The 72089-nt window shown below is 47.2% G+C and overlaps 4 protein-coding genes across 4 annotated transcripts; 2 read left to right on the top strand and 2 right to left on the bottom strand.

The window, feature by feature from the left end:
- Nucleotides 1–32000: 32000 nt before the first annotated feature.
- Nucleotides 32001–33292, bottom strand: LOC136452454 (pre-mRNA-splicing factor cwc-21-like). Its single transcript, XM_066453070.1, has 2 exons — nt 32877–33292; nt 32001–32415 (listed from the first exon to the last, which is right to left on the bottom strand). Exons 1-2 carry the CDS (start codon nt 33209–33211, stop codon nt 32301–32303), a joined length of 450 nt encoding a protein of 149 aa, XP_066309167.1. The 5' UTR covers nt 33212–33292; the 3' UTR covers nt 32001–32300.
- Nucleotides 33293–33504: 212 nt separating this feature from the next.
- On the top strand, nt 33505–37161 carry LOC136452453 (1,4-alpha-glucan-branching enzyme 3, chloroplastic/amyloplastic). The gene has a single exon (XM_066453069.1). It carries the CDS (start codon nt 33658–33660, stop codon nt 36376–36378), a length of 2721 nt encoding a protein of 906 aa, XP_066309166.1. The 5' UTR covers nt 33505–33657; the 3' UTR covers nt 36379–37161.
- A 1998-nt stretch (nt 37162–39159) lies between these two features.
- Nucleotides 39160–40314, bottom strand: LOC136452452 (uncharacterized). The gene has a single exon (XM_066453068.1). It carries the CDS (start codon nt 40312–40314, stop codon nt 39319–39321), a length of 996 nt encoding a protein of 331 aa, XP_066309165.1. The 3' UTR covers nt 39160–39318.
- Nucleotides 40315–52169: 11855 nt separating this feature from the next.
- LOC136452451 (uncharacterized) lies at nt 52170–53821 on the top strand. The gene is made up of 5 exons (XM_066453067.1): nt 52170–52574; nt 52690–52786; nt 52924–53003; nt 53108–53164; nt 53280–53821. Exons 1-5 carry the CDS (start codon nt 52449–52451, stop codon nt 53493–53495), a joined length of 576 nt encoding a protein of 191 aa, XP_066309164.1. The 5' UTR covers nt 52170–52448; the 3' UTR covers nt 53496–53821.
- Nucleotides 53822–72089: the final 18268 nt, after the last annotated feature.

The raw sequence follows: 72089 nt of genomic DNA, 5'->3' as shown, positions 1-72089 counted from the left end.
AAAGATAGCTGGACACCCCCACGGAGATGAACTAGAACGGATAAGGCCTTTCTTTAGAAGTTCATTCAACTGGGTCTTAAGTTTGGCTAGTTCATTGGGAGGCATTCTATAAGGCCTTCTAGAGATGGGCTGCTGTACCTAGGTAGCAACTCTATCTTGAACTCCACATCCCGATCTAGGGTCAACCTGGGCAAATCATCAGGAAAAACATCCAGGAAAATCACACACTACAGGGATATCTACCATAACCTTTGCTTGCACCAGCATTAGCTGCACTAAGAAAGATTGATGTCCCTGGGTAGCTGTCACTAGAAAACCTTCCTGATTACAAGGATATCTGAGCATGACTACTCTAGTCGATGTATTAATAAGCACCCCATGGCTGCTCATCCTAGTTCATTCCCAATATTACTGTCGATACCTAGCCCCTGGTAAAACTACCAGATCAACCTGATAACTTTGCCCCTCTATCTCAAGTTGCACAGTCCCCGACTATGAGCTTGGTTGGGATAGTACCACTGGCAGCCCTAATACAATAACCCTCACCCTCAACAGTGTATGTTTTCTGCATAAACTTGGATGCAAATGCGGGACTAATAAAAGAATGCTGAAGCACCCGAATCAAATAGTACAACTGTAGGGTGTTAGATCAATCAGAAACTTACTAGCAGTTACTACCTCTCCTAAAGGAATATCAGCAATATTAGTGTGGTTCACCTACCCCTGATGGCCACCTTGGTAATTATTCTTCTTAGGGTAAGGACACTCCCTTGCCCAGTGACCTAGTCTTGTTGCAGTTCTAGCATGGCATGTTACTTGGAGGAACCTTAGGAGCTACCTTGACTAGTAGTGCCCTTTGGAAGAGCAACTGTAAAAGCCTTGCGAAATCTAGTCCTGCCTGGATTCTTCTTCTGCGGTGGGAGGAACTTAGCAGCTGATGCCGGAGGACAGAATGGAGCCTTATGTGTGACTGGAGCCTTGGATTGTGAGGCACTCGCCTCATAGGCTCTCTTGCGATTCTTTGAAGTAGCATATACAAGCATTGTTGTTCTCTTGAGATAAAGCATCACTCACAAACTCATTACAATGAGCACACTTATAATTTCCCATAGTCTTCATCAATTTGGGGCTAAGTCCCCGCTTGAAACTAGCGATCTTCTTGGCATCAGTGTCAACAAACTCAGTAGCATACCTTGCAAGGTTATTGAAAGCCTGCAGGTATTCATTCAAGCTCTTGTTCCCCTAGGGTTAGCTTCATGAACTCCGTATGCTTGATTGCCATGAGACCAGGAGGAATACAATTTCCCCTGAAAGCAGACTTGAACTGATCCCAAGTGATTTGGGCATTAGCGGGCATAGTGGATTGAATAATGACTCCACCAAATACCAGTTGGCCCATGCAGTTAGTGAGAAGCATATTCAGTCTTCAAGCACTTCTATCAAGCGAAAGCAGACGGAATTTTTGCTCAAGAGTGTTCAGCCACTCATCAGCTTAGGAGGGGCTCTTCAACCTCCTTGAAGATCGATGGTTTAGTGTCAAGGAAATCTTTGAAGCCGCTATACTGATTTGGTTCTGGTCCTTGGCATGCACCACGACCATCACTGATTTGCAATCATACAGGAGAGCCTCAGCCACTAGTGCGCTTGTCCTTCAGCAAGAATTGCCATCAATTCATGTTGGTGTGGGCGGTGGTGGAGGTGGGAGATCATCATCATCACCAGCCGCACTAGTGGAACGAGTGCGAGGCATCTGCAACAATGCGCAACCAGCAAGTATTGGTGATGTTAACACATTAGAGAGGAACAATATAATTATGTCCAAACTGAATTTACTAGAGAGAGTGTAAAATTCATGCAATAAAATAGAGGCAATAATTCATTCTCCAATCTCCACATCATCAATTGATTACTAGCGCTATTCGCAGCGCATTCCAACATGACAAGTTTTAAACTTAACCAACAAGATAAGCATCCCAAAGGGAGCGGATTAAGGTACATTACATGCCAAGTTTGAATTAAAAGGTACATCTAACATCTATTATAGTACTAAGTTCATTACACAAATGGCTGCAAAAGCTTAAACTAGTGAGACTTGCTAGCTAACTACTCATCGAAGTGGTCACTGTCCACATCGGAGATGCCCTGGACTTCTTCAGGATCTTCCTCTTCCTCTTTATTTGCAGGTTCAGCTGCATTGACATCCATCTGCACGTCCTCTTCTTCTTCATCGGCCTCAATCACTTGAGGTCCACCCACATTAGGATACCTTGGAATGGGGTGAGGAATAGGAAATAGACGGTTGTTTAGTTGATGGTACTCAACCTGAAGCTCTTCAAGCTGCTCTTGGAGCTCATGCTCCCTTTGAAAAGCATTGTGGTTAGCCATGATCTAGCCCTAACACCTTTCTTCTGCCAACTCTAAGTCTGCAACTCTATGACAGGTCACATGATCCAACTCCTATACTGCCTCATCTCTCTCTATGGTGAGGTTCATAAGCTGGTTATGAAGCTCATCTCTCTCACGTGCTGCTTGCCCCACAGCTGCAGTCGATAATTTGCAATGCCCCATATCTCATCTACCTCCAGCTGAGCTTGCCCACATGCTTCTGCCCTATGACGATACTTGCGGACACGCAACCTGAACTTGTGCTGGGCCACCATTGCCTTGCCAGCTTCTTCTAACACACTAGAGAGGGTGTCATGCCTGACTCGATAAAGCTTCAAGACGGCTATCATAGCACTATTCCCACATTGTCGCTCTAAACCCATTCACCATGGCCTCGAACCAAGGCCTGGCCAACTTCTTGAGTCCACTTAGCCTCAGTAGGAGCCACTCGGGGAATGGATGAAGCTGGTCCACCCACTAATTTATCTCCGAAACTCTCTGTTATGTCCATAAGCACATCAAGGGTAGCAACTTACGTGGCTTCCCATGGGCTTTGCCCATCAGTCTCGGTGCTCCACCCATGCCACAATGGTCTCATGGGGTTCTAGTGGCACCACCAAGGTCACATTGTACCATGGAACCCTTCCAAATGGCACCGTCTGCACCCACGTGTAATGGGGCGCCTCTAGGGTACCCAACTGAGCTTAGCACCCTCCAGAGCAAGGTAGGCGTACCAAACTGGTCCAAAAAGGTGCTGCTACCAGGAGGAAACACGGGCGCGGCCATCTGTATCAAAAGGGATGCAACTCACGTGAGAGGATTATTTTGTTGAGATATGGAACTTAATAATTGGGATAAGCAATTATAAGGGAGGGAGTAATGCAATATGAATGACATGAGTGAATATGATGCATGCTCGTTCTGTATGTTCCTCACAAACCTAAGAAAAATTAAGTTCTAGCGGAATATACGGTGGCATACACACGTTCTCTCAATTAGCAGGTAACTAGTCGATCTACACGGTGCGTTGTTAGCGTACCTGCAGAAAATTTCATTACAGCCCAACCCAACAAGATATAATGCTAACAATGAAAGTAGTAAACTAAGATAATCTCCATATATACATCCCCGGATATATACTTCGGTATCCAAAACTACCCGATAGATATAACCACAATTAAGTACCTTCATATGTACATGAATGCAACATGTAAATATTCTAGTAACCACTACTAACTCTCCCCTAGACCGACAGTTGGACGGTCATGCTCTCACAACTCACACTTACCTTAGCGTAGAGGCAATTGATCCATACATTACCATTCAAGCGAATGGCACACATGCAATAGCACGCCGCATGGACAACGAAATAGAAACAATCACTTTCCCCCAAGTTAGTAATTATATAAGCCACCTAAAAGTCCTTATGTGGGCTACAAGGGATGTGATCACCAGCACACTATAAAATTTCAGATTTTTAAACACTTATATATAACTATAAGTTGGAAAACCATTTTCGCAACAAAAACTTTTGTTTTTAAATACCCATATAACATGTTTAGTGTTGAATCTAGCTCTGATGCCAGCTGTCACAGAACCGACCAATTTATAAGAGCACAAGTACAAAAACAATCACCGAAACGATCAAATTCTCGCACTTGAGCCCATATAAACCCGGTAGTCAACTAAACCACGAAGGATTTCAAACCAACTTGCATACAACCAAGATCACAGTAATTCAACATAACACATCACATGTTACAACATTTCATAGATGGTTTGCAAATAGATTACAACACCTCAGAGTCATTGTTATTACAAAACAAGTCTTATAAAGTAGTGGAAGCAAATAGTTTAACTCATACACATGAGTTCAAATACAAGTACCAGCTTGCTGATCACATCCCACAAAAGCATTTGGATAAGATAAACAGAGATCATGCCCATGATCTAGTCTTCGTCACCTACCGGGTGGAGACAATACTTACAGAAGCCCTGATAAAGAAGGTCATCTGCAACAAGAGGGAATAAACCCTGAGTACGAGAATGTACTCCGCTAGACTTACCCAGTCGGGAAACCAAAACAAATGACACCAAGGATCATGCATCGCTTAATTTAGTGGATCTGGCTGACACTTTCTTTTTATAGAAAAGCATAAGTAATAATGATCAACTCTTAACCTGAGCTAGCAGTGACATTTAGCCATTAACCTATCATCTATATTAGCACCTGTACTAAGCAATCATTTGATTAAGATGCAAACATTAATAACCATAGCAGGTATAAATCGTGGCAACATTATCATCATCATCATCCATTTAACCATATCGTTAAATTAATTGAATCTACGTTGCCGTTGCTCAATCAAGTTCTCACTATTCGGGAGAGACAGCGATTCGAATTGATTCCTATCCAGCTAGAGGGGTATTCCTAAACACAAACCCTACTTCCCCCATTAGGGTCGCAATCAAGTCACCTTTGGCACAATTCAGGAGTCGCGAGTCTAAACAGATCGGCATTCTTAGAGAACCACTCTGCCAAGATTGATCAGGACTCTAACCCACCTTGGGCTTATGCCAATGGCTCTCCACACATCCTTACTACCTCCAGAATGCATGCCACTGCTCAGTGTTCCTGGCCTGAGTCGAGCTACTAGGCTTCAGTGGTCGGAACGAGTTATCCAGGCCAGCTAAGTGTTAGGCTACGTTCAACATGACATGAGGACGTACAACGTATCGGTCCTTAAACGACACTAGATAGAGTCACTATGTCCAACCCTACACAAGACTCCGCCTGGTCTTCATTCATTATTAACATGATTCTTTTCCACGATAGCAAATATAGCCAACCGTGATCCACCTCATCCTAAAGCTCGCAGGTGACAGGAAATCACCCGACTTCTACCACACTAAGCATGGCTAAGCATTTAACCCGTTCCTGAACTTAAATAGGATTCAAGTGCGATATCTGGACAAGGAAAGATATATAATGCAACAATTGGTTCCAACCAATTCCTATACTTAATGCACCATCAACAATAAAAGATACTCAAGATATTTGTACAAACATGGGCGACTTATAATGCTCCGGGGCTTGCCTTTCAGGAAAGAGGATGGACGGTGGTCAGGGCACTCGGGCAACTCCTCCTCATCGGCTGCTTCATCGATTGCCTGAACCTCGGGCTCCTCCTCCTGGCTCGCTCCCTCGAACTCTAGAAGCGCCACTCCCTCTGGCACACCTATTGCCTATATGCGTAAGATAAATATCATGGATGCACATGAACGAAGTTACGAATGCTCAGGGGAATGCACATGCTTACTGCAGTCCGCATTTTCCGACTTAAGCTCTATTCAAATCACTTTAACTTACCAAGTTTATGCAACCTAATGTATAATTGCTCATCTTTAGTTAAGGACCTAGCACCTACACCTAAGCATGTTCTCAAGTTAGGCTAGCACCTAAACAATCAACAAGAACATTGCAACAAAGTATACACACAAACATTCGAATTTCAGCAAAACAGGAACTTATATAGCGGTACAGTAAACTAATCAGAACCAGAGATCTACAAATCGAAATGATAGGCAACAAGACAATTTGGAAAGCTTATGAAATTGCCTACAATTCAGTTTCAGACCTCAAGGCATGATTCCAACCTTTATCATGTCGAATTTACAAAACCACATAATCAGGTCCAAACAAGACAGAGAGCAAGCAAAACTAGTGATCCAACTTTGAACGACTGTAGCTCCTAAACTACTAGGGCCAAATGCCACCAAATTTAATAGGAGCTAGATACATAAGTTATCTACAACTTTTGTATTCACCACTTTCTCAGCAAACCAAATTATCATGGTGAACTTTGCAAAGTTCCCAGAACTGTCCAGAAAGACATAATGCAAGGAAATATTTATTAACTTATGTTGTAAACATACAATTGGACAAAACCAACTTTACTCAATTATCACCCATATCACAAGAACAACAGAAAGTAAAGTGTTCACTACCAATTCATATCTTTTAATGCCTTTCTTAATTTATTTAATTATTTAAGAGGAATGATAAACATATATGAAAACTACACCATTTAGTCTACACAAATTACCAGTAGGTACTACATGCTCCAAGTAGGCTACTGTAAAAAATTCACATCATTTGAGAAAGTATAACATCCTACACAAAAATGACAAGGCATAAAGGCTTAAAATGACATAAATAGGAAACCCTAGTGAAAAGTGTCAAGAAACAGATTTTATATTTTTCCTAGCATCCCTAAGGTACTAGGACATCCTCTAATCAATTTCATGGTCATTGGATTCATAGATAAATTACTAAAATTCACACAAGGATCATCCAATGATAAAAGGAAAATCTATAACTCAAAAACTATGCATGCACTATCTCTCAAATTTTGACCAGAGCTTCTACTCATCAAGAAGAGATCACCAACAAAATTTCATAATTTTTGGAGCACATGAACTCAAGATATAAATTAAATAAATTTGCATTCATTTAAAAACACATTTCAAGTTTCAATTTAATTCTTTGCAGAAATTCTACTACAAGTGTTCATGTTATATTTTTCCTAAATACTACACTTCTCCATGATCCTAACAAAATTAGGAACCACTCAATTTTGATATACAAAACTAGAGATTCACATTTTACAAAACAGCACTCAAATCTGAATTATTTGAACTAGCTTTCAATTACACAGTCACTGACTAGGCGGGGTCCATCGGTCAGCCGGGCCCTGCACGTCAGTGAAACGAAAACAGGGGAGGTGGCTTGCTCGACGTGGAACCGTCGGAGCTCACCCACGACTGGTGTCACCGGCGATGAGGAGGGTACCTCCATGTTCACCATGACCTTCCGCACCGATTGACATCCTAACCCTAAACCCTATCGGCCCCTAAGTACCCCGGCCATGGAGCTCGGTGGCTCGGCCATGGCGCACGGTGGCGCGCAGGCCGTGTTCCGGCGCGGCTGGACCGGCGTTAACGGTGGCATCTTCACCCGAGCATATGTACATGATGGAGAAGGCTAGACGAGAGCTAGGGAAGGAGGAGAGAAGCAGTGCTGTGCTAGCCACGGAGAGCACTACTCCGGCGAGGTCTGGACGGCGGCGGAAATTAAAATGTGGCCACTACCTTGGTTCTTCGGCTCAACGGTGAGGTGGACGAGCTAGAGGAGGCTACGGTGGAGTTGTGGGTTAGCTGGGGTAGTGATTTTGCAGTGGCGAGGGCACTAGGCGACTGCGGTGTGCTCGGCGTCAATGGCAGAGGCGGTGGCTGCTGTCGCGGGTGCTACGCTGATACGAAGGAGAAGCGAAATGAACTGGGGTGCTGGGAGGCTCACGGGCGCATGCTGGGGCTTGAAGTGGTGCACTTAGGCCCATTGTGGCCTGACCAAGCAGGACATCGGCGATGGGTGGCCTCCACGCGGCGGTGAAGTCCTCAAGATGGTCGGCCACTGTAGCAGCCGATTCAGTAATCCAACCGAGCCTGACAATGTATACTCATCGCGTTGAAACTACTAAACCATTGATCATTAGTGAAAACAGTGTAAATGAAAGTTGTAGCCTTTCATACCATCTTCAACTTCTATTAAAAGACCAAGGCCTAATTCTCAACCGATGCCGAGTAAAATCATGCCAAAGTGGAGTACCCAAAATTGTTTTTAAAATTAACACTTAGAAATATTTTCTCTCTAAAATTAGGGGTACATTTCATGTTGTGATCCAATTTTTGAGCATGTTCTGCACATTTTCATGACTTGGCCTCTAACCAAAGTTTGTTCCTCATACTAATTTGCTACAACTTTGCTTTAGGTTGCTCATACATGCAAACACTCTAAGCTATACTTTTTAAACAGACAAACAAAGGAGCTCTAGGGTCAACACAAGTCAAACTATCACTTGGAAACTTAATTAGACAAAATGATCAACATGAACAGTTGTTCCTAATGACATTCTAAGTATAACTAAGTTGCTTAAGAAGATAATTAGCCACACCACACATTGGTCACCCAAAAGTCAAGCATCACATGTATTGAAACAAGGAAAAACAAGTGACTTGTTACTTCTGTTTCAAAACCAGGTTTCATATGTTTCATGAGTTTGTGGCATAGTACTAGCTAACCATGTTTCACTAAAGTGTGTGACACATGTTGCACTTGAGGGTTGCACACTATTCATTTCCTAAAACAAACACACATGGAATATAACAATATGTTGCAATGTTTCAAAAGCATGTTTCATACAATCTAAGCTCATGAATGGATGAATGATGCTCATGTTTATCAAATGCAAGTGCAAATGTGGAAGCCAAACATCTAGGGTGTTACAAGCTCTGTGGGATGTTATCCTAACATCTGATCAACATTTGATAGCCGATTTGTTCTCGGCTCTAATAGTCGATACCAGGAGGGTATCGCCTCTAGTTCAAAAATTAAAAATCTTCAAAGACAATAAAAGTCAATACGATATGTATCGCCTATAGAGCAAAAAACAAAAAGTGAAGACAGTCATACATAAGGGTATTGCACTAAGACAATCATGGAAAAGTAGAAGATTTCATTCATCAGTTCGCCCTAAATACAACCTAATTGAAAATCTTGTTCACCACGTCTTCATGTTCCTCAGGGCCATCGCCTATTGGGAAGCCAGTCTCCATGGAGTGGAGTTCGTATCTAGTCTGGACCTACACCGCGGTCAGCGCCACCGCTGCACCATGACGGACACCGTGAAGGGCGATCTCCTGAACGCAGGCTAGAACTCATGGAGGCGAGCGTCAATAAGGGGACCCCAAGCATTGAAAGCGTCCACGGCTGCGTTCGCCGTGAGTTGGAGAAACTCCAACTGCGATGTCAGGGCTAATGATCATAGAAGACGAAAGGAATGTCAACATAAAAACAGTGGAAGTCAGAGTAAAAGCGTTCATGGAGTTCATCTTACCTGCCACCATGGCGTCGGATTTGTCCAACCATGCCCGGACGGCACTGGCCTCCTCTTCGGTGGCATGAAGGGTCGCTTGAGAGACCCCGAGACAGATCTCAAGTTGGCCATTCTCCTGAGTCGCTTTGGAGTAATGGTTCTAGGCTACCCTCCACTCCTGGAGGAAGCGCCGGGCATCGTTGCCATTGTATGAATTAGAGGAATCCGATGATTAAGCCGGCACGAAGGACACAGCATCAGAGGGCTTGCTGGCCCTAGGAAGAGGACGAAGGCTGTCGTTCACAACAAGCCTAAAAACAAAATAGAAGAGTTCACCACTGTGAGCAAAGGTTACAGATCGTCTCTATAAGCAGAAGTCATCAATCTCACCTCATGCGTCGGAGATGCTAGTTCATTGGCATGTTCTCCTCTAGGACCTCCTCCGCCGCACACTTGCCCGTAGTTACCCTCGTCGGCCATTGGGTTGATTGGATCTACAGGAAGGGAAGGAAACCACTATAGGGTTATGGAAGGTGGAGAAGTGCAAAGGAACAATTGCGAGTGGAGATGTGTTCAAGGCCAAAACCATCGGTTGGTATTTGAAGCCATGAAGCGAAGAGGTGGACGCCTCGGGAAGTGCAAAAAGCAACCACAATTAATAGAAGGCGAAGCGCCACTTCACTAATGCTAATGAGAATACAGCAGTTGGGCATCTGAGGGCAGAAAAATCAAAGGGCTCTCTTGATAAAGCCAGTTTTTTTAGACTTAATTAGATCGAGATTGGAAATATAAAGTTGGCTATTTTCAAATCAGCTCTTTAGCCGAAACGAGAAATACAACAAGGCAATAACAATGTGGTTATCATTGATCCTACATCAGACACAGTGTTGACATACAAATTATAGGTTTAGGACATCTTGGATGACTTTCAATACTTCTAGCCGGATAGCGTCAGCTTCTGTAATCTTTTGCTCATATTCTTTGGTTGTTCTAGGCGTACTCTCAAGGCTACTTTGGATGGCTCTACCTTCTTTCACCTTGGCCAACAGTGCATGTTTCTTCTGCTTGATGGCATTAGGTATTTGGGCCAGAGTGGACTTGCGATGATCAATGGCAGCCTTCACATTTTCCAGCTCCTTCTCAAGTTCTGCGCGCTTGATTTCTAATCGGGACAACTCTATATCGGTCCTGAGGGAGGAGTTCTTTAAGTCATCAATCAACCTGCGCTAGCTCTTTAGCCTCTTGCCTATTGGAGTTCCCCCTGGCCAGTAGGGCTTCATGATTGGACAACTTTCTCTAAGTCTTTTTCACCTTCAAAGCATGATCTTCAAAGATAGACAAAGATGACAAGACTCTAGAGAGAGCTGGGGATGGATCACCCTTAATAGCCAAGAAGACTCTCTGGATTGAATCAGTATCTTGGACCAAATCGGCTATATTCCTCTCAAATATTGGCAGTATATTTCTTAGCCGATTTCTGGTCTCCTCCGACAGAGCTTCGCTAGAGGAAGCGATTGACGATCTGATCTCATCCTCATCAAAATATTCCTCAAGATTGAAAGAGTAGCTCCGGGCTAGAGGATCGAGTGCCTATGTGTAAGGAAAAACTTGATTAGAGGGATCGAATCAGTTTATAATAGAATGAACAAGTAAAATGAGATACAATACCTTTTCTGTGGTAGCTTCTATCTAGAGGGAAGGAACCAGCTGACGATACACCAGTAGTATCTGGTTGAATTGTTTCGGAAATCTCAACATCGGCATCTGCAAACATTAGAAGATTTTTAGTTCATGTTTACTGCAGAGAGATAAGTTGAGCAAATAACTCCCTCACCTTTAGTTGTTTGCCGGACTGGGGAATCAACAGTCCAAGTGTTGACGGCAACAAAACCACCTTCAACGTTGATGAGATCATTGAGCGGACTGTCAAGCTCCCGATCTTGCACAAGTATTTCGTCAGGGAGTATCTGGCGCAGCAAGAAGTTAGATGAAGGGCAAAGGAATGAATGGGAGAAGTTAAAGAAAAATACCCCGGTAAGCATCGAAGATGAAACTCACATTTTCTGCTGTTATGGAAGTATCGGTTATTTCAACCGAGATTGGCTCCTTTCGTGGAACAACCGATGGGAGTTCAGTTGGTGCTGAGTCTAATGCCTGGGACAGCAGTTCCACAGCTAGGGCAGGTTGGGATGCAATGCTCGATAGCTGTGAAAAAACAAAGTTAGTAAGTGAATATCATTTTGAGAGGGGAATGAACTATTTACCTGAGCAGCTGATGGTTCCGTTCTACTGGAGTCCCTTCCCTAGTAGTGGTTTTCTAGGGTTGCCCCTTGGACCACCTTGCTCTTTGAAGATTGATATGTCATAATTATGGGGGCAAGCAGGAGTTTTCATCAATCTCTTCAGGGAAGGCACGGCCGATCCCATCCTCGAAATCGGGCATGGTGGCTGATAATCTATGGGATGCCCCTTCCTATCCAAGCTCAGAGTATCAAATTCAACATCCTGAAAAGGGTCGATTAGGATGGTTAACTAGAGGAATTTGTCAAGCAGTTTTATGGAAGAAAAAATAAGCAAATTACCTCTCCAGTCCGAAGCAAACTCTCCATCCAAGGCTATACACAAAGGGTGGACCTGATCCACAGAAAAGATGGGAACTCCATTCTTGCCCACCAGGAATCAAAGAGAGTAGAAGAGAGGCTGACTCTGATCCAATCGTGCAAGTAGAGGGAAGGAAGATTTGATCCCAACTGAAAAACTCTTCCAGCTTCTAGTAATTCACTGATATCTTCTCGTGGCTTCAGTATGTTCTTGAAGAATAGCTAAGGAGGCAATTGGCCGAAACCAAACTGACGAGCTGCAAGGGATGGGTTGTAAAATTCATATGTTGGGAGGTTGCCTGGAATGAAAGAACCTATAGCCATTTTGCCATGGCCATGACAAAACTCGGCTAGAAGAACATAGGGCTTGACGAAAGAATTGAAAATTGCAACCGCCACATCGTCCGAACAACCTGACTCAAAGCGAAACTTGAATGGAAAGGCCTAGCTCATCATTCTCATCATCATATGGTAGCCAAGTCAGGAAGTCTACACCAAATCCTCTATAAAACTTCTTGAAGAGATGGCCAATATCGAAATCAATTGTTATGGTCGATGCAAGCCTCACCATAGCTCATGCACTGCTGAGTTCTTCCTTCTTCCTCATCAAAATTGGAAGCAGGGAAACTCAGATTTTTGAGATCAAGCCTCACAAACTTATGCATATACAAGTTAAGCCACAATTGTATTAGCCACCAGGGGCCACTGACGGTATGCACTGGTTCATTCTTCAGCAATTGGGCAGCCACCTGGTATATTAGATGATAAGCAGCTCCTAGTAGATATTTTCCAAGAGGGATATCCTTGCCCAATGCTAGGTGCTCTGCCACGAGTTTGTGATTGTACGTTGGAACACAAGATGATCCACAGAAAATGAATTTTTCCAACCACATGTTCAGAAAAGCCACGTATTCCCTTTCGCTAACAGCTGATCCATCTTCAACGTGGTTAAGAATGTAACCTGACCCATCCTGTGCAGTCTGCTATTTTCGCTAATTTCTTGGAGCCAGCACTCAAGTACTCGTAAGGCTGCCTTGATCTAGTTATTCTGAGACCGGTCAATATGTAAACATCGGCTAGGGTGATGGTCATTGGGCCGTGACCAAAGATGAAAGCATTCAGTGCATTAGGACCAGAAATAAGATGCAACAATCAGAAGAGAGTCGTTCCTCTCCATCCCGGACAATGAAAGAGTCAAGCATTGATTCAGATCATAAAGTTCCCAATCTCCACCCTTTTTCTCGGACATCCTACTGGAACCAATTTCTCCATCCCCTAGGCATCTTTGGCCAATTTCTAAAGAGAGTTTTGGTATTCCAAGAGGACAAGTCCACTGTAGATTGTTTGAAGGGGATTTGGTTGGTTTCTTGGAGAATGAAATCAGGATGGATCAGGGGTCACCCATAGGCCCAAGAAATATAGATATTGGGGGACACGGCTGATGAAATCAAGATTTCATTCCTCATTTCCTAAGAAGTCGAATGAAATAAGTTTGAGAAGGAAAAATACAAGGTAGCGGCTAACAATTTAAGAATGGAAACTTAGAGACATACCTTAGGGACAGTGGTCGATGGTCGCCATCACTGGTCGAAAATTGGTTTGAATCTGGCGAGGATCACTTGGATGATGGCTTGTTAGAACAGATGGTTTGCTAGGGTTTGGGACCTTGGCGACGACGGCTGCGGCTGTTAAAGTTGGCTTGAGGAAAGAAGAGGCGAACAGGCCGAGTGTGTCGCAAAAGATATTGTTGGGATGTTATATAAAACTCGGGCCGGAAACTCAAGAGTCGTGCGTCTATCTCGGGATAGTATAGTTGTGGCATGGTAAACCGATGAACTAGAATTTTAGGATAAAATCATTTTATCCCAAAACTGGGGGGCATGTGTTTACACCAAAATTTGGGAGAAGAGCACGGGAAATCATATGCTTCTAAGATTGTGCCAATCAAGGAGTCGATTGAGTAAGGAATGATATCTGCCGGGTCAAATGCGACACTGGGATCAGTTCTCTCTGAATAACGTCAGCAGATAACGATGATGAGATATGATTGGCATCAAGAAGATACATATCGGACTCTACAAAAGGGGAAAGATTAGAGTCCAAGTTATCTTAAAGTAGGAATATTTTCTTCATACCAAAAATTATATTGAGTCGTACTCTAGTAGGATTCGTTTTTAGGCTTCGGGTATAAATACCAAACCCCGGCTACTTGTAAAGACACACAATCAATCCAATATACAAGTCATTTACTTTTTTTGGCTCCAGCCACCACTTAGAGTAGGAGTAGAGTAGATCTCGGTGAGTTCTTCAGCAAGTACGACTGCATCGATCCGGTCAACCTTCACTGCTTGTTATAAGTACCGTCATGGCTTATACCTCTGTTCGTACGGCTGCATCGATCCGGTCGACCTCCACTGCGACTCTGGTAATAAGTTAGTTATCGATTCTTGCCTAGTTCAAGTATGGCTGCATCGATCCGGTCGACCCCCACTGCATGAACTAGATCAAGGTCAAGTTATCGGCTGTACCTTAGAATGGCAGTCTTAGGTAGATTCATTAAGTTACCGATGTTGCTTATTGCTTTCATTGTTTATCTAATTACAACAATATCACTCTGTCCCGATTGGGATTGATTTAGATATGGCCTTATATCTTGTTTAACCCATCGTTTGTTAATCTGAAACTGATCTAATCTACACATTAAATGATGAGTTATGTTTTATCGACTGTTTTACATCAATCTTGATCATGCATAGCGTGCGGTTAAAGCATGTTGCGTCTTGAGTAGATTTATTGGCTAGTGAAAACCGTTCCATGGCCCGTTATCACGGCCTGTGTGATTCTGCCTCACACCCCACTGTTAGCACTGTGGAGTGGGGATCATTATTTGGTAGATCTATTCCTGATAAGGCATGACTTTAACTGTGCGCTATGCCTGAATCGGCTGTTTTAGCCGATATCGAGTGCTTTCACGAACAGTTCGCATCACAAGACCGTTGAAGTAAAGATAGGTTGAAAGATGTGTTAGCCCCATGATCTTATTATTGTATTACGGCCTGCATGATTCTGCCTCATGCCCCACTGATATTAGTAATGAGTTAGGGTCGTCGAGTCTATTGTTATTTCTATGGCCTGCATGATTCTGCCTCATGCCCCACTGGTCATAGCGATAGATGAGATCTAACATGTTCATTACATTTATCTTTATTAAACGGTTAAATGGTGTTGAATTGTTTCTTTATATAAAAAGGGGTTCGGTTACTTGTAATCATTGACTTAGCATAAACCTAATCATTGTTGACATCTTATTACCATTGATTAATATTTGTTCAAATAATGACATTTATCTTGAATGATAACCGATTCTTCTTACACAACCTGATGAGCTTTAACCGATTTATTCTCATGAATATGTTGGAATCGACTATTTAGTCGATCTCCTTTCATATCGGCTCTCTGGGCCACACATTCAGGACTGTCTGGCAACACCGGCACGTTCCACCCTTAATTACTGATAAACTTTCTCTCCTTGTCAATTACAAGGTCAAATTGACTGGCACGTCTCGGGAGGAGTGCGCAGGATCAACCATCCCTGCACTGAAGCTAGGCGGATCTACAGCTCCATCGAGCGGACCCTTCCGGCTTGCTATGTTTGTCCTCGGCACAGGAAGGAAATTCTGTGTCGATAGTATTAGTACTAGTCCACATTCTGCACATGTTGTAACATATGTATATAAGTTGATTTCTAGACAATGGAGCGCCAATACTAGCACACACATGCTGGCTCGCAGAGAGAGCAACTGGAGCACGACGCCGCATATGAGCAGACAACAGAGGCAGCTGGAGAGTGTGCCACCCGAAGGCTGGCATAGCGTAAACGCCTTGCTGCTCGCTTAACTCGCCGCACAAAACTGTGTTACGACCGAACCGTGTCGACCGTGTAGGCTGTGCACGACCGTTTTTTACCGTTTACACAGGATCGCCGTGTAACCTACCGTTTATGGCCTAAACTGCACGTTAGGCTACCGACTAGCGATTACACGCCGAGTAATCGGTTTACACGGTCATGTAGGCGAACACTGAATATTTCCCAAGTGGAGATCTACTATCTGTTATTGAAAAACCAGGAATTTCCTATTCATGGCGAAGCATTATCCGCGGGGTACAGGCACTCAAAGATGGTCTAATATGGCGTGTTGGCGATGGCACACAAATTAATATATGGTTAGACCCCTGGATTCCAAATGGCGTCACAAGAAGACCATCTACTCCAGTAGAACACATAATTGTGACTAAAGTGTCTGAGTTGATTGACCCAAGTACGGGTGAATGGGATAGTGCTTTAGTGAAGGATATTTTCTGGGAGCAAGATGCAAAAAAATATTTTGGATATTCCTCTTAAGCAAGGTATGATGGATAACTTGGCATGGCACATTGATTCAAAAGGGCGCTTCTCAGTGAAATCAGCATATCATGTTCTAGCGGATAACAGAGATATGAAGAAAAATAAGCAAAAAGGTGAGTCAAGCAACATTGAGGTTACTGGAACATCTTTCAAGTGGAGTAATATCTGGGGGCTTACGTGTCAACCAAAGGTGAAACAATTTCTATGGAGGCTGGCTCAGTAACAGCCTCCGCTGCGTACTAAGATCTCACGCAGGGGCATGGACATTGACACACGATGCCCAGTCTGTTGGCGTCTTGATGAAGATGGAGGGCATTGCTTTCTAAAATGTAAAATGGTGAAAAAAATGTTGGATAGCTTTGTCCATATAACATATCCGCATTGATCTTTTGGAGTCAACTTCAGCGAAGGATATGGTGCTGAAAATCCTATCTTTACAGCAAGAAGCAAAGATGAAAATAATACATCTCCTCTTTTCTTGGTGGGAGGCACGCAATAAGGCAACTGCTGGCGAACAGTTGTGGTCGACAGCGGAGGTTGTACATAGAGCCATGTCCATAAACCCTTCTTGCTCTATGAAGTGGCGAGAGAAAGGTGTAAAACCGATGATAGAAAAGATACACTGGTGTTCGCCAAACTCTGAATATGGGAAAATTAACTTTGATGGTTCTTTTATCCAGGACAGAAAGAGTGGAGCATGGGGTTTTGTTGTGAGGGATCATGAAGGATCTGTGATTGCGCAGGAAATTTGGATAATGTTCATGATGCTCTATGTGCTGAAGCGCATGCCTGCTTGATAGCTATCACCATGGCAGCTGATCAAGGAATGATGCAAATTCAGCTTGAATCGGATTCTATGGTTTTGGTAAAGGCCCTCAAATCTCCTGACTATGACCTTTCTGCTGGAGGTACACTGTTTAGAGAAGCTAAATTTCTTCTAGACACCAGTTCATTTCTTTTGATGTAAATTATGTTCCACGTTCTTGTAATGTCTGTGCACATGAGTTAGCTCGCTGTGGTCTGTTATGGGACCCGGATCAATCCTATGTTTGGGTTGATCCCCTCCTAGAGTTTGTAATTTCTTTGACGGTTCGTGACCTTCACGATCCACCTGAGACTTAATAAAGTTGCGAGTCCTTGTTTTCAACAAAAAAATTACAAGATATTTTGTTTTTTCTAAATACATTGTTTTACTATGTATCTATACATATTGTATATCTGAGTACAAGTACATAACAAAAACTCCATATCTAGAAAAGTTAAGAGGTCTTGTAATTTGGAATAGGGGTAGTGTTATAATACTTCTGACAACCTTGGTTTTAGATTGCATTAGTATACTTGATTGATACTGCTACTGCAATCAGGTGCCTTCTAGGTCTCATGTGCAAACTAAGATGAAACTCTACATCTTCATCGCTCTGTGTCTTGATCATAGTCCGTATCTAAATTACGCCCATGCTTTACTCCCTACGACTCTTGCTGCGAGTCATTTCATCGTTCCCTGCTTCAAGTCATTTCGTCGCAACAAGCTCTCCTGCCCCAGCATCACTTTCTGCGACCCAGACCCACCTTGTGCACATCATGGTTGTCTACTCTAGCCAGAAAGCTTCCTTCTTTCCTAGTCTGAAGCTTCTTCTCCTTCCACTCCGCAGCATGGTGCCTCTGTGTGTGTCCGTGAAACTGCCAAGAATCACCATCTTGTGAGAAACAAATTGCAGCACCACATCCAAACAGAACAAAGTATATGAGTGAAAAATGTAAAGTGAAAAAAAGTGTGTGCCATCTAGGCAGAAACTACTATCCTACATCACCATTTTTAACACAGACAACAAACAAACTATTCCGCATCACCATTTTCAACAGAGACAACCAACCAATGAGCAGTGCCGGAGCCACCGTCCGGCCACCCCGGGCGGCTGGCCGGGCTTGTCGCCGACGTTCAAAAGGAAATTTTCTTCATATCAAAGTAGAACTCCGTAATTTTTTAGCAAAATATTTTTATATAATAAGAATTGCCCGGGCTCCTAAAAGCTTTTGGCTCCGCTAATGCCAATGAGCATCCAAAGGGCAAACAGGAAAACAATTTCACGGTATTCAACTAAGCGTCGTTTCACAATAGCTTTCAACACTGGAAGGTTTCCATCTGCAGACGACTGAAGATTATTCAGTTCGCTGAAAAGTGAACTTTTGAGAACAGACTTAGAGCCCATTTGGAGGGGTTTCTCCCAGCTCCGGCTCAGACACTGTAGTAGTACTGTAGCACAGAGCCGGAGAAGCTCGAACTCGTGGCTCCACCGGCTCCTCTTCTCAGTTCATTTTCTGCCTCGAAATCCAAAACGGCTCCGTGCTACAGTGACAACTTGCATCGTACGTGACAGCTTGCGTGAAACCTCCTCAATTTTTTATCACAGCCTCCACATATGATATCTTGACATCTTGACAAGTTTCATGATTTTCGGACTTCGTTTGCTTTTTATAGAATTTAAAAACAACTCGACCGCAAGTTCGTGGTCATGTTTCGTGAACAAGATGTTCGAAATTGGTGGTCTGCTCCTGGATACGGCCTCATATTACACTAAATAACATGAATATAATTTTTCCATTCATTTTTTCATTATTCGAATGACTAGCGGTTATAATTTGAATTATCCAAGAAAATTTAATTAAATAAAATAAATTAAAGAAATATAGAAAAAGTCCAAGAAATGTGCCACATTGGAACATGGAGTACCAGGTATTGTTTGAGGACTGCAGAAAAAAATTGCAGGTCAAAAGTTTGGAGGTCGCCTCGCTACTGCACCGACCCGCCATGGCCCCGCTAGCCTGACTCAACCGCCACCCTAGGTATAACCACTCTTTCTGTATCATGGTCGTAGATCACGTAACCCAGTTAGGCGTCTCCCGTTCGAAAGAGATACGGCTGGAAATATGCAGATATTTTCATATCTAAAACCGTATCTGTTTCGAATTGTCCATGTTTTTTGGACAGCCCGCGGATGCGTAGGTGGGGTTAGTTTCCATGGTCTGCTCCGATCTGAGACAGAGTTTCAGCATCATCTCCCTGTTGTTCTCCGGATACACAATCTCTCTGGCAGGACGTGTATTTGGAGAACAGCGGGGAGGTGCTGCCGAAATTCTGTCTCGGATAGGAGTAGAGCATGGAAACTAACCCCACCTACGCATCATCGCAGGATGGTACATGCATCCGATGGTGAAGCATGGACCCACTTTGATGGCATTCATCATGACAAAGCTAAAGAGGCTTGTAATGTACGTGTTGCGCTGGCAACAGATGGGTTCAATCCTTATGGAATGATGGCTGCCCCATACACATGTTGGCCCATGTTCGTTATCCCCCTCAATCTCCCCCTCGGCGTATGATTTCAACGACATAATGTATTCTTGTCGTTGATAATTCCTGGACACCCGGGGAATAATATGGGTGTGTTCATGGAGCCTGTGATTGATGAATTGGTCCGTGCTTGGGAGGAAGGGGTATGGACATATGACCGAGCTACAAAGAAAAACTTCAAAATGCATGTTTGGTACCACTACTCCCTGCATGACTTCCTAGCGTATGGGATATTTTGCTCCTGGTGTGTTCACGGGAAGTTTCCATGTCCAGTATGCAAGGAAGGTCTAAGGTTCATTTGGTTGCAGAAGGGTGGTAAGTATTCATCGTTCAACAAACATCGGCAATTCCTCTCTCTTGACCATGCATTCAGACGAGACATCAAGAACTTTACAAAATGTGTCGTAGTGACAGACCCTGCACCACGGATAATGACTGGTGCCATGGTTCGTGAATAGATAGATGGTCTCGTGGTCAATCTAGAAGGTGGTTTTGTGGGATATGGAGAGCAACATATGTGGACTCATAAGTCAGGCTTGACTCGGCTCCCCTATTTTGATGATCTTCTCCTTCCGCACAACATTGATGTAATGCACACTGAAAAGAATGTCGTTGAGGCACTTTGGGCAACAATCATGGACATTCCTGACAAGTCAAAGGACAATGTTAAGGCTAGAGTGCATCTGGCAACGTTATGTGATAGACCAAACCAACATATGAAGCCTCCTAGTCGCGGCAAGACATGGAGAAGGCCTAAGGCCGATTTTGTCTTGAGCAAGCCCCAAAGGAGGGAAGTACTAGAATGGATACAGACGTTAATGTTCCCTGATGGGTATGCAGCTAATCTGAGGAGGGGAGTGAACTTATCTACTATGCGAGTCTTAGGGATGAAGAGTCATGACTACCACATATGGATTGAGCGGCTTCTTTTGGCGATGGTTCGAGGCTATGTTCCTGAGCATGTCTGGCTAGTGCTGGCAGAGTTGAGCTATTTCTTTAGCCAGCTTTGTGCCAAGGAGTTATCTCAGACCGTGATTGCTGACTTGGAAAGAATGGCACCTGTGTTGCTCTGTAAGTTGGAGAAGATCTTTCCACCCGGCTTCTTCAATCTGATGCAGCATTTGATTTTGCACCTCCCGTATGAGGCACGAAGGGGGGGCCATGCAGGGCCGTTGGTGCTATCCAATTGAGAGATGTCTAAAGGTTCTTCGAAAGAAATGTAGAAATAAATGCAAAATCGAGGCTTCCATTGTAGAGGCATATATTCTGGAGGAGGTGGCGAACTTCACAACAACATACTATGGTGACAACCTCCCTAGCGTGCATAATCCACCCCCTCGTTACAATGCTGGCGAAAATGAATCAAACCTCAGCCTTTTCCGAGGGCAACTCAGAAGCGCAAGTGTATCGACCCCCAAGACCTTGAATCATGAAGAGTGGCGCCATATCATGCTATACGTGTTGACCAACCTTGATGAAGTGGCGTCGTACATGCAGTAAGTTCTCAACGAACTTGTTAAATATGCCGTCACTATTCTGCATCCAACCCCCTTGTTTCTCGTTGGTATAGGGAATTTCTTCATGAATTCTGGCATCAATCAAGGGATCCTACCCCACAGCAGGTAGATACCCTTCTTAGACAGGGTGCGGGAAATAGAATGCCCGATTTTATTTCTTGGTTCAAACGGAAGGTACCGTCCAATTTAGCTCTTACTTAGTTTGACATTCTAAGTTAATCGTACGTGCGAATAATATAACAATGTATCCTGCTTGAGCTTGCAGGGCTAGAGGGATGCGTCTATGCATGCCGAGTTGAGACAGGTTGCTGATGGCTTTGCCTATAGGGTCAGGTCATTTTCTGGTTATGACGTGAATGGATATCGCTTTCGCACAACAAGGTACGAGTAGAGTCGGCCCAATCGAAGAACCACAAGTTCCAGAGTTTTTACGCCCGGCGTTGATGAGGTCGAGTATTATGGAAGAATTAAAGAAATATACGAACTCAAATTTCATGGTTCCAAACCTTTTAATCCCGTCATATTCAAATGTTATTGGTTTGATCCTGAAGTAACTAGACAGACATATTCTAATCTTGGGCTAGTCGAAATTCGACATGATTCCATCTTACCAGGAGATGATGTCTATATTGTGGCCCAACAGGCCATGCAAGTTTATTATCTCCCATATGCGTGTCAAACCATAAGGCATCTTAACGGTTGGGATATTGTGCACAGGGTATCGCCACACGGTAAAGTGCCTGTCCCAAACGATGAAGATTACAACTTAGACCCAAACACATATGACGGAGAGTTCTTTCAAGAAGAGGGACTAGAAGGGAGGTTTGAGATAGACTTAACTGAAGTGATTGGAATGGAAGTAGACAATAAAATGGTTATTGAAGAGGACGCTAGAGATGAGGTGCAAAATGTGAAGGACTTACAAATGCTTGAGCGATTACATTTAGACAATGACAATGACAACATTGCTCATTCGGATAGTGTTGATTATTTCGACATGATTGATAGTGATGATGAGACTTATGATCCAGCTAATCTTGATCATGAAGATTATTTCTAATACATGTAATACTATGTTATTTTGTAATTATGTTTTGTTTATTTTGCATCTATTTCTAAGTACTTTTTGTTTATCTGTGCTTATTGGTTTACTCTTTTTAATTGCAGGTGATTAGAACAAAGATGGTGGGCGGTGGGATGAGGAAGCTAACGTCCTTGTACCGAAGGACAAGGACCACTGCACCGGAGGAGAGTAGGAGGAGGAGGAGCAGCATAGGAGGGAGTCAGTCGCCTACCGCCCCGTCGCATGAGGAGGACGAGCAGGTGCCCTAGGAGGACGCCGAGGAGGCGCAGGAGGATGACTGAGGAGGCATAGGAGGACGCGCAGGAGGACGACGAGGACAAGGCGACAGTGGGGGGGGGGTTCCGCTTCCTCTAGTTTGTCGAGCGTCTACTTGCGAGGTCATGCGAGCCCCCCTCAGCGACCGATACCTCGTGAGAGACGCCCGCTGATTCGACCCGAGGGGAAAAAGTAAGTAACTTTAGATGTTATCACTACTTTATATGATATGTTGAAAATCAAAATAGAAATTAATAATTTTTCTTAATCACTTGGGCAGGAACTGGACGATTGTGGCGAGTGAAGGTGGTCACACACGCCAAGTCAATGGCATCCTCGGTCTTCTGTGCAAGGAGCACTTCCCTGGCCTAGTTGAGTACGCCGGAGTGACGGCGCCGGCCTACTCGTTTGACCACTACGCCGCCGCCCCTCGATGCTGTAGATCGGGCCTGTAGGGTATTCAACAACAAGTCAGAGCGGGTGAAGCAAGAGCTGTGGGTAAGTCTTCCTCGCACTACATTGCGAAATAATGAATGGATACATCATGTTTGTAATGCAGGATTTCTGTAGATGCCAGGATGGACATGAGGCCAGGGCGGATGCGGTAGGCTACCAAATGCTGCAAAAAACTCGTCAGTGGACATGCATTATGAGGCGCGCATCCAGGCCGTCGTAACTTACCATGGGACCGTCCTTGGAATAAAGGTCACCAAAAGGGACGCAAGATCCATGACGCTGACCCAGGACCAGTACCTGCAGGTAAATACAGAACATTAATACTGATTCCTTTTGAGATTAAGTAGGCTTAATTTCATCTTCTGATATGTCATGTACTTGATGGCCTGTAGATGATTCCTTATTGGTGCGCCGCGCATCCCCTAGTGCTGGGAACAGATGGTGGACAGGTGGTGCTCACGCGAGTGGGAGGAGACACACAACTTGTGCCGGGAGCGGCGTTTGATGATGCCTAGGTGTAGCACACCATCAAGGCAGCCAGCAGCCTTAGCGGATACGCAGAAACATGGGTACACAAATTTATTTATTTATTCTAACGCTCAATTCTGCCTGATTTCTAATCATCTTGCATTTTTTTCTCACTAGTCGGCTGTCACATGGTGGCCAGCCTTGCTCCATCTTCAAGGCATTTGCTATGGCCCACAAGGGTAAGGCGACATCCGACTGTCGACTACAACCCGGAGGACGGGCCCGAGGCGTACAGCAATGCGACCAGTCCACTAACCACCTTAGTGAGTACACATCAATGGCAAGGGAGGTCCATGGGTCAGAGTACTGATCCGAACACCGAGGACCTTAATGGAGAAGTCGTCATGAGGGTGGGAGGAGGCAAGAAGCATGGGTGGTACTAGATTGGCGATGGCGTAATCGACTCGGCCGCTACTCCCAGTCTCTCCCAGATCGAGCAAGCGGCTACAAGCAGGAAGCCCGGCCATACGACCTCGACAGGACACTTCACACCACCAGGTGGAGGCACTCGAGGTTATTCCTAGTTTATTCATCGTTCATTGGGTTTTTTCATACCTTTTCTTTGCATTATTGTAACATTAGGGTGAATATATTGTAGGTGAAAGGTCCTAGTATGGCTAGAGGGGGGTGAATAGCCTATTTAAAATTCTACAAATCAACTAGAGCAATTTGATTAGTAAGACAAATAGTGAAATGCAAACTTGCTCTAGCTCTATGAGGGTTGCAAGCCACCTATCCAACAATTCTAGTTGCAATGATAGCTAGACACACAACTTGCTATGATACTACTCACTAAGAGCTCTCAATCTTTCTACTCTAAAGAGCTCCACTAAGCAAACTTAAATAGCAAAGCAAGCTCTCAAATCTAATTACACTAAAGAGCTTGCTACAACTAGTTTGCAAGAATATAAATGAGTGAGTAGGATTGTTATACCGCCGTGTAGAGGAATGAATCAATCACAAGATGAAGATTAAGCCAATCACCGGGAGAATGCAAATGACAAGAGACAACCAATTTTTCTCCCGAGGTTCACGTACTTGCCAACACGCTAGTCCCCGTTGTGTCGACCAACACTTGGTGGTTCGGTGGCTAAGAGGTGTTTCACAAACCTCGTCCACACGATTGGACACTGCAAGAACCTACCCACAAGTGAGGTAACTCAATGACACGAGTAATTTACTAGAGTTACCTTTTGGCACTCCGCCGAGGAAGGTACAACTCCCCTCATAATCACCGGAGACGGCCACGAACAATCACCAACTCATGCTGATCCTCCACCGCTGCACCGAGCCATCTAGGTGGTGGCAACCACCAAGAGTAACAAGCGAAATCCGTAGCGCAACATGAATACCAAGTGCCTCTAGATGCAATCACTCAAGCAATGCATTTGGATTCTCTTCCAATCTCACAAAGATGATGGATCAATGATGGAGATGAGTGGGAGGGCTTTGGCTAAGCTCACAAGGTTGCTATGTCAATAAAATGTGCAAGAGAGATAGCTTGAGCCTGCCAATGGGCTTTAAATAGAAGCCCCCATCAAATAGAGCCGTTATACCCCTTCACTGAGCATAACGCGGGCTGACCGGACGCTGCAGTCCAACTGACCAGACGCAGCACCGGACGCTCCGGTCATGAATACCGGACGTGTTCGGTCGGCATACCGGACGTGTCCGGTAGCCCCCAAACAGCCATGTGTCCAGTTCAAACCATCATAACCGTTGCTCCTTAGTCTGTCGACGATCGAACGCAGAAACTCAATTGACCGGACGCTGCACCGCCAAGTCTGGTCGAGTCCAGTAAGCCACCAGGGCCGACCGGACGCGTCTGTTAGAAACTGACCGGACGCTGAGCCTCAGCATCCGGTCGAGTACAGTAAGCACCCACTCATGACCGGACGTGTCCGGTCACATCGGACCGGACGCTGCCAGCGTCCGATCAACAGAACTGCCGAACACTGTTTTTCTGAGTCATACCGGACATGTCCGGTGTGGCGACTGGACGCGTCTGGTCGCTGAGTCTGTCGCCGAATACCGAACGTGTCCGGTCATCATACCAGACGCGTCCGGTCACTCTATAACCAGCGCGACTAACTCCTCTTCGACTCTATCTTCTTCACCCTTGCTCAAATGTGCCAACCACCAAGTGTATCACCTTGTGCACATGTGTTAGCATATTTTCACAAACATTTTCAAGGGTGTTAGTACTCCACTAGATCCTAAATGCATATGCAATGAATTAGAGCATCTAGTAGCACTTTGATAACCGCATTTCGATACGAGTTTCACTCCTCTTAATAGTACGGCTATCTATCCTAAATGTGATCACACTCGCTAAGTGTCTTGATCACCGAAACAAAATGGCTCCTACAATTTTACCTTTGCCTTGAGCCTTTTGTTTCTCTTTCTTCTTTTCCAAGTTCAAGCATTTGATCATCACCAATGTCATGATCTTCGTCGTTGCTTCATCACTTGGAGTAGTGCTACCTATCTCATGATCATCTTGATAAACTAGGTTAGCACTTAGGGTTTCATCAATTAACCAAAACCAAACTAGAGCTTTCAGTAGGCCTAGCTGGAACAAGAGAGGAGGATATGGGAGCAGATGCACGCGAAGATGGAGAGGGTGGAGGCCGAGCGGGAGGCCGAGCAGTGGAGGATGGCGGAGATTCTTCAGTACATGCAAAGTCTTGGCGCCGCTACGGGTGTAGCTCCGCCACTTTCGCTATTCGCTCCACCTCCATCTCCACCTCCTCACTATTCTACTCCTGTGAGTATAAATGTTTTAGTTTGTATGTTCATGCTTACGGTCAAACCTAGTGGAGTATGAAAGTTTTATTCATGTATGGTATATATTTATCTTGTCTGAAACATGCAATCTCTTCTCCTTTGTGCAGAATCAATCGGCGGCATCGAACGATCCTCATGCTTCAGCGAATCCTTCACCAAATCAGTGATGATACTTGTGGTTGTTAATGATACTTCTATTTGCAATTGTGGTTGAAGATGATAGAGCACTTGGATTACTTGTGAACTTATTTGTGATATATTGTGAGACATGAGACGTTTGTGATATATATGTGACGTTTGTGATATATATATGTGGTGTTGGTGATATATATGTGTTGTTGATGATATATATGTGATGTTGGTGATGTTTGTTATATATATCTTATGTTTGTTTAGATGGGATGTAAAAAACAAATAAAAAGGTTGTTTTCAGTCACTTTGCCGAGTGCAATGGCCATGACACTCGGCAAAGTGACTACCTGTGAACTATCTGGGAACATGCTTTGCCGAGTGCAAGGGCCGTTGCACTCAGCAAACATCAGAGATTTGCCGAGTGCCACGGGTCAGGCACTCGGCAAAGTAATCACCTTTGCCAAGTGTCTAAGTCAACGACACTCGACAAAGTGAGGACCTTTGCCGAGTGGTTGACCTTGGCACTCGGCAAAGCCGCCGTCATGGCCACTTTTCTTTGCCGAGTGTCGGATTGGCAAAGGCAAAGCCGAGTGTCCGATAAAGTGCACTCGGCAAAGAGGTCTTTGCCGATAAACTGTTTACCGAATGCCCTTTGCCGAGTGTAACACCCGGCAAAGGATTTGCCGAGTGTATATCGGCCTTTGCCGAGTGCCTGTGGCACTCGGCAAAGAAGCTGTCTCCGGTAGTGTTCTCCCCTGCGAGGATATCTATTAATGATAATTATATATTATATATACCCCATTTTATAATACCCTTGGGGCCTTTTCATGATGCATGCCATTTACAAGATTTAGAATACTACAGAACTCCAGAATATGATGTCAGGAACCAAACCATATCACCACCTTGCAAATTCTTCTGATACTTCATATGATCTACTTGACTACTTAGGTGTGAAATTTATCTTAAGTTGACCTCTTCTCATAAGATTCAGAACAATTTCATACTAATGACAACCTTTGGTTTCAGATTACATTAGCATACTTTAGGTGTCTTCTAGGTCTCATTTAAGTACAGGACGAAACTCTTCTACATCTTTATCGCCTTATGTGTGATCATAGTCAACAATCAACAATCGAATGAAAAACTCTTCTACATCTTTATCGCCTTATGTGTGATCATAGTCAACAATCAACAATCGAATGAAAAGTACAAACTACGGCATGCCACCTAGTCTGGAGGCTCCTCTCGTTCGTCGTGCTCAGGCTCATCAGCCGTCTCGGCTAAGGGCTACGGAGGAGCGGCCGGAGAGGGCTGCGTGCGTGTACTACGGCGACACGGAAGCGGCTTCTGCAGCGCACGGGTGACGCCACGGGATCATCGGACGGGATGCGTCGTCCCCGCAGTTAAGCCAAGCACCGATGCAGCGAGTTGGCAATTTGGCTTAAACTACTACCATTGCACGGTGCACACGGTGGGTTTCGTTCGAATCGAGTGCGAATCGGAGTCACCTACACGGTGGGCTGCGGCCTGCGACCCATATATTTACCGGCCACCCAATGACCCAGAGAGGAAAGACACAATAGGCAAACTCAGACACCAGGCCACGCAGAAAAAACACTCGGTCTAGGTTTCCTGTACGCGCTGATCGAGCTTCGCCGCCACCGCCACGCCCTTTTCCGTGCGAGGTTTCGTGTCCACAGTCCACTCCTTGAGGCCTGAGCGTCGCCGCTGCGCCCTTTCCCGTGCGAGATGGAGGCGGTGAGTAGGAAGGGCGGTCGCAAAAGGGCAGGGAAGGGGGCGAGTGGCAGCAGTAGGCATGACCCTTCACGTCAGGTGAACTGGAAGAGGGTGCTTGAGGAGTGGCAGAAGAAGAAAGATGGTAAAAGCTAAGTGGAAGACCGGGAGCAAGGTGTAAGTGGGCCTGGATCTAGGCAAAGAAGTGGGTAAAGAGGCACTTGCGAGTGAGGGACTTGTTATTCTCCAATCTATGTTTGGAGATGAGATTCAAAACATCTTTGGTTTGAGTGACAACGATGATGCATGGGCTGAATGGAAGGCCAATCTTGAGGAACCTCCGACCATCTCAGAAGCAGAAGCAGAGAAAGTGGAGGAATCTATGGACGAGTGGGAGATAGAATTTTGAATCGGTTGAAGCTGCCATTTGGAGAATCTCTGTTGGACTACAATGCTTACCGAGCTAGTCGCTTCCGAAGTGACTGGGAGTTCGTATTCTCTCCTCACTACTGTGCTTTCGAGGACACCACGAGGATCCCCACCATGCACTTCACATCCAAGCCTCCAGATGAAGGTGCCTGTCCCACATCGACTCTACACAGTGAGGGTTGAACCAACAAGATTGTAGTTTCCACTTCATGGTTTTGGTCTGGTTGCCATTCGCGACACCATTGACAATAACCGCAATATTGTCTTTCAATGCGGTAAAGACAATTGCCAAACACTCACTAAAGAGCACCCGTATTTATTACTTACAGGTCCCACCCGTGCTATTTTCCTAGAGTCAACGACTCCTGTGACCATAGAAGTCGATCTTAGAGTAAAGGGCACTGGTCACTCCGAGGATGAGCAACTGAGCTCCCTTGCTGATCCGTTGGTACCCCATGACACAGGCTACTCGCGTATGTGGAATTCTGACTACACTAGCAAGCTTAGCACTGTGCACATGATACTTTGATGCATTGCTTGGTTTCAGGGTCAGTTCTCTGCCTTTGCTACGTGTAGCTGCAACGAACTTCCCTACCCCTTTACTGATGCTAGAGTTGATGACGAGGAGATTATCCTGCTTCATTCTGGAGGTGAGAGTGTGCCTTTTTCCGGTGATGGCAGTATCGAGCTTTCGAGACACGTGGTATCCGTTCAGAATGAGGGAAAGCTTAAAGTTTGTGTTAAGGCATGGAGAGGTGACAACACTACGAAGAAATGGACCGTATTCAAGCCATTGTTAGCCGGTAGAAGCAATAGCAGTATTGACATTGATGGTTTGTGTGCCATGAATGTCACTGTTGTCTGGTCACTCATTTCATACCACAATGTTCTTGCGGGTACAACATTGTAGGTTCTGAAGAAGCTGCATGCTGCCAGCATTGTAGGTTCTGAAGAAGCTGCATGCTACATTTCATTGAAGCTTGAAGTTGGGGCTATTGGACATCAGAAGGCGATAATAGCGCCGTGAGATTGGTTTTCACACCTATGGAACATCATTTCTTTTGTATGCTTGACATGTTTTATTTAACTGTGTCACTCATTTCATGTAATCCTACTTGATGTTTTAATTTTCCTGTGGAGTGATGCATTATAAAGTTTCTGAACTGGTATGATAACTATTGCCTGCTTTGCAAATGGTACGTTCTAGGTTATAGCGATCTGTGATGTATTCGATGTATCATCTATCGAAGTGGACACATTTAGGTTTTGTAGTCGTCTTACATATTCTCCTGTGCTTCATTATGGGTGTGAAGATGAAACGACATGTATGGTGAGATCTGGCATTGGTATTTTGGGCAGGGACTACGATAAAATGGGTTATCTTGGTATTCAAATTGGGGCTACTGGACATCAGAAGCGAGAATAGCGCTATGAGATTGGTTTTCACACCTATGGAACATCATTTCTTTTGTAGGCTTGATATAGGGTTCTGTAATATAATGCTTGACATGTTTTATTTAACTGTATCACCCATTTTATGTAATCCTACTTGATGTTTTAATTTTCCTGTGGAGTGATGCATTATAAAGTTTTTGAACTGGTATGATAACTATTGTCTGCTTTGCAAATGGTACATTCTAGGTTATAGCGATTTGTGATTTATTCGATGTATCATCTATCAAAGTGGACACATTTGGGTTTTGTAGTCGTCTTACATATTCCCATGTGCTTCATTATGGGTGTGAAGATGAAACGGCATGTATGGTGAGGTATGGAATTGGTATTTTGGGCGGGTTCTACCATAAAGTGGGTTATCGTGGTATTCAAATATGTATACAGTGATAAGACTGGCTCTGGTTTAGCTGGAAATTTTATGGCTTAGTTCTCTTTTTATTTGTAGGTATGTAGCCTTTGTCAATAATAAAAAAAATTCAACAGTTGCCTTCGAATATTTTTGACACAACATGCTGCTTGTCGCAATAGGTTAGTTACGTCTTTGGAGTAAGATTAGCTGCTATTTTGGAGTTTGCTAACTGAAGATTCGCTGCTATTTTTGAAGTTTGCTAACTGCACCATGATACAAAGTATTTTCGGAGTATGCTGCTACTTTGATAGATGATACACGATACAGCGAATGTGTGATGCGAGGAACCAGACCATGGCCCTGTTTGGATACTCTAGCACAGCTAGAGGTTAGAGTTAGTTTCTAGCTCAGGATTAGCCCTGAACTAACTCTAGCCTAAGAGATGTTTGGATACAAGGGTTAAAATGATAATAAATGTGTTTTCTAAATCATTGGTGCGGGTGAAAGTAGAGAGAAAATAGTGGATCCCACCTCAAATAGCCCCAACTAGCCCAAATAATCACCTCTTTGGGGAGATAGTTTTTTAGGGTGGGCTAGTTCTAAATAACCCACTCTAGCCCTCCTGTTTGGCTACTTTAGTGCTAGTTGAGCTCCAACTAGCCCAAACTAGCTCTAACCCATAGATCCAAACAGGGCCCATATCAGCGCATTCCAAATTATTCTGATCTTTCAGAAAATCCAAGTCTCAAATAGTTAACAGTCCATGAATATATATATGCGCATGCTCATCTTGCCTCCTCCTCCTTCCCAAAGAGTTCAAAAGAATTGCATACTGTTGTATTAATACTTATGGCGACCAATGGCTTTAGATTACATTGGTATACTTAAGGTGCGTTCTGGGTCTCGTGTACACACTAGATGAAACTCTTCTACATCTTAATCGCCTTGTGTCATGAATCATGATCGTAGTCCATATCTAAAGTTACTCTTCCTACAACATTTGCGGCGAATAGTGTCCTACGCAATGCATTCAGCGGTGAAACTAACAAAGAATCACCATCTTGTGAGAGACATATCCAAACAGGACAGAAAACAAATGAAAAATGTAAACAAATTCGTGTGCCATCTAGTCAGAAATTACTATTCTACAACACCATTTTCATCAGAGACAACAAATAAATGAGCATCCAAGGGGCAAACAAGCTTTCAACACTGGAAGGTTTCCATCTGCATATGAGTTATGACTGAAGCTTATTCAGTTTGCTGAAAAGTGGACTCTGAGAACAGGCTTACTTTCACACCCGAGTGGCTAGAATCTACATGATGGAAGATTTATATCCTTCCAGCTGAATGCATTGCGTTTGTTTGCTAGAATTATGCGTTCCGCAGATTAGTCTGATCGAAGCTTAATGTTCTGCAGATTAGTCTGATCCAAGCTCAAATGTCTTGCTGTTTCTTCTCCCCTGCAAGCATGTTAACGATCAATGAATATTTAGTTATATATCCCCCATTTTATAATACCCTTGGTGCCTTCTCATGGTGCATGGCATTTACAAGATTTAGAATACAACAAGAGTTTCAGAATGCGATGTCAGGAACCAAACCATATCGCCGCATTGCAAATTCTTCTGGTACTTCATATGATGTAGGTCTGAAGTTCATTTTAAGTTGACGTCTTCTCATAAGATTCAGAACAATTGCATACTACTGACAACCCTGGTTTCAGATTACATTAGCATACTTTAGGTGTCTTCAAGGTCACATTTTAGTACACAAATTAGGACGAAACTCTTCTACATCTTCATCGCCTTGTGTATGATCATAGCGACATAGCCTGTATCTGAATACGCCCATTGCTCCTTGCTTCCTTGCAACAAGCTCTCCACATCAGTTTCTACAGCCCACCTTTCTTGTGCACATTCTCGCCGTCTAGCCCAAAAGCAGCCCTCATAGTCCGAAGCTGCTTCTCCTTCTGTTCTGCGGCATGGTGGCTCTGTGTGTCCGTGAACCTGAGAGGAATCATCATCTTGTGTGAGAAATAAATTGCAGCAGCATTTTCAAACAGAACAACAATCGAATGAATGAAACATGTAAAGTGCAAACTACGGTGTGCCACCTAGTCTTAAACTAATACTATTGCACATCATTTCATATTTTCATCAGAGATAACAAACGAATAAGCATCTCAAACGCAGAGAGGACGTCAATTTCACTTCGAAGATACGCAATAGAATACCAAACCCAACATGAAAGTGCAGATATTGCTTCAGAACTGCTAGGACAACACAATAGCACACGAACTGAGATAATTCGCCCGGGCTGGTTGCTTTCCGGACTGATAAGCCCGGCTGACGTTGGCTCGTTACGAGAGGAAAACAACTGTTGGCCTGAATCCAACCAGCAGGCTCACTGAAGAAATACAACAGTGAGACGCACCAATGAGAAACCTAACTGCTCAATATGCCCATACCCTTTGCGCTGGAGAGGTGGTCGGCCTTCGTCCACCTCCTCGGCTGCCGCCTCGGCCTCGGCAGCCTTGCGCGCCTCGTCAACGCGTGCCTCGATCTCGGCCTCCGTGTACCCCTGCTCCTCGAGCGCGTCCCTCAGCACGAGCAGCCGCAGCTCCACCTGTCGCTTCCGGTCGTGCTCGATGATGTCCTTGTTCGGCTTCCGCATCCCGCCGCCGGCCTCAGAGGGAGAGGGGGAGGAGGGAGAGTGCCGGGGCTTGGCGAGGAACTTGCTTGTCTGGACGTGGCCGGTCGTGCCGGACCCCCGCGGGGTCTGCAGCCCGATGCCGTTGTACATGCCGGAGGGCGGCGGCCGGCGGCGATTGGACGGGGTGAAGGCCTTGTGGCAGAGGAGCCCTAGCTTGGGCCCTGGGGCGGCTTCGAGCGATCCTGACGGTCGGGCTCGGGCCCTTCCCAATTGCTTATTTGAGTGGCCGCCTCGGGTCCTCCGGGGAATCCCGTCTAGTTGGGCCGCTTCTCCCCATCGGGCTGCAATCGGCCCTCTTTCCATTTGCATCGTATGCAAGTGCAAATTGCAATTTTAGGGGGGGGGGGGGGGGAAAAAACATCATCACACTCGTTTCTGTCATTCAGCCCAAGCTTATCCCTCCCCAAAACCATTGCCGTCGCCGGCCGTTCTTGGTCTCCGGCGCGCCGCAACTCCCGGCGCTCCACCCTCCCGCGCGCCGCAACTCCCGGCGCTCCACCCTCCCTTTCCTCAGCCACGGCACCAACCTCAAAACTATGGCGTCGTGCCCTCTATTCCTCCTTGTCCCGCGGCCCCCACCTCCCCTTGTCGGCGCCGACGGCTGCCCAATCTCCGCGGGCCGCGGACATCTCCCACCAAGCTGTCGCCCTCATCCCGGACGCCGGCATGGTTACCCATTTCGCTGCGACTCGTCTTCTTCCTCGCCCGCGCCTCGCGAGCGCCCGCCCAGGCCGCGGGAGCAGAGGCAGCAGCGCCCCGGTGGCCGTGGCGACGCCGTCGACCCCGTGGGCTTCCTCGCCAAGCTCGGCGTCTCGGACCGCGCCTTCGCCCAGTTCCTCCGTGACCGGCACAAGGCCTTGAAGGACCGCAGATGGGAGCTATGTTCTCGGTTTATTGATCTTAAAGAGGTATCTTCTGGGTTTGAGTTATTGGGCATGCACCGGCATCGACAGCACCGCATCGATTTCATGGAGTGGGCTCCAGGTGCTCGCTATTGTTCTGTGGTTGATGATTTTAATCAGTGGTCGCCAACTGAAAACTGTGCCAGGGAAGGTCATTTAGGACATGATGATTTTGGATATTGGTTTATCATACTTGAAGATAAGCTCAGAGAAGGGCAAGAACAAGATGAATATTTTTTCCAGGAATACAATTATGTGGATGATTATGATAAAGGTGACAATGGCATTGATGCTGAAGAAATAATGCGTAGGATGAAAGAAGAGTATTGGGAACCTGGAGAAATCAGGTCACGTAAGTCTCAGTTAGAGATGGTTGTGAAGCTATATGAGCAAATGTTTGGCCCAAATGGTCCACAAACAGAGGAGGAGCTAGGTGAAATTCCTGATGCCCAAACAAGATACAATGAATTTAAAGCGTCGCAGAAGGCTGACTCCTCAAGCTTGTTGCCTTCCTATGATATCATTGACAACGGCCAGCTGTTTGACATTTTCAATGTTGTGACGGATCGTGCATCATTTGAAAAGTTTCAAGCAAAGAAACCTCCCCTTGCTTACTGGGTTGAAATGAGGAAAGGCCGAATAGCATGGCTTGAGAAATATGTCCCAACGATTTCTCATAAGGACAAGTACAGGGTTTATTTTAATACTCCTGATGGTGCTTTAGAACGTATTCCTGCTTGGGCTACATACGTTCTTCCAGATGCTGAAGGGAAGCAATCCTATGCAGTGCATTGGGAACCTCCTCCTGAAGAAATTTACAAATGGAGATTTGGACGGCCAAAGGTGAAGGGTTCACTTAGAATATATGAATGCCATGTTGGCATAAGTGGATCAGAGCAAAAGGTTTCATCATTTCAGGAGTTCACATCCAAAGTCCTACCTCATATAAAAAAGGCTGGATATAATGCTGTTCAACTGATTGGTGTTGTGGAGCACAAGGATTACTCCTCCACTGGCTATAAGGTCACTAATTATTTTGCAGTCAGCAGCAGATTTGGCACCCCAGATGACTTTAAGAAATTAGTCGATGAGGCACATGGCCTTGGATTAGTGGTGCTTCTGGATATTGTCCACTCCTATGCATCTGCAGATGAACTGGTTGGCTTATCACTTTATGATGGCTCTAATGACTGTTACTTCCACAGCGGAAAAAGAGGGCATCACAAGTATTGGGGCACCAGGATGTTTAAATATGATGATGTGGATGTTCTGCACTTTTTGTTGTCCAATTTGAATTGGTGGGTCACTGAATACCGGATTGATGGATTCCAGTTTCACTCTTTGTCTTCTATGTTATATACTCATAATGGGTTTTCTACTTTTACTGGTGCCATGGAAGAGTATTGCAATCAGTATGTTGACAAGGATGCACTGATATATCTAATTCTAGCAAATGAAATGTTACATCAGCTTCATCCAGATATTATAACAATTGCTGAAGATGCAACATTTTATCCTGGATTATGTGAGCCAACCACTCAAGGTGGATTAGGATTCGACTACTGGGTCAATCTGACTGTTCCAGAAATGTGGTTGTGGCATCTTGAAAATGTTCCTGAACGAGAATGGAGCATGAATAAGATTATTAAAGTATTAGTAAGCAGTAACCAGAATATGCTCTCGTATGTTGAAAATCATAACCAGTCCATATCAGGACGCAAGTCTTTCGCTCAGATAATTCTTAATTCAGGAAAGTGCTCTGTTGGTTCTGTTGACGATGATTTGATCAGAGCTTCTTCGTTACTGAAAATTATCAAACTAATTACTTTCACAACAAGCGGAGGCGCTTATCTTAACTTCATGGGCAATGAGTTTGCACATCCAGAAAGAGTTGAATTTCCTATGCCAAGCAATGACTATTCTTTCCAGTTTGCTAATCGGCAATGGGAACTATTGGAGAAAGGTTTTCATAAACATGTATTTAACTTTGACAAGGATGTCATGAGCTTGGATGAAAATGAAAGGATAATTTCTAGAGGTTCACCCAACATTCTTCACTGTGATGACACAAGCATGGTCATATCTTTCACAAGAGGGCCTTTCCTTTTCGTATTTAACTTCAATCCCGAAGTCTCCCATCAGTCATATCATGTTGGTGTGGAAGAAGCTGGGGAATACCAACTCATCTTCAACACGGATGAAACTACATATGGTGGATGTGGAACCCTCAAGAGTAGTCAGTATATGCGGAGGACTTGTGACAAAAGAGCTGATGGTTGTCGCAACTCCTTGGAATCGGCATTGCCATCTAGAAGTGCTCAGGTTTACAAGTTAGTGCGAATTTTGAGGATTTAGCATGTCAAAATATAAGTATTGTAATGAAACCATGCAACTGCGTAGAGTATGGGGCTTTGCAGTCCTTGTGGCATTTGGTGATAAGATGGCAAAAACAGAGGGATTGTAGCACCTTACTGGTATAGCTTCGGGACATCTGTTGACATTGAGGACCCTTCAGTTTTGCCCTTTGGTGCATTGCAAGTTCTCCAAAATTTGTACACGCTGTGACAGTTATGACTACTGAGGCTCATTAGCTTGGAACTGGCTTCAAGGGGGAGCTCAGCAGGTGAAATTATGAGGATTGATGACCAACAGGACAGTGGAGAAAGGCGCATCCGCATGCGCTCCTCATTCTGACCAATTGTTTCATCTGAGTTGTTAGCTTCGCTATCCAACCACCAACAAGGTTTGCTGCAGTTAAAAGGGCCAATGGTTAAAAAAAGTGCTTCTCACTCCTATGTCTCCACCAAAAGCTGTTCTAAATTCTAGTCCCCATTCCACATCCGTCGATGGGGCCTGAGGAGCATCATGTTGCGCTTAGCCATTGCTATGGCAAAGCCTACGGCGATTGTCTTTCATGTCGTGCTTCACAGTTGTATCTGGCTCTGCACTTTCTCGAGAAAAGATGGCCGCTACTTACTTCGTCAGAATTTTACCAAGACAGGCTGGTTAATAACATGTTTATCTGTGACTCACTAGAAGTATGCATATGCATATATTCTAATGGCTTTAATTCTACCAAAAATAATCTTGGTTCATTTACACTTATATCTACATATATGAGTGTTTGTCTATGCTTCATTTTCCACAGTCAAATATTGGCTATGCATATCACACTTTGTTATCATGCTTCATGTGAGAGTACATTCAATTTCTTTTTCATTGAGACTACGATGACTTCAAAGTGATTTCTTCCACACGATGATGCAGTCCAAAAAGCAATATCAAAATCCCTTCTTTATGGAGATCTTCATCATTGCTGCCTGGCACATATGGAAGCAGCAAAATAACTTTATTTTTGACAGAGGACGACCCTCTTTCTCCTCATGGAAATGCTCCTTTTTGGATGAGGCTAGACTAAGCTCTTAGAATGTCCGAAGACAAGCGCTTTGTTTTCCTCCTTTCTATAGACTCATTTTCTTAGTTCTTAGCTGACCAGTGGCTCCCTTAGCCTCTTGAGCCTTGAGTGGTTTTTGTTTTTGGCTTTTGCTTTTCTTTTCTTTTTTAATAAAATCTTACAGTGGGGGCCTCCCTGCTGTATTTTTCGCTCAAAAAACTACGATGACTTCAGGTTATGTTACAGGGTTTGCATCGGGTTAATCTTTCAGTTGAGGTGGATATAAAACCCCATAGTTTTGGATTCCTGGGTGAAAATAGTGCCATTTTGGAAAACTACACTTTTTTACTAGCATGGGAAGTCAACTACAAAAAAAAAAAAAGGCGTATCTAGTGCAGAGAGCTTCCGCTCTGTGCGGGGTCTGGGGAAGGGTGTCAGTGGCAAGCCTTACCCTCGCCTGTGCAATGCGAGGAGACCGCGACTCGAACCCGGGACCTTTCGGTCACAGACGGTAAGACTCTACCGCTTGCACCAAGCCCGCCCTTATCGGCGAAAATAGAGTGCCATTTTGGAAAACTGAATTATTTATTGGTCTCAAAATATTGAGACAAAACTTGCGTTTTGAAGACATCCCATCAAAATAACACTTCTTTAACCGAATGAAGTCATTTCAAACAAACAAATATTCTCTGAGTCTCAGAAATATTTTTTTTTATTTTGTGAGTCTCAGAAATATTTGTTGAACAATGGACATCACCGCTTCTGTCCATACCATTTAATATCCAGTGTACTTCAAGACCACCGAATTTTTTTTTTCTACCATTAGCTCATTAGCCTCAATATCATTCTGCTAGGTATTTCTCCATTTGTATCATTGTTTATAACAGCAGGAATTTTTTAAATGGCTAAGACCCTTGTGACCTTGAGCCAACCGCAGATCCTGAACATCTTTAGAATTGCCCCGTCCCGCATAGGAGACCAGATGCGTTTCTACTCCTCCATTTCAGACTATAAGTCGCTTTGACTTTTTTTTACATCTATTTTGCTACGCATATAGATAATAGATGAAACAAAAAAGTCAAAACGACTTATAATTTGAAACGGAGGGAGTACGTCACGACTGAGCATATGGGAATTTTCCCTAACTGTCAATGACTAGGCCTGATTTTGATGATAAGGTCATGTTTAGTTCCCACTAAACTCCTAACTTTGGCACTATGCAAAAAGAAGATTCTCCATCACATCAAACCTGCGGTACATATATGGAGTACTAAATGTAGATGAAATCAAAAACTAATTGCACAGTTTAGTTGAACTTTGCTAGACGAATCTTTTGAGCCTAATTAGTGAATGTTTAGATAATAATTCACAGATACAAACGAAATTGCTACAGTATTTACCGTCACATTAAACCCTGTGCAAATGCCGATTCCGGCGCCAACTAAACGTGGCCTAAACTGCAGAAACAGAAGCCCTCTATTAGAAGTGAGAAACCAGAGTATTAGGCTGGGCAGCTTTTACATATCGGCAGATTCTGGCCTGATGCAGGCTACAAAGCAAAATGCAAATCGAAAACGCGGCATATCTTCAAACAGAACATACAAATAATTAAACCGATCTCGGTTTACCATCATAACAAAAACTGTAAAGTAACCTTTTTCTATTACAATGTGTAAATTTGCAAGTACAGTAGCTAACTAGGAACATTGATTCTCCTGATTTTTGCCTTAATAACTTATCAAGAACTATCCAAGTAAGATCACAGACTCACAATTCATATAGATATCACTAACGTGTCTAATCCACAAGTATCTAGCTACACCAACTACGGCATGACAAAAAGCACTTGACTACAGATTCTTCAAAAACAAAGGAAGGAAGGAGACATTATTGCATTGGTACTATCTGATCTTCTTGTTCATGTTGCCGGCGAGCTGGCGCATCTGGAACCTCCAGAACATGAAGATGACGAGGGCGACGCCCACGAAGACGAGCACCACCACCATCTCCCCCTCCGACTCCGATTTCCACGAGGCCTCCTCGATCCGCCACTTGTTGCCCCCGTCCATCGCCTCCGCCTCCACCAGCGCGTACACCCGTCGCCGCTCCCGCACCGCCACCGCGGCCACGGGGCCGTCGGGCGCGGGCGCAGCCTCGTCGCGCACCCCGCACGACGCCCACCCGTCGTTGCTCACGACGAGGCGCAGCCCCGCGGCCCCGCCCACCGCCATCGCCCCATCGGTCCGGACCGCCACGACGATCGGCGTGGGGAGCGTGAGGGCGCAGGACACGGTCCTCGTGGCACCGTCCTCCATGTTGACGCGGAGGATGCGGCCCGTGCTGGGCTGGCCCACGAGCAGGAAGCCTCGGCTCACGTGTGCGGTGAGCGAGGCTAGGGGATCGGAGCCGAGCGCCGGCGCGGAGGCGAGCGTGGCGAGGTCGCCCTCTATGGACAGCTTGTAGATTCGGGCGCCCACGGTGAAGAAGGCGCTCCCGGTGTGCGGGTCCACAGCGATGCCGCCCGGAGGGGCGGGGTCCAGGACCAGCGTGGAGAGGATGAGGCGGTGCGGGCGCGGGGAGCGGAGATCGAAGGTGGAGACGGACCCCGTGGAAGCGACGAGGAGGCGGCGTCGGCGGTCGTCGACGGCGACGGAGGAGGCGCCAGAGGAGACGATCGACTCGGTTACCCCAGCGTCGGAGACGGAAAGGACGGCATCGCCGCCGCCGGCGACGACGAAGTGCTGCGCCGTGGGGTCCCAAGCTAGGGACGCGGGGTTGACCGCGCTGGAAGGGGCGAAGGTGATGATGTGGCGCGCGCTGGAGGGCCTCGGCGCGACGGCGGCGAGGACGAGGAGGAGGAGGAGGAGGAGGAGCGTGGGGAGGTGGGAGGCGGCCATTGTTGGGGGGAGGAGATCCGACCGTTCGGCCGGAAACGGAGGAAGACGAGTCTTCGTCTGACCACCCGCAGCGAGGGGTGACGTGGCGACGACCGGGACGTTGACCGGTGATGTGGCAGGGTCTGTAGTGTCACAGATCTTGGCGCGGTACTGATGCGTCATAGCCCACGGCACGGCAGTCCTAGATAAATATGGTCCGCGAGCCGCCGCCCTCCCTCTGTCTGCCCGCCCGCCTCGCCGCGCTGGACGCGGGGTTGACCGCGCTGGAAGCGGAGGAAGATAGATGAAGCTTTGAATGATGTTGATTGGGTCAATGCTATGCATGAAGAGCTAAACAACTTCACAAGAAACCAAGTATGGGAGTTAGTTGAGAGGCCTAAGGGTCATAATGTGATTGGAACCAAGTGGGTCTTTCGGAACAAGCAAGATCAAGATGGGATAGTGATAAGGAACAAAGCAAGATTAGTGGCTCAAGGTTACACTCAAGTTGAAGGTCTTGACTTTGGGGAAATATATGCCCCGGTTGCAAGATTAGAAGCAATTAGGATCTTGCTAGCTTATGCATGTGCCCACAACATCAAGTTGTACCAAATGGATGTGAAAAGTGCATTTCTCAATGGGTACATCAATGAGCTTGTGTATGTTGAGCAACCTCCCGGTTTTGAAGATGAAAATAAACCCAACCATGTGTTCAAGTTGAGAAAAGTCTTTGTATGGATTGAAACAAGCACCTAGAGCATGGTATGAGAGATTGAGGGATTTTCTACTCTCTAAGGGATTCAAGATGGGAAAGGTTGACACCACTCTCTTCACCAAAAGGCTTGGAAATGACTTGTTTGTAATGCAAATCTATGTTGATGACATCATTTTTGGATCAACAAATCAAGAATTTTGTGAGGAGTTTGGCAAGATGATGGCAAGTGAGTTTGAGATGTCTATGATTGGAGAACTTAGTTACTTCCTTGGTCTTCAAATCAAGCAAATGGAGAATGGCACATTTGTGAGTCAAGGCAAGTATATCAAGGACATGCTCAAGAAGTTTGAAATGGATGAGAGTAAAGCTATTAGTACACCAATGGGGACAAGTGGAAGCTTGGATAGTGATGCTAGTGGCAACATGGTGGATCAAAAGATGTATCGGTCTATGATTGGAAGTCTACTCTATGTGATCGCATCAAGACCGGATGTAATGTTTAGTGTATGCATGTGTGCTAGATTTCAAGCCTCACCAAGGGAAAGTTATTTGAAGGCAACAAAGAGAATATTGAGGTACTTGAAGCATACACAACATGTTGGATTATGGTATCCCAAAGGAGCAAAATTTGAGTTGATTGGATATTCGGATTCCGATTATGCGGGATACAAAGTTGAGAGAAAGAGCACATCAGGCACATGTCAACTATTGAGAAGATCACTTGTATCTTGGTCATCAAAGAAGCAAAATAGTGTAGCACTTTCAACCGCCGAAGCGGAGTACATTTCGGCCGGTAGTTGTTGTGCACAATTACTTTGGATGAAGGCCACTTTGAGTGACTTTGGAATCAAGTTCAAGCAAGTGCCATTGCTATGTGACAATGAAAGTGCCGTCAAGCTCACCAACAACCCGGTTCAACACTCAAGAACAAAGCATATTGATGTCCGCCATCATTTCATAAGAGATCACCAACAAAAAGGGGACATTTGCATAGAGAGTGTGGGCACCGAAGATCAACTTGCCGACATATTCACCAAGCCGCTTGATGAGAAGAGGTTTTGCAAGCTAAGGAATGAATTGAACATACTTGACTTCTCCAATATGTGTTGATGCACCCCCATTATATGACATGCCTCTCCTTCGAGCAAAGCAAGGTAAAGTTGATTGACATGTCATCCATTCATTACTAAGGACTTGTTTAGAGCATCTAGTCATTCCTATCATGTCCTAGGCTCATTCATGAAAATCAAATGAATTTGATGCTTATATGGAACCACTATTGCTTGTATATCTAGTGGTAGCATATGACATGTTTGTGGGCTTGTAAACCTAGTGTTTGATTTAGAAAATAAGCTATAAGTGTTTAACTCAACATGGTACAAGATAACCCTTATTTGGAGGTGTGAAGAAGCTTGTCCTTGGATCAAACCGAGTTAAATATCTTTTGCAAGTAATCTAGATTGAACCAAAATTGAGAAAATGATCCTTATTTCACATGGTTTCACCCCAACCTATCCATAATTTAAGCTCACCTTTTGTGCTAATTGTTGACAAAGGGGGAGAGAAACAAAGATATGAGTGATAGGGGAGCATTGGACATAAGGGGAGAGATATGCTAAAGGAAAGGGACCAATTAAAATTTTGAGCACACAAGTAGGGGGAGCAAGCTCATAAACTCGTATGATGCATTTGAATGAACATTTCATATATTTGCTCGCATGGTACAAATTCCAAGTTTCAACATTCATGCTTGTGTGGTGTATGCTAGTTATAGGTTTGAATGATGAAATAAAAAACTAGCATGCATAGGCTAAAAGTAACTAGACTCATGCTCACATTATGAAAACTTGACCCTTGCTTTTAATGTTGATCTCATGGGGTATTCTAGTTTTTGTGTATGTCTAGTTACTAATGGTGCTAAGGATGGTATATTGGTGCACTCCGATTGGTATCACGCTTCAAAGGTCCATCTCTTATACATTAGCATCATTTGGTAGAAATTGACTCCTATATTTCCTATCTAAGCATATGTGCAAGCTACAATCCAAACTCTTAGCACATATGTAGGGGGAGCAAGCACTACCATATGGAGTTCATGAAACTTGCCTATACCCTTTACACATGGTAAATAAGCTTGGGCAAGCAACATGGATTCAAATGAACTTTAATTCATATCTTTGTATAAGGGTTGTCATCAATTACCAAAAAGGGGGAGATTGAAAGCTCTAGTTTGGTTTTGGTTAATTGATGAAACCCTAAGTGCTAACCTAGTTTATCAAGATGATTATGAGATAGGTAGCACTACTCCAAGTGATGAAGCAATGACGAAGATCATGACAATGGTGATAGCATGGTGATGATCAAATGCTTGAACTTGGAAAAGAAGAAAGAGAAAAACAAAAGGCTCAAGGCAAAGGTATAAAATGTAGGAGCCATTTTGTTTTAGTGATCAAGACACTTAGTGAGTGTGATCACATTTAGGATAGATAGCCGTACTATTAAGAGGAGTGAAACTCGTATCGGAATGCGGTTATCAAAGTGCCACTAGATGCTCTAACTCATTGCATATGCATTTAGGATCTAGTGGAGTGCTAACACCCTTGAAAATATTTGTGAAAATATGCTAACACATGTGCACAAGGCGCTTTTGGAAAAATGAAATGTCTATTTTCTATTGCGCCGGATGCAAAATTCTTGGTGGTTGGCACATTTGAGCAAGGGTGAAGAAGTTAGAGTTGAAATGGAGTTGGTCGAAATGATGCTGGCGTCGATCTACTGACCGGACGCTGGGTCACTCAGCGACCGGACACTGAAAGGCTGCGTCCGGTCGAGCTGGCAGAGAGGTCGCCAGTTTCGGTGTTGCACCGGACGCTGGACCTGAGATGCACCAGACGCTGGTTTCTGCGTCCGGTCAAACTGACGGGTCTGCACAGTGGCTAAGGGTTGAGCACCGGACGCTGGCTGCGTCCGGTCAAGGTGGACCGGACGCGTCCGGTCGAAAAAACATGCCTCGGGGAGCTTACTGGAAACGACCGGACGCTGGGGCTTCAGCGTCCGGTCAGTTTTGACCGGAGCGTCCGGTCAGCTTCGTAGCCGTTGAAATCTGACGAACAGCGTTTGAAGCTGGTGATGCGTGGCGTCCATCGGGCGACCGGACGCTGAGGGCCAGCGTCCGGTCGGTATGACCGGAGCGTCCGGTCAGAGCGTGTTTTGCCCAGTGAAGGGGTACAACGGCTCTATTTGATGGGAGCTCTATTTATAGCCCCATGGCTGGCTCAAGGGATAACTTTTGCACATTTTCATTGACATAGCAACCTTGTGAGCTTAGCCAAAGCCCTCCCACTCATCTCCACCATTGATCCATCATCATTGTGAGATTGGGAGAGAATCCAAGTGCATTGCTTGAGTGATTGCATCTAGTGGCACTTGGTATTCGTGTTGCGCTGCGGATTTCGCTTGTTTCTCTTGGTGGTTGCCACCACCTAGACGGTTGGAGCAGCGGTGAAGGATCGGCACGAGTTGGTGATTGTTCGTGGCCGCCTTCGGTGATTGTGAGGGGAGTTGTACCTTCCCCGGCGGAGCGCCGAAAGGTAACTCTAGTAAATTGCTCGTGTCATTGAGTTACCTCACTTGTGGGTCGGTTCTTGCGGTGTCCAATCGTGTGGACGAGGTTTGTGAAACACCTCTTAGCCGCCGAACCACCAAGTGTTGGTCGACACAACGGGGACGTAGCGTGTTGGCAAGCACGTGAACCTCGGGAGAAAATCGATTGTCTCTCTTCTTTGTCATTCTCCCGGTGATTGGCTATATATTCATCTTGTGATTGGTTCATCCCCTACACGTCGGTATAATCACTCTACTCACTCATTTATATTCTTTCAAACTAGTTGATACAAGCTCTTTAGTGTAATTAGAATTGAGAGCTTGCTTTATTATTTACATTCATCTAGTTGAGCTCTTTAGAGTAGCAAGGTTGAGAGCTCTTAGTGAGTAATTACATAGCTAGTTTGTGTGCCTAAGTATTCATTGCAACTAGAATTGTTGGATAGGTGGCTTGCAACCCTTGTAGAGCTAGAGCAAGTTTGCATTACGCTATTTGTCATACTAATTAAATTGCTCTAGTTGATTTGTAGATTTTTAAATAGGCTATTCACCCCCCCCCTCTAGCCATATTAGGACCTTTCAACGTGTCCGCCGCGCCGGCCGCGCCACGAACGTCACCCGCCGCGCCCACACGCCAGCACCACCACGACGCCCGCACGACCACAACGACGACGCACGCCGACAGCAAGTAAGATTGATTAAAGTCCTAATTAAGTGCTAATTTTGGTTTAGGCTTTCCTGTAATTAGGTTAATTAAGATCTTATCTAAGTATAAGTTCTAACAATTGGTATCCGAGAAGCCGCTTAGCCTAATTCTTGAACCCTAAGACCTAATTAGTGTTTGGTTAAGATCTAAATAGCCTCGGATTTGTCCGATTCAAAGTTCTTTAAGACAAATCAGAATATAGGGTTTCGCTTAAGCATCGAGAAGGAGGGGAGTCGAATCAACTTCAACACTAAGCTCCAGTTTTTGCTCAAATTCGAACCCTAGGAATGCAAATTACCCAAATCCGATAACAATCCCCAACCCTAAGATCAGCAAGACGCTTTTCACTTATCTTAAGAACTAAGATGACGCTGTCGGGCTCCTTCATGAGTTCGCCAGCGGCCACAAAAGGGAGCCACGCCGCTGCCCTGCTATGTGCGCGCGTGGTCTCCGCGCCACGGACGCTTGTCGCGCCAGGGACGCCCGCATGCATAGAAGACGAGGGCAGCAGGTCCATACTTAGAAGTTGCTTATTTTTCTAGTGGAGTTATTTAATATGTCTGTTAATGTTACTTTGAATATATATATGTGCTTTTCATATTGTGTTCGTATTGCATAACAAGTAGTTCAGATTTTATAATGCTACATAATGTTAATTTGAATATTGTTAATTTGAATACTCTAACCCTTCGTTTATCAATTTGTAACAGGATGGTCCCTCCCACGCAGCACCCGTTGTACCCCCTTCTTGAGGTGGAGTACGAAGAGTCGCACCGAGCACACTTCTTGACTGACACCGACGCAGAGGTGCCCTTATCTCCTTTGAGGCCCTGCACGCACACCAGGGCGCACTAGTGGGACGAGCGTTACGCGCCGTACATACGACGTGTCGGCTTCCTCAAGCTTGTCTGTGTTGTCAACTACGGTCTTCCGCTCCTTGACCTAGCCCTAGTTACTGCAGCTGTAGACAGGTGCGAGTGCCTTCATTATACGTAAACTTTCTTATAACAAATTTGAGGTAATTAACAATCGTTCTATTCTTATAACAGGTGGAAGTCTGAGACCCACACGTTCCACCTATCTTGCGGCGAGATGACCTTGACCTTGCAAGATGTGAAGGCTATCTTTGGCCTTCGGTTGGGGGGACTTCCAGTGACAGGTATAGTTGACAACAATCACTGGAGGGAGCTGGTGGCTCAGTTCACTGGCTTTCTTCCACCGAATGACGAGGTTTTCAAGAAAAATAAGTGAGAAATTGAAGCCTATTTTAATACTTGTATTGCTTTTCTGCAGCCATCGGGTCTCATTTTCTTTGATAAATTTTAGAAAAAGTTTCGGTGTTTCGTCGTCGTGGATCACAGAGCGTTTTGATTCCTTGGACCCATAGGCTGATGAGGCTCAGATCGACATGTTCGCTAGAGTGTGGCTCTGACACTTCTTTGGTTCTTTTCTATTCCCAGACGCCTCAGGCAAACACAATCAACTGGATTTTTCTTGACATACTACGCCAGTCGTAGGATAACATAGCGGCGTATAGCTGGGGCAGCGTAGTCCTGGCATGGACGTATCGACAGCTATGTGTTGCCTGCCGTCGCACATCAGGGTATGCGAACCTTGAGGGTTGCTCCTACCTACTCTAGGTTTGGTGTTGGGAACGATGGCCCGTTGGAAGCCTCCTTGTTACTGGTTTACCGGTAAGTACTTCGGTCCACTATATTCTTCAAGGCAGTTACATATGATGAAATTATTAATGGTTAATTCATTATCGTGTTCAATGCAGCATTGGAACGGGCAGGATACACTCCCTACATCTTTGTATATCTAGACGCAAGCAGAGTTAGTTAGAGGGAATGCGAGACGTAAGTATAGGGAGTACATGGACTGTCTCGACGTCCTGACACAACACCAGGTTATGCTCTCTTTACTATCATACATGTGTCTTGTTCGATGTACACTATATCACAACCTAACTCAATTACAAAATGTTCAGGTGCATTGGTGTCCTTAGGATGCTCTAGAGCTCTAGTACTATCTGAGTCCTGTCACTAGGGATGAGTCAGATGAGTATCGCTACAACGTCCATCTTATTTCCTTCCACGTGGTCGAGATTCAATTGCCCATCAGGGTTTGTAGGCAGTTTGGAAGAATGACAGGCTACCCACCACCGTTTTACTCCACCAACCAAGAATTGCATGGGTGCGTTATCGATTAATAACAAAGTTATAATTTAGAGGTGTGCATGGTACAACTAACAATCGTTTTGTTGCAGGTATGATCGTAGAAAGAGGTATAAGACCAAGGATTGGCGCGTGACACACAACATGTACATCCAGTTGTGACAGAACAGGGACCGGCAGCCGGTCGATGCGGGTCCCCCACACAACCAGCATACCTTCGACGAGTACCTGTGGTGGCTTCACAGGTCTACGAGAACACATATCAAGCCCTCGTACACTGAGGAGGCGATTGACGAGGACGGTGAGGAAGATGTGATCGAAGATGTTTACGATGTTGCCACTAGGGACGACACACAACTACAGAGAGTTCCGCTTCAAAGATATGTGGTAAGATACTCAAATGGTACAATTTGTTATCCATTTGATATTAAGTATGTGTACTAAAACTGTCCAATCACGTTTCTGTACCTAGGCGACACAATTTGTCAAGGTTGTCCAACGAAGCAGCGTTTCGGCTTCACGAGTCTAGAGGGTAGGGGCTAGGTGTTCTCGAGGCTTTTATGGAGGTAAACATAAACTTGTCCGTTCCGAAAATGTTTCTTTAGTGTATATGCGTTTGTGAAATGCACTTACTTTAACGTTTATTTATGCAAAAGGTGAAGAAGAGCTGCAGGAAGCTAGCTCAGAAGCTAAGCTACATGGACACTCCTTGGGTGGAACCCGATTACCCGACGCAGTCGGGTGGCACGTCTTCTGGCTCTTTGAGGACACCAGCCGGCTCTTCTCAGCCGGTAATAGGTGCCGCTTCCGCAGTGCCTACACCACCATATCATAGCGCTGGGAAGGACCCTGCAAACGAGGACAACGAGGACGACGACGACCCCCGGGCTTCCGCATACAGCACCACCAGTGGGACGATTGGCAGCAGGACGAGATCGGCATGTGTCAGCTAGGTGGTGCCCCGCTGGGTACCCAAGGAGCCTCACAGGTAGTAACAAAGGTAGTTTCTTTAAATACGTAGGCTCCATGAACTAACGATCATACAGATTATAAGTAATCATGCATATCATATACTTGCAGGGTACGAGCCGTACGCACCGGCAACGCAACCACACCGACGTTGGCTACACTCTCAATGTGTTGTCTACAAATTTGAAGAGACAGAGGCGTCCGAGACATCCCTACACTCCTGGGACTTAGTTGATTATGTCGAACTTATGTCGAACAAATATTGTCGTCCGAAACTTATATCGAACAAATGTTATCTGACAATTTGTCAACTTGCGCACGGACTCCATTTATTTGCTTCATATTCGTTTTAATGCGTCGCGGCAGCACTGCCCGCGAGATTAACTAGCAACTAGTTCGGCAACCGGCAGTCCCAGCGTATCTCGCCGCCGGTGGCCGATGTCTTGACCCCAATCCTCCCGAGCTTGGTCATCGCCGCCACGAAATCGTCGAAGAAGGCACCCTGGTTGGACGCGTAGTAGTCGACCGTGCTGCGCGACCCTCATGTCGGAGTAGAGCACCTGGTCGGAGCCCAGGAGGCCCTTGCCGACCTGCAGGTTCCGGTAGAAGGCGTTGTCGAAGTCCACCGGCGAGGGGTCGAGGAAGGCGAAGGCGTTGGGGTCGGAGCTGCAGGTGCCGTTCAGCTGCGAAGCAAAGCCGGGGTCCATGGTCGCGTCGCTGCCGATCCTCACCGACAGTAGCTCCCGTTCAATTGCAATTGCGGCTGGTCTTCTGTCTGCGTCAAGGTCCTGCCGCGCCGTGGTCTATGGCGCGGCAGACCCTGCCACGTCATCGGTCAGCGCCCCGGTCATCGCCACGTCATCCTCCCACCGCGTCACCATGCATGGCAATAGCGCGCGGTCAAAAGTGTTAGTTTAAAAAAAATAAACAGTATTATATTTAAAAATAGTTTATAAAAAAAATGTTAAAAATAAAAAATTCAGAAGAAGACAGGGGTCCGGAGAAAAAACACGAACGCCTCGGCCTCACAGAAGCCGATTTGGATCTCCAGCAGGCCGACTGGCCGAGCCAATTTTTGGCCCTGCCCCTGTCCGGGCCCCTAGCGGCCTAGCATGCTGACTCGTCGCCCGGTCAGAGGCCAGGCTGACCAAATGGCTGTGCTTCCATGCTGACGTGTCAGCTGGAGAATGATGCCCTTTTTTGTTAACAATCATGCAACGAGATCCATTTGCACCGTAGTATTCTTTTTATACACAAACAGACATGTAATCGAGTTGGGTCAGCAAAAAATCAGGTCTAAAATTTATGCCAGTAACAACCCAGATGCCGCTTTCGGTCGATAATAAAACCTTTTTAGGTTCATGTTTTGTTGTCTAACCATGTCAATAGGATGGCCACGCCAAGGCAAACCTACTCTGCTCAAGTCTGCATACACACGTACCTATAAATGCATGCAAGCACATCCTATTTTTATAAGCATCTTTGACTCTTTACAGACTAGCAGCATGTTTGTTTGGCTCTGGCTTGTCGTAAACGATCGTAAATTTTTAGCTGGAACAATATTTTTCTCTCACACAAACCAGCCAGCAGTACTTCTTCACGAACCAGCAACGATACGAACCAGCCAACCGAACATGTTGTAGGACGATAGATTATGAGACTCGAAGTCATTATAGATATTTTATTATCATATACGGAGTATTACTAAAAATACTGATAAATGCATAAGCATCTCCGAAAGACTAGGCAACGAATCATAAAATCGACCAAATTACCTTATTACTAAAAGTACCTATAAATGCACAAGCATCTTAGAGTGACTAGGACAACGGATTATGAGATTGACCAAGTCGTTACCACGTAATACTAAAACAATACTACCACTAAACTCTGAAATAAATCGAGAAAAATACGAACATCACGTATGATTTAATCAACAACACAAGGGATTTATGATGGAATATCTCAAAACTCAGGGTTTATAAACTTTTACAATTTTTATTTTGTGAAAATATAAACTTTTGCCATCGGTACTGGTTAGCATCCCAAGCACACAGTTGCGATTGTGATGGCCGCTCTACCTCCTGGGTACATTGGCCCTGTTCGTTTGTCTAATGAGCAATACTATTTTAGTAAATAAATAATATTTTTTTTCACAACAAATCAGTAAATAGTATTTTCAGTCAGAACTCGTCAACGAAGTGAACGTGCTACAGTTGCGTTCGAATGCGTGCGTATGGAAATCGGAATACGTGGTTTCGAACGTCACGAATGGCTTTGCGGTGTCCAGTGTAATGATGTACTGTGCGTAGGTTCCATTCGAACAGCAAAAGGCAGCAGTTGTACACGTAGCGCGGCTTTGATCAATAATTCAAGTTTATAAAGAGCGTGAAGCAAAAGAATCCTGGCACCACGTTGGCTTACGCCGAAATTTGACTTACGTTTATGCTGAAATATTGGTCCTGTTCGTTTCTCTTATAATCTATCTTTTTTAAGTTTGTTTTTTCAACCGAAACAGTGTTTTTCTCTTGCATCATAGTGTTTCGGGTTATTTTTTCAGCGAAACGAACATGCCCATTGTAAGAGAAAAACGCTGTTCCATAGCTTAAAAAAAATAGCTCAAAACAACTTGTCTCGAACATGTACTCCTCACCAGCATTCGTACCGTACCCCACATGTGTAGCGTCGAGCCCTAATCCAGCGGTGCAGCGACCGCCGCAGATTCCAGCCCAGCCCCTGATATTTTTGGCCTAATCAACCTTTTTAAGATGAGAGATGAGAAGCGCCCAGATGATTCGGCAAAACTATTATTAAAAAAAGTGGTTGGTTGGTCCGGTCGCGTCGCCGTTCCCATTATTCTGAAACCCGTCTAGCCGCGTGTCAGCCGGGAGGAGGTGCCGTGCAGCGGACACGTACGCGTCGCCTGCCGGCTGACGCGGCGGGCAACGGCCACTCCGCCGTCCCCCGTCCGCCTCCATGATTGCGCACACGCGCTCATCGTCCGCATCGTCATCGTCCATTCAGGCCGCAACACCCAGGCAGAGCGCGCGAGACCGGCCTGGAAAGCAAGGATGACACGAGGAGGAGACGACTGTCTCCAGCTGCCCTCGTCGGGCGTCGTGTATGTTCAGAAGAAAGCTCTTATATCGACTAGACGGTCACGGAACATGCGTCGCTGTGCGTACAGTAAGCAGCCCACGAGACGGCGGCGGTCAACCAGGGACGCCAAATTGATTTCCTCAACATAACTTGCGTGCCGTGGAAAGTATCAAACGTCTTATGACTGCAAAATAAAATAAAAACGTAAAAAAGAAACGAGAAGGAGAACGCATTCAATGGAAGGCAGTGTTCGGCTGGGATAAAATTTTTACTGTTGCTGCTGAAAAACACTATTTATACTAAAATGTTGTGAGAAAACTAAAAAAAAACCTTCTTTCGCAGCCCAACACTGCCCAAACCTACATCCATCGCTGGGTACGGACGGGTAGATAGAGTAGAGATTCATGTGATGTGATGGATTGACTAGTAGGTGTAGATTCCACGGCCGGCCGAGCCCACAACAGGCCACGGGAGCCACACAACCGTGGACCGCGCAAAAATATCTCGGCCCGCCCACGGAACGACGCGGCAGGCTGGTGGGCTTTTCCGGCCGCTCGAGAACGTTCCGGACGCAAGATATTTATGGGCTCCGTCGTTCCCGCCCGCCCTTCGCAAGGCTTCGTCTATCTTCTCCCCATCTCTGTCCGCCGAGGTATTTTCACTCCTGCGCGGCTGTGCCACCCTCCGCCGCTTTCCGTCGTCGCCATCTCCATCAATTCATCTATTCACCGCGTCCGCCCGGGTACCTGCAGTGCGTACTAGGGGCGGTCGATGCTCTAGCTTGCGCCAGCGCGCGAGAGGAAGGAGCTAGAAGCGCCCAGAGATCGAGAGATTGGTTGGCAGACTAGAGGATTAGTGCCGTTTGAATCGACGCACGGCACGCGTGATGAGCGGGAGGAGGATGCAGCCGCAGGCTCAGGCGCATCATCAGCAGTCGTACTACGCGGTGCTCGGCGTGCAGCCAGGAGCCACCGCCGCCGAGATCCGCGCCGCCTACCACCGCCTCGCCATGGTGAGTACTAGCTACGAACTCCTGCGATCGGACACACAATCGCTTTGGTATGCATTGGCTCCGGTGGATGTCAGAAAACAGAGCATGACACATGCTTTCTCTGACGGCGATGCAGAGGTGGCACCCGGACAAGATCGCCGGCGGCCGCGTGGATCCAACGCTCGCGGAGGAGGCCAAGAGCAGGTTCCAGCAGATACACGAGGCGTACCAAGGTAAAGCATCCAAATCAACCTCTCCCACTCCCTGTCTTCGGTGGATTCTGAGCTGATGCATTGGACATTTGGACTGCACCTATCTCGTTCGCTGACAACATGCCATCCTCCCCTCTGTTTGCTGGTGTCGCGCGCAGTGCTGTCGGATGACAAGAGGAGGGCGCTGTACGACGCCGGCATGTACGACCCGCTGGACGACGATCAGGAGGATGTTGAGGTACGCAATTCTGCAATTTATTCGCCCATGCTTGCCTGCGCATTTGGAATTACCGTAGATGGCAATCTGCTGACGTTGATGCGCTGTGCTTTGATGGTTTTCAGGGATTTCACGACTTCGTTCAGGAGATGGTCTCGCTCATGGCCACCGTGGGCAGAGAGGTAACAGACTAACAGCAGCTACCTGATGTTCATGCTAATCAGGATGCAAAATGCCGTGCACTGCTCCAACATCGATGATTAACAACTCACTTTTGTTTCCTTACTGCTCGTGCAGGAACCAGTGTACAGCTTGGCCGAGCTGCAATCCATGCTGGACGGGATGATCAAGGATTTCACCGCGCCACAACCTGATCCCAGTGGCTTCTACACCGGTGGGGCGTCGCCGCTCGGCAAACCGAGCAGCAAAGAGCAGAGTACTGCTTCGCCACGCATGCATCCCCAGGGGTTCGGTGACGCCGCGTGCTTCAGCCGGACGGCTTTCTCACGATGATGATGATGATGAATAAATTGTTGAGCTTTTATCCATCCGGTAGCAATGGGTTTTCTCGCTCGTGGAAATGGAGGGAGAGTAGGAACCCAACAAAGCCATCGTCCGCCATGGTCAGGCTTTGATTTCCAATTGCTTTCGCATAAGATTGCAGGACAAGGCCACATGGGGTGAATCGCCACTCGTGAGCAGCAAATAAGAAGGGATTTTTGTTTGGTTTGGTTTGGTTTGGCTTCGTCTCCTGCCTGCCATGGTAGAGATGGGTTATGCCAAGACAATTGTACATAAGGGTATGCCATCAAACATGACTTGTGTCAAAACAATTTGTACATCAGGGTATGCCATCAAGAGCTGATGTCGCAGCTCTACGCCCTGTTCGCTTGGGCTTGTTTGGCTGATAAGTCATGCTTGAAAATACTGTTGACTAATTTGGTGTGAGAAAAATATTGTTCGTTGGCTAAAAAAGTATGACTTATAAGTCAAACAAGCCCAAGCGAATAGGGTGGCTCTACAGCTTGTGTACGTGCTTGATACACCATTTCAAAGGCTTGATGATCCTTGTGTATTGGAACTTCTATATCAATTGGTTGGCATACTTGATATTCAGGCTGACGATTCTTGTACGGTTAAATTCTTCTTAATTACAATACGCAAATCTTTGCCGTATTCGAGCAAAAAAAAAATTATTTATGCCTAACTAATCAACTTTTAGCCTTTGATAGAAATTAAAGTACTTAGATCAGTGGGTAATACTTAGTTTAATGGAAGACTCGATGATGTACCTCACCATACGTAGTCATGGCCACGTCGCCACCGCGGCATGGTCACTAGAGTCGTAGTAGTAGGGGAAGCAGAGACGCGCCCGCTAGGTCATCGGAGGTAGCAGTAGTGTAGGCGGCCTAGGCGCGGTGCTGTGGCGGTGGCAAAGGTGATGGCGCTTTTCGTCGCTTACAGCGTACCCTTATAGATTAGACTGAGGCTAGGACGTCGGTGGGGCGCTGGCGGCTATTGGTGAATCTCATCACTTGTGCCCCAGCCCTCACTGTCCTTTTATGGCGCTGCGCGACGGGGGGCTCGTCAGCCAGTAGAAAGGCTGAGCGTCCCGGATCAAGGGCCCAATTGACCGTTGGTGGAGATCAACCTAACATTCTCTCCCTTGATCTCACCTTATGACTTAAACTTAACTTTCTTTTTCTTTTTTCCATTCCATTACAGATAAGTGCATAAAGCGTGTCTCATCGTCACAGTTAGTTGCCATTAGATTTAACAGCTACAATGCACCTCTCTATTTTGAAACAGATACTCAACTAGGCCCTTAGTATCCAGAAATCATAGGCTTTCTCATAAACCCATGTCGACTGTGTTCTCTGAACGCACTGGGTGGTAAGCCTTTGGTAAGCGGATCCGCAAGTACTTACTCGGTACTTAGGTGCTCATTGCTTTCAAAATAATTCTAGATTTTCTCATTTAGAACATATAACTTAGTGTCAATATGTTTGACAGCACACTTGACCTATTGTCTTAGGTGTTAACTTACTTTAATTGGTTATTGCTGTTATCTACCATTGTTAAATCCGGGTATAAATTCCCTTAACCTCCTTTTGTCTGTTCCTTAAGCCTCATGTCAAGCTATACTATGGTGTGCATCACTGATGACACCACAACTATTTCTTTGGAGCTTTTCCACAATAATACTCTAACTGCGAGTGTTAGCAACTACTGTGGATTTCATTACACATCTCGTCAAGACTTAACATTTGTACCCTCAACTATTTGAGAGTATTTATTCTTTCTTACTCAGCATGCATACTTTATTTCTTTAGAATCTTTTCCAAGTATGCCTTTGCGATAGTCCTAATACCCCCTTTTCTTCTATCTCGGTGAATTTTGATTCCTAGAACCAATGACGCTTCACCAAGATCATCCACATTAAAACTTGAGGACAAAACTTCTTCTCCAATGACAGATTAACATCACTACCAGTGAGTAGAATGTCATCTATTCACAGGATGTGGAAAATGAATTTTTCATTTTTGAACTTCACATAAACGCTAGTGTCCTTCTCATTTTCTTTAAAACCTAAACTTTCTTGTCGTTTCATCAACTTCAAATACTATTGTCTAGAGACTTACTTTTAACCCATAAATGGATTTCTACAGGCGGCATCCCATATATTCTTTTTCTTCCACGACAAAACCTTTGGGTTATACCATGTTAACGTTTTCATATAAATCCCCGTTGAGGAATACCATCTTTTCATCCATCTGATGTAACTCTAAATCGTAATGTACCAATAACACCAATTTTTATTGTAAAGAATCCTTGCATGAGTCTGGAGAGAAAACTCTCATCGTAATCTATTCATCCTCTTTGCATAAAGCCTTTTGCTACAAGTCATGCTTTATATCTTTCTGTATTTCCTTTGGAGTCATATTTTGTCTTGTAGACCCATTTATAGCCTACTGTTTTGGCTCCATTAGAAATTTCATCTAAGTCCCAAACATCATTAGTATTCATCGTATTCATTTCAACTTCCATAGCTTCTTGCCATTTAAACGAGTAAACGCTTCTCATGGCTTCTTCAAATGAGGTGGGATCACCTTTCATTTGAATTTCTTTACTAACTTAAACTTCATAGTCATCAGAAAACTGGTTTACTAATTCTTTGAGACCTTCTGGGGACTCAGCTCCTAGCACTTTCATATGGGGCTGTTGTTGCTCTTCATTGCCAAGAGTCAATTGATTCTACAGGCTCCTGTATTACAAGGTCCTTGTTTACATTATTCATCTTCTTTGAAGAGCTAACAACAGGTGTTTTCTTCAAGTCTTAGGTCTCTATATACCTCTACATACCATGCTCCCCTAGATCTTCCTATCTTTTCTAAAGATGGTGTGTCGGTGCGAAAAGTGACCAACAAGTAATTTTTTATAGTTTTGCCGTGTGTTGTGATCGGATGTGGCCTAGCACTCAATGACACAAGATTTATACTGGTTCAGCCAACGTGCCCTATATCCAATTTTAGTCATTCGATGACTTTATTTCTGAGCCCAGGTGCTCAAAGTTTGCTGTGGGGTTACAAACGAATAGGAATGAGAAGGGGGGTGTTAGAGGCCCGATTGGACTCTGAACCGAGTGGCCTAGAGTGATGGGGGCTCTAATGTATGTTAAGTATTGGAGCATATGCTCTGTGTGTCTCTAAAGCTTGTTGAGCTGTTGTGTTCTCGAGTTGTCGAGAAAGTCTTCGAGAGAGAGAGAGAGAGCCAGCCCTTGTTTTTCAAAAGAGAGCGCATCCCCTTTTATTGTTGAAAGGGATGGCCTTATAAGTTAGAGAGAAAGAGAGAAATATATACGTGTGCTGCCTAGTCTTGTTGCTCACGCCATCAGGTACGGGATGGCTACCAGCGCCTACAATACTGTTTAAGCCCAGACGCACCTGACATGCTCTACCGTGTTTGCCTGGTATGAGAAACATCGGCGCCCACAATACTGTTTGTGGTCTGATGCGTCTGGAAGGTTGTATAGTGTCTATCTGTCATGACCTAAAGGCACCGTCTTGCAGGTGTGCAGGGTATGGCAGGGTACGGTCCTCGGTATTACGGTTGACTTGAGTGCCTTACCTTATATGCTCTGCCAGCTCCGTAGGCCCACACCGAGCGGGCGTCCCTGGTCGATTGTTCCCAATCGTTCCTGACCATTTCGATCGAGAAAGAGTAGCGAGCAGAGGTCCAGTGTATCCTTGGTCAGAGAAAGAGGTTGGACGAGGTAGAGCCTGTGACCTAGAGGTCGAGCGAGGCAGAGCCCATGACCTAGAGGTCGGGCGAGTGCGGGGCCTGCCCCTAGAGGTCGGAGGTGCCGGTCGGGGACCGGATCGTGGTCTTGGCCTATTATTATGTATCTGGGCCGGCCCAGGCGTGTGCTGTTGTTGCGCTGCCTGTTGGGCCGAGTTTTGTTGGGAAGCGGGTCCATTGGGGACCCTAGGTTTATGAACCCGATAGGAGCCCTCGAGCCCCTCTGGGACTTTTGTGAAGTCATGAAGGGGCTATTATTGGAACTTCGTTGTTTTCCCCTTGGTTTGTTGTACCGCGTAGGGTAACCGAGTAGGATTTAGGCACCCAACCTCTATGTGGAGGACTAGCAAAGGGGATATGGGCTCCTGGCCTCCGTGGGGAGGACTGGCGAAGGCCGCAGAGGCGTGCCGAAGGGATATTGGCACCCAGCCCCTAAGGAAGGGACTGGCGAAGGCTAAGGAGGTGCACCGTGCAGACATAGGCGCCCATCCCTTGAAGAGGAGACTCGCTAGTAATCCATTTTCCATCGGGTGCACGCGAGCGCATCTAGTGGGTGTAGCCCCTAGGCCTATGGCTGATAGGGGAGTCGGTTGGAGGCTGAGCACCTTGGTACTCTTTTTTGGGGCTACAGACTCTTGTCTCTCTTCCGATCAGGGTGTTCGCCCGTGTCCATTCCGACCACAGCCTGCATGGTCGGCTAGACTCCCGAGTTGGGGTTGGGTGGCCTGAGCCCCAGAGCCCCATTAGGCTCGGTAGGGGTTGGTCGAGTTTCGTGCGTTACCCCATCCATGATTTCTGCAACCGGAGGGGTTGAGCTAACGTCGCTTGCCTCAATGGCTTGAGTGACGCGCTCGGTGAGCTCACTAATGGATATGTCCGAGTGGAATCTAGGTACGTCATTCGTAACGGGGTCAGCATTGCCCTCATGTGGCATTCCACTACTTCTTAACCTACCTCCCGACAGATGCCCGATCCATTCTGGAGATGGACTTAGGTGGCCCACTGGCCTCCCCTCGATGGAGATTCTATGGGCATGGCTCGAGGTCAGGATCGAATGATAAGGTCAAGATGACCCTGTACGCTTCTAAGTGGATCGAGCAAAGGCCACTAGGGCTCTTCTGCATTTTCTCCCCTAGCTCTGTTTGATGCAAGGCGGCCTCAAGCCCTTTGCGGTCTAGCCTTCGAACCCCAGTCGGTCGCCGCTCATATCGAATGAGACGACTACCGCTTCGTGACGCGACGCTAAGCGTTGTGATGCAACAATTGCATATGCAATGCTTGGATGTATGGGATGAATGTATGGATGAATGCATGAATGCATGCATGAGAATAGATGAATGAATGATCATGCACTGGAAAAGTAGAATGGGGGTTGGTAAAGTTACCTCGATGGCTCGAGTGACAGGTTCGGGGAGCTCCTATTGGATATATCCGAGTGGAATCCAGGTCCATCATTTGTGATGGAGTTAGCATAACCTGCATGGGGCATCCCACTGCTCCTTACCTATCTCTCGGTAGTCGCCCGAGATGTCCGATCGACTCGGGTGACCAGTTGGCCTCTCCTCGATGGAGATTTCATCGGTGGGCCCCTCCAAACCCTACCTAGGAAGGCAGAGGGTCATTTGCATGTGGTTGCGCCTCATTTCCCATTCCCGGGTTGTGGTAGTGTTGGGCCCTGCCCAGGCCACATTCCGTTAGTTAGGCGATGTTTCATCGGGCAGGCCGCGTCCTGTTAGCCAGGGCCACGAACCCAAGGTGTTGGGTGACACGAAGCACGAACCCAAGGGATTGGGCGAGATGGAGCATGTCATCATGTTGTGGGTGATGGAGGCTTGCTGTTTAGCCGTGGCTACAGATGTGCACCAGGAAGACATTGTCCAGCCTGCGGAGGCTGGGTCGAAGGCAAGTGTCATCCCGCCCCCAACCGAGCTGAACGTCATTCCATCCACAGCCGAGCTACCTTCGTCCTTGTCAATCGCACTGTCAGCTGACGCAGCCGGGGGGCCATAACGGAATTAGAGTAGAAATAGTCAGTTTATGTAAAAGATGAGTTCATGGGGAGCCCCCTTTTGAACAGTTTTACATTCATGAATATTTCAGGTTCGTTTTGTGATGGAATCACTCGAGGGGAAGCTTGTCTCGTCCGCCCTTGTTTTTACCCTTGCGTAGCTTTGTTTTTTGTCCTTTCTTTTTCGCACCTGCCCATTGACCCATAGGCTGCAACCTTAAGAACCTGAGCATGGCCCACGAGGCTCAGATGCTCATAACCGTAGGTCATGGCGAGGTGTTATTGGTCAGGAGGTTAAAGTGCAAGTTACGTAGGGTAATCAAAGGAACGGAATGCCCTTTTGTTTGGGCGACGCCCTTTCGTTTGGGCGAAAAGTATTACTACATGATAGTAAAAAGGGAGGGTGGTATCACACCCTCATGGAGCCCCCGAGCGACCCAAGCCGAGAGTGCTCGGGCTAGGGCGCTATAGGAGTAAATGTCGAATGGAAATAAGCGGTAAGACCGAGCTTTAGGAAAAGAAACAACATAACTGTTCAATGTTCCATGTGTTGGTGAGAACATTGTCGTTGTCATCCTTCAGCCGGTAGATGCCCGGTTGGATCACCTCGGCTATCGCATATGGCCCTTCGCATGGTGGAGAGAGCTTATATTTGTCCTTGGTTGACTGGGTCCTCCTAAGTATGAGATCACCGACCTCGAGGATCCTCCCCCTGATTTTTCTTTCATGGTACATGCAGAGAGTTTGCTAGTAACGAGCGGAGCGGATGATGATCGTCTTACGAGCCTTCTCGAGCAGGTCGATCGCATCCTGTTGAGCCTCCATGGCTCGGTCTTGGTCGAAGGCCTTTACTCTTGTGGCACCATGATCGAGGTCGGACTGTAACACTGCTTCGTCTCTGTATGCCAGGAATAAAGGGGTGAATCCCGTGGATCGGTTTGGGGTCATTCTTAGGCTCTAGAGGATCGCTGGGACCTCTACAACCCATCACCCGGCATACTTTTTGAGTCGGTCAAAGATGCGGGTCTTGAGTCCTTGGAGGACCATGCCATTGGCTCGCTCGACCTGACCATTAGTACGCGAGTGTCCACTAAAGGCCCAATCTATCCTGATGCCATATCTGTCACAGAAGTCCTAGAACTTCTTCCCAATGAAGTTTGTTCTATGGTCGATGATGATACAGTTACTGACACCAAACCAATAGATGATGTCGAGGAAGAACTTGATCGCCTCTTCTGAGTGGATATTGGTGATGGGCTTCACCTCTATCCACTTGATGAACTTGTCCACTGCTACGAGTAGGTGTGTGAAGCCACCTAGGGCCTTTTTGAGGGGTCCAACCATGTCGAGGCCCCAGACCATGAATGGCCAGGTGATGGGGATGGTCTAAAGCTTCTGCGTCGGCAGGTGAGTTTGCCGAGCATAGAACTAGCATCCTTCACACCTGCGGACAACCTCCTCTACGTCTTAGAGTGCAGTGGGCCAATAGAAACCTTGGTGAAAGGCTTTCCCGATCAGCAACCTCAGGGCCACATGATGTCCATAGATTCCAGCGTGGACTTCAAGGAGGAGATGTTTCCCCTGGTCGGTCGAGATGCACTTCATAAGTACTCCCAACGGACTCCGTTTGTAAAGCTCATCACCGATGGCGACGAACATCTTGGCGCATCGAGCGTTTCATCATGCTTTAGTCCTTTCTGGTCTAAGAACCTCCTTGAGGAGGTAGGCGTGTAGTGGAGCTCTCCAGTCGGTCGGACCAAGTGCCATCACAGTGATGTCGCCGAGGGACGTTACCATGGAGGCGCCAAGGTCAGAGCCCCCGAGCACTTGGTCGGGGTCAGGGCACATTGGGGGGTCGGAGCCCTCGAGTGCCAGATTAGTGTTGGAGTGCATTTGGGTAGGATCATTTAGAACACATGCAGATGGCTCATGGAGATCATTGATGAAGACCCCATCTAGAGATGAAAACCTCCTGGTGGCCAATTTCATGAGGAAGTCGGCGGCATCGTTGTCCTTTCGGGGGACATAATGCAGTTCGATGCCTCAGAACTTATCCTCGAGCTTGCGCACCTCCTGGCAGTTTGCTGCCATGAGAGGGATCTTGCAGGAGGACTCCTTCTTGACTTGGTCGACGACCAACTCTAAGTTGTCATGGACATACAGCCGTGTGGCGCCGAGCTCGACGACGATGCACAGTCCGTTGATCAGGTCTTCATACACCATGGTGTTCGAAGCTAAAAAATGGAGACGGATCACGTAGGGGAGCCTGCTCCCATCTAAGGAGATTAGAACCACTCCAGCCCTCGAGCCAGGCGCCATGACTGACCCATCGAAGTACATCATCCTGTACTCATGAGTGATGTCCAGGGTCAAGAGCTGGACTTCTGTCCATTCGGTGATGAAGTCGGCAAAAGCCTAAGGCTTAATAGCGGTGCGGGGGATATACCTGATGTCATGGCCCATGAGCTCGAGAGCCCATTTGGAGATTCATCCTGTGGTGTTGCAGTTGTGGACGATGTCTCCTAGTGGGTACGAAGTAACGATGATGACTTCATGATCAGTGAAGTAGTGCAGGAGCTTCCGGGTTGCCATCAAGACGACATATATAAGCTTCTAGACCTAGGGGTAGTGAACCTTGGTGTCAGCGAGTACCTCACCGACAAAGTACACCAATCGTTGGACCTTCAGGGGTGTCCTGGCTCCCTCTCGACGACGAGGGCGACGCTCATGACATGGTTGCTTTCTGTGATGTAGAGGAGGAGGGATTCTCCCTGTTCGGGAGCAACGAGGTTTGGGGCCGACGTCAGTGATGCTTTGAGGCTTTCCAAAGCCTACTGTGCCTCCTCTGTCCAGATGAATGCATCTGTCTTCTTGAGAAGTTTGTAGAGAGGCATCCCTCGTTCACCTAGTCAGGAGATGAACTGGCTCAGGGCAGCCAAACAGCCGGTGAGCCTCTGTACGCCCTTGACATTGCGTATAGGGCCCATGTTGAAGATGGCCATGATTTTTTAGGGTTGGCTTCGATGTCGCTCTCGGACACAATGTATCTGAGCAGCTTCCCCTTCGAAACCCTAAAAACACATTTTTCAGGATTCAATTTAACGCTGAACCTTCGGAGGTTCGTGAATATGGCGGCCAAGTTTGCGATCAGGTCGCTAGCTTGAGCCGTTTTCACCACTATGTCATCATCATAGATGGCGATTGTTGGTTTTAGCCGCTCAACCTTGTCAGGTTGGTCAGGTGGGTTGATTTGGTTGGTAAAGCATCGCTGCATGCACCGTTGATAGGTGGCACAAGCGTTCTTTAGACCGAAAGGCATGGTTACGTAACAGTACGAACCATATGGGGTGATGAAAGAAGTCATGACCTGATTGTACTCTTTCATCGCGATCTGGTGGTAGCCTTAATAGGCATCCAAAAAAGAGAGGATTTCACATCCTGAGGTGGAGTCGACTCTCTGGTCTATGCGTGGTAAAGGAAAATGGTCCTTTGGACACGCCTTGTTGTGGCTAGTATAATCAACACACATTCTCCATTTCTGATTTTTCTTTTTCACAAGAACAGGATTAGCTAGCCAGTCGGAGTGGTATACCTCTTTGACAAATCCGACTACCAGAAGTTTGGCGATCTCCTCACCTATGGCCCTACGCCTCTCGTCGTCAAAGCGATGCAGGCGTTGCTTGGTGGGCTTTGAGCCAGGGACGACACATAGTGCATGCTCGACGACCTCCCTCGGTATACTCAGCATGTTGTAAGGCTTCCACGTGAAGACATCATGATTTGCACATAGGAAGTCGATGAGCTCACTTTCTTATTTGGCCAGGAGCTTGGTCCTGACCCAAACTATTTTGGTTGGGTCGGTGGGGTCGATCTCTAGCACCTTGGTTTCCTCAGTCGGATGGAAGGCACTTGAGGAGGTTGGCTCATTATAGTCAGGGACTGCTAGAGTCACTGAATTCCTAAGCTCCTGGAGCTCGGTGGAGTTGATGACGGCAGTGGCGAGCTCGTAATGCTCGCAATCGCACATGTAGGCGTGCGAAAAGGTGCTACCCACGGTGATGATGTCATTTGGTCTCGACATCTTCAGCTTGAGGTAGGTGTAGTTGGGGATCACCATGAACTTGGCATAACATGGCTGCCCCAAGATGACGTGGTTGGACCCTAGAAAGTCCACCACCTCAAAGGTCAGGACCTCCAAGCAGAAGTTGGCTCGGTCGCCAAACGTGACGGGCAGGTCGATCTGCCTGAGTGGGTCGCCTGCATCCCTAGGATCATGCCATGGAAGGGAGAGCTCACTAGGCAGAACTCCGACTAGGGGATGCGCATGGCATTGAGGGTGTCGACATGGAGAATGTTGAGGCTATTGCCTCCGTCCATCAACATCTTGGTAAGGCGCTTCTTATGGATGATCAGGTCGATGATGAGCAGATAGCGACCAGGTAAAGCAACGTGGGAAGGCTGGTCTCTTTGATCAAAAGTGATCGAGGAGTCTGACTAGCTAAGGAAAGAGGGGATGGCCGACTTAGTGGCGCATGCCTCTCTATAGCGTACCTTGTGCTGGCACTTAGAGTGGATGGCGTCGGATCCCTCAAAGATCATGAGGCATTCCTCAGGGTTGGGGAAGCCATCTTCATTCTTGCCCGCCATGCCTCCCTTCTTGGCCACGTCCTCCTTGCCTTTCCCTTCCTTTGGCTTGCCGCAGGAAGCACTTGAGGAGCACGCAGTCCTTGTAGAGGTGTTTGATAGGATAGGTGTGGTTGGTGCATGGACTCTCCATGAGCCTATTGAAATGGTTGGACTGGCCCTGCTGGGGCTGCTTGGCCGCACGGTCGGCCGCGGTGACCAAAGCTATGTTGGTCGGTCAACGTCGATCCTTCTTGTTCTTCTTGCCCCTTTGTGTGGAGGGGCCCTCGTCTTGGTCCTCGCGCTTGGCCTTGCCCCTGTCCCAACTGCTGCTGAAGATTGCCCTAATTGCCTCCTCGCTAGAGGCATGATTTGTGGTGATGTCAAGCAGGTCGCGGGTGGTACAGGGCTTCTCAATGTCGAGCTTGTGGATCAAGGACTTGCAGGTTGTCCTAGAGAGGAACACGCTGATGATGTCCACATCAACGACATCAGGAAGGGTGTTGCACTGCTTTGAGAACCTACGGATGTAATCCCACAGGGATTTGTTGGGCTCTTGCTGGCAGCTCTTGAGGTCCAAGGAATTCTCAGGATGGACATAGCTCCCCTAGAAATTTCTGGCGAAGACCCTCTTGAAATCTACCCAATCGTGGATGTTGTCGGGTGGAAGGAATTCGAGCCATGCTCAAACATGCTCCCCCACACAGATGAGGAGGTACTAGATCATGAAGTAGTCATTATCCACTACTTTGGCTTGGCAGGTGAGCCAAAAGTCTTCAAGCCATATACCGGGGTTCATCTCCCCGGTGTACCTAGCGATGTTGGTGGGCGGTCGAAAGCACTGTGGGAACAACACTTTCTGGATGTGGTGACCGAAGGCCCATGGCCCTAGGCCATCAGGGCTAGGGCTCCAGTAGTTTGGTCAACTACCATGCCTAGGGTGTGTGTCCCCGTACTCTTTGATGGTCAGGCCGGGGCCCGCGCCACCTGCTCTCACCACCACTCGATGGACATCATCATCGTGCCAGGAGTGGCGTCGATTGTGTATGATGCTACGAGCATCATGGTTCATCCTAAGCCATTCATGCATAGGTGGTCAGTGTGGAGTGGGTGCTGGGTGGGCTACGGTGCAGCCGTGGCTTCCTGCCCCATGCCCGGCAACTGCAGTGGTGAGTGGACGGAACAATTCGACTGGTGCGGCCCTAGTCCCCCGGTTGGGCAAGAGGTTGTGAGCTAGTGTCACGATGTGGAGCTCTCTGCCTACTGAACAGCAGTGATCTCCACTAGCGTTCGAAGGTTTCGGTGGATTGCCTGTTCGTAGGGGTCAACAGGCTCAAGGTGGCCACGCAGAAGCATCGCCGCAGCAGTGATGTTCTGGCCAGCCCGAGCAAACTGAGGGGGGTCGTTCCCTCCATCTAGGATGTTATGCTGGGCCTAACGAGCATGACCCTGAGCGCCGCTCGCTGGGTTGCACGCATGTGGCATAGCATGCTGTATCGAACGTGCCGACGCAGGTGGTGGCTTGCTCTGCCACCTTTGTCGTAACTCCTCGCCGTCTCCTATGCATGCGCTAGGGCCTTCACACGGGGGTCTAGAGGGGTGTGAGTCTACAGAGACTCCACTACAACCGGTGGCTATCCTAGGGCATCCACCATAGTGCTCTCCTAGGATAGAGGGTGGCTAGGTGCCATGACATCGCCGATACTGGAGCCATCACTTTTGACCTCATCATCGATGAGGCCGTGGAAGGAGGCAGGAGTGTAGCCTACCATCCCCACAAACTCAGATGTGAGAGGGGGCAGTGTCAGCATCCTTCAGAGCCCCCATGCGCACGCGTCCATGGGGGGACGCGAAGCCATAGGAGAACTGGTCACATGGTGGTCATGGTGGGTACAACGGGTTCCCTCCGAAGAGTTGGTGGAAGGTGTTAAATAGTGAGTAAAGAACAATATGTACATCACTCATCGTGGGGTTTGAGCCCAGCATGGGCTCAAGGCAAAGCGCGGGTGTCTCGATGTTGAGGTCGTTGAGTAGTCTGGGGCCGACAGAGGGCTCTCCTCTTCCAGTGGGTGCTAGGGCAAACGCCTCCTCGCGGAGGCGGAGTATGCCGACCTGGTCAGCAATGAAGTCCAGACTTCCAAAGAGGAAGGTCTAGAGTAGCTCGAAGACAGGACGAACCCACATCCCAACTGGTGGGAGCGTGGGAAACTCCAGTGAGTCGAAGCAAATCGTATCGCTTGAGCCCACCATGCCTATATGGTGGAAAGGTGGTGTCAGGGACCAATACTAGGATACCAGAAGAGGAGGAGCTAATGGCCATCAACATTGATTCATCCGAGCAGCCAAGAGCATGACTATGGCTTGAACCGACCCCCAGGCGTGCAAGCTCCGCCTCGCCCAACACCACGGCTGTGGGCTCCGCCTTGCCCAACCCCAAGGCTAAGGCTCTGCCTTGTCTGACACTATGGCAGTGGGATCCGCCTCGCCCAACCTCTGAGGGTGTGGGCTCTGCCTAGCCTGACCCCAAGGCCGTGAACTTCGCCTCGCCCGACCTCTGAGGGCTGGCTCCACCCTTGGGTTTGCGCTCTGCCTCACCTAGCCTCTGGCCATAGGCTCCGCCTTGCCCAACCCTAAGGCCATGGGCTCCACCTTACCTAACCTTGAGGCCATGGACTCTGCCTCACTCGACCTCCAAGGTCGTAGGCCCTGCCTCACCTGACCCTTAGGTTTGCGCTCCACCTTGCCCCGCCTCTGGCCGTGGGCTCCTCCTCGCCGGACCCTAAGGCTGTGGACTGCACCTTGCCTAACACCATGGCCACGGGCTCTGCCTCGCTTGACCTCTGAGGGCTAGCTCCACCTCTCCCAACCTCCAATGCCATGGGCTCCGCCTCACCCAACCCTTGGGTTTGTGCTCTACCTCGCCCGACCTCTGGCCACGGGCTCCGCCTCACCTGACCGTGAGGCTGTGGGTTCCGCCTCGCCCGACCCTGAGGCTGTGAACTCTGTCTCGCTCGACAGAGACCCATGCCGCTACCAACTACTCTAGGTCCAAGTGTATGAGCCTGGGTCAAAGCTCTGATACTAGGGAAGAGACCGACATGCCTCGATGTATCCTGAGGCCATGACTGACCATACCCGAGGGTTCACATTAGGAACGACATTGGGCATATTGGAGCTATTCTGTCTAACCCTCATAGGAACACTGACAAGAGCGTTAGTTCACCATGACGTCCGCCAGGACGGAGTGGAGCGCCATGACCGGCAGATGACGCCTACACATGGCGCCTATGACGGATAGGGCCACGACATGGAGCCATCCCTATTGACATCTACAGTGTCAGTATGACCCACATGAAGGATAAGAAGGACCCAGCGGTCCTGAAGGCCGTCCTCTCCCTCTCATTTCTTCTATTTTCCTCTTCTATAACCCATGCTTTCCCTTGGTCTATAAAAGGGAAAGCAGTGTGTCCCATGGAGGGGGACTGACATCGGATTGATCTAGGCCAGACCTGATCGAACCATCATGAACCCATCGAACCTCGAACCGATCAGAGCACAACACAAGCACATGGCTGAGCATCAACCGAGCTCTCGACACCCATTCATTCTTTCCACCAGAGTCTTGGGACCCATCCCTCTCTTGCCCATTTGTAACCCCTACTATAAATTTTCCATGCTAGTAACACGAGCAGTAGCGACGAATTGGACATAGGGATGTTTCACCCGAACTAGTATAAACCTCATGTCCTCTAAGCACACCATCTGAGCCAGACGCGCAATACTAGAAATTTACTCGTTGGTGGTTACTCAAAACACCGATAGTTGGCGCACTAGGTAGGGGCCTTTTGCGCGTCTCAACATCCACACCAGGCTTCGGATGGCTAGTCGCAACGTTAGCTGGGTCTTGGGTGCGCACATGCACTTCGAGGACCTGGACTTCATCGTCACAACGGAGGGAGAGTTGGCGCTAGCTCCCACCGCCATCCAACCTCTCCACTCCATCGGCCTCGACACGATCACCGAGGCGCTTGAGTAGCTGTAGCAGCACGCACCGGAGGCTCGTGCCCCTAGGAGCGACCTGGTCATCGCCTTCCTAGGACCCCGACCATCCTCGGAGGACCTACACCACCTCACCTTCTCGTTTGCCAATGTCATGGCGCAACTTGCTAGAGGAGAGCTGTCTGTGTTTCGAGTAAACACCAACGAGTAAATTTGTGTTATCCCACGTCTGGCCCAGATGGTGTGGTAAAAAGATGCAAAGTTTATACTGGTTTGGGTAGAATGTCCCTACGTCTAGTTTGTGGTTGCTGCTCGTGTTATTAGCACTAAAAAAGTTCATAGTAGGGGTTACAAATGGGTGAGAGAGGGACATGTCTTAAGTCTCTGATGGAAAGATCGAATAGATGTCGAGAGCTAGGTCGCTGCTCAGCTATGTGTTCGTGGTTCGATGCTAGTGGTTCTGCTATGATGTGTTGAATCCATCCTCTTAGTGGGGTGCCCTGCTTTCCCTTTTATAGGCCAAGAGAGAGCAGGGATTACATATGGGAGAAAAGAGGAAAACCAGAGGCAAAGAAAGTCCTTCAAGGACACCAGGTCTTCCTTTTCCTCTGTGCGGGCCCCGCTGACATGGCAAGCGGTGGTAGGGATAGCTCCACGTCAGGCACGTGTCTGCTAACCCTGATAGGGCCGCGCTAGGTGTCTGTCCACTGATAATGCCATGTCCTGGCATTGTTAGCTAGTTGTCACAACCCATCCCGCCTTGGTGGGTGGCGTGGCGGACCAGGGTGCTGATCAACGGCCATACAGAGAGTAGGCAGCACAGTGACCACATGCCCATTACTGTAGATGATGTGAGTTTCCTTCTGAACCATAGTGATTGTCGTGAGCTTCCATAAGGATCCATGCCCGAGGGCAAATGATGGCACCCACAACACTATAAGGCAAATTTTGGCTCCTACAGCACTATTTGGGCTCTGCCATGCCTGGAAGGTCGCAAAGCACCCTCCAGGCATGGCCTGACGGTACTTTCCTATAGGCATGCAGGGTATGGTCCTCGGTATTGCGGTTGACTTGAGTGCCCTGCCTTATCTACGCGCGTCATTATAAAGGAGTTGCGCGTAGATGTCGGGCGAGGCGGAGCCAGCCCTCAGATGTTGGGCGTGGCGGAGCTAGCCCTCAGACATCGAGCGATGTGGAGCCAACCCTCAGACATTGGGTGAGGTAGAGCTAGCCCTCAGTCATTGGGTGAGGTGGAGCCAACCCTCAAGGGTCAGGCGAGGTGGACCCAACCCCTAGACATTGGGCGAGGCGGAGCCAGCCCTTGGACGTTGGGCGAGGCGGAGCCAACCCTTGGGGGTCAAGCAAGATGGAGCCATCCCTTGGGAGTCAGCCGAGGCAGAGCCAACCCTCGAGGGTCGGGCGAGAAAGGGCCCATGGCCGAGGCGCCCACCGAGGTGGAGCCAACCCTCGGGGGTTAGACAACGCAGGGCCCACTGCCTCGGTGGTCAGACGATGCAGGACCCAGCAAGCGGTGTAGTCACGCTCTTGATCGTGCGGATGAATCAATGTTGATGGTCATTTAGCTCCTCCTCTTCGGGTACCCTAGTATTGGTCCCCGATAGTAGCCCCAAGCCCCTGGGCGATTCGAGTAGAATCACCTAGGGGATTTTTTGACTTGCCAGTGGGTGCATTCGAGCACACCCGATGGGTATAGCCCCTGAGCCTATGGAGGAGTAGAATACTCCTTTGGAGTCTTTTTTGAAAGAGAGGACTCTGAGGGCCCTGGCCCTCTATTGTTGCCCATGGGGTGTCCTGAAGATGATGATTCCTTTTTGTCGAGGACGGACCCTTTATGGGTATGGTCGTGAGATTTGGTGGTTGTTTAGCTGGATAGTTTGATTAGGGTCCTGGTATCCCATTTGTAGGGATCCGGTCAGGGTAAGCCTAGCTAAGACTCACTCATGGGCCGAGATGCCCGTGGCGCTCGTGCGCGTGGGCGCTGGCCGCTTACGGGGCCTAGATCTTTCCATCCCTTATTGTAGGGGTGCTTGGAGCGGCTGTTGGACCCATTGATGGGCCAACTATCGAACCCCTAGGCCTAGACAGGTCGTAGATGCATTTTTTGATCCATGTTCCTCTTAGTCGTAACGAGTCCTGGTCCACCCGGGGAGACGAAACATCCGTCAAGTTTCCTGAAGGAAAGGATAGGGATTGCATATGCATATCCCGTGGCATAATGTTGTGGCGGATCATGGTAGGCGCAGAGATCTAGGCGGATGGTTGGTTTCCTCGCATCCGTCTTTCCTATAAAACCAAAGGATTCACCCCTAGGGTTTCATACTTTGCCTCCTTGCCTTCACATCTGCAACGTCCACCGCCAATCGCCTCCGTCGAGTTTGGATCCACCCACCCCCATCTTCCAATGGAGCCATGGTGCTGCTTTGATATCACCCCCAGCACATGGAGGGCCTTGTCCACCACAGTCTTCTCTACGCGCGGACCGCCGCCAAGGAGTGGTGGCTACCCGGTGAGGAGGACGTGCCATCACCGATTGATGGATACGTCGTCTCATTCGTGCACTTCCATGAGTGGGGGTTTGCTACCCCTGCTCACAAATTTCTCCAAGGGTTGCTGCGCTACTACCAAATTGAGTTGCAGCACCTCAATCCCAATGGAATCCATCACATGGTGGCATTCCTCGCCCAGTGTGAGGGATTCCTGGGGATTAGTCCCCACTTTGATCTGTGGTGGTACTTCTTCATTGTCACCCTTCGGAAGAAGCGGAAGAAGAAGCAGGAGCTGAACACACCGAAGGGATGCGTCGGCATCCAACTCTGAAACAACTGGGTCGGCGAATACCCGCCAATGCATTTGTCAACCTCCAACAAGGGGTGGCATTCGCATTGGTTCTACCTCAAGAACGACGCAGCCGCCCTCCTACCAAAGTTCATCGGGCGCCTAGTCAAAGAGGTCCCAGACTCATGGAGGAAGTGGGGTGTCCTAAAGAAGGACAAGAAGAAGATCCGAGACCACCTCATCGCCATCCGAATCCTGAAGGAGAGGGGCCTGAAGGGGTCGAGCATCATTGGCGCCTATGACACGAGGAGGGTGGCGCCACTGATGAGGCGCGTGCTTCCCCAATACACGATTGCGCCCAGGGCATCATTCGATGGGACGACGTTTGCTGAGGGGGCACCCTCCCCCTCCAAAGTCACACAACGCATCAAGGAGGCAATGGAGCCTTCTCAGGACAGCATGGGCGCCCCCCTTGATTTTTGTGTACCCGGTACTAGGGCATCCTCCGATGCAGCTAGAATCAGGATACCTCATCCTTGTAAGTTTTCCCTTCCTCATGCCTTCTCTTCAATTGAACTCTTGACCCCTTGATACTAACATTGAGATTGGGGGACCAAACGAGGGACCTCATTCTTAGGGATCACCCGACTCTATTGCCGAGGGATCCGTCTATGAGGGAGGCAAACCGCGCTGAGGCCGAGCGGTAGAGGAAGGTGAAGGAGGACGAGAGGAAGAAGAGGTAGTAGAACTGCTGGTGTGGGAGCAAGGGGAGGACATTGACAGTGACAATGACGATGACCAGGAAGATGGCAATGAGGTAGTCGATGACACCGAGCGTGATGACCTAGAGAGCGAGGATGTGCTGAGAGGTACCCGCTCATCCTTGTAGGGGTCGGGCCCCTTCCCATTTCATGGAGGGGAAGGCGTGTCCGTGAGGCCGACGGAGATAGGCCAGACCGTCGGCCTACCCCAAGAGCCAGCAGGGGCGAGTAGATCTACCGCTGCGCCCAAGGCGCTAGCGGAGGAGGGTGGCTCTGCCACCATGCCCTAAGAGCCAGCTAGGGTGGGCAGATCTAATGCTATGCCCGAGGCGCCAGCAAAGGAGGGTGGCTAGATCGTTGTGCCCCAAGATCTAGCCGAGGCGGGCGGATCTGCCGCTACTCCCAAGGTGCCAACAGAGGAGGGTGGCTCCGCCGCCGCACCCTCGGATGCAAGGGAAGTGAGCCCCTTGCTTGGGAGTGGGGGGCTAGCTCAAAATGGCCCCGCCCTGATGAGGCAGAGTAGGGGTCTAGGGGTTCATCCCCTAAACATCTTCGCCCCCCAATAGCGCCGATGCAAGTCACCAATTCCCCTATTTTTCTCTGTTTTCACCATGACTCACG

Source organism: Miscanthus floridulus, chromosome 5 (genome assembly GCF_019320115.1).
Source record: "Miscanthus floridulus cultivar M001 chromosome 5, ASM1932011v1, whole genome shotgun sequence".
NCBI classification, from domain to species: Eukaryota; Viridiplantae; Streptophyta; class Magnoliopsida; order Poales; family Poaceae; genus Miscanthus; species Miscanthus floridulus.
The sequence above is the reverse complement of the archived record's forward strand: the minus strand, read 5'-3'. Positions and strand labels throughout refer to the sequence as shown.

Bases quoted from the DNA above. Each gene is read 5' to 3' on its own strand.
- LOC136452454 (XM_066453070.1), bottom strand. From the start codon at position 33,211: ATGTACAACGGCATCGGGCTGCAGACCCCGCGGGGGTCCGGCACGACC. The intron at 32,416-32,876 runs GTATGGGCATAT...GATTCCTCTCAG, and splicing joins CCACCTCTCCAGCGCAAAGG to GTTCACGGACACACAGAGCC.
- LOC136452453 (XM_066453069.1), top strand. From the start codon at position 33,658: ATGGCGTCGTGCCCTCTATTCCTCCTTGTCCCGCGGCCCCCACCTCCC.
- LOC136452452 (XM_066453068.1), bottom strand. From the start codon at position 40,314: ATGGCCGCCTCCCACCTCCCCACGCTCCTCCTCCTCCTCCTCCTCCTC.
- LOC136452451 (XM_066453067.1), top strand. From the start codon at position 52,449: ATGAGCGGGAGGAGGATGCAGCCGCAGGCTCAGGCGCATCATCAGCAG. The intron at 53,004-53,107 runs GTACGCAATTCT...GATGGTTTTCAG, and splicing joins ACGATCAGGAGGATGTTGAG to GGATTTCACGACTTCGTTCA. The intron at 53,165-53,279 runs GTAACAGACTAA...CTGCTCGTGCAG, and splicing joins TGGCCACCGTGGGCAGAGAG to GAACCAGTGTACAGCTTGGC.